A 72,089-nucleotide genomic window follows, 5' to 3' on the forward strand; every position below is an offset into this window, starting at 1 on the left:
TTTTTCTTCACCGGGACGAACCTGCCAGTTGAATCCGACCTCCTGGAGTCCTTGTCCGGATACGCGATATGGGTTTCCTCGGTGGAGACTTTTACCTTCGGACGTAGTCGTTTTTTCGAGATGAAAATCCTTCGACCGGGGTAAACCTGGATCTTGATCCGACGTCCATGGAGCCCTTCTCGGATACGATGGCTGGGAGGTCCCGGTCGACTTTTTACGTTCGGACTTAGTCTCTTTTTTGGATGTTTTTCTTTACCGGGACGAACCACGAAGTCAGGCCGGGTCGCGGTTGAGGCAAGCCGGCTAGAATTTCCGCGGCGGGTCGGTCCCTCTCTGGAGCTTTTTTCCAAAAATTCTCAAATCTTTTCCAAACTTCTGGGGCTTCACCCAGATGTTCTTTTAAGGTTCTTTTGGGGTCCACAGCTCACCCCAAGGGTCCAGAAGTTCTGTGATGGTCCTTGGGGGGGTGCGGACTTCAACTCCCAGAATGCACCTGGCGCAAACTCCTTTTTGGCCACTGGACAGTGGTCAGCTGGTCGCTTTCTTCAGGAGTTGGTGCAGGGGACTCTGGTTAGCAATTTTTCACCTGTAGCAAACAGGGAGTCCCTCCTTGAACCAGTTGAAGCCAGGCAAAGTCCTTATTGTGGTGAAGCCCAAGTGTGCAGCTGGTGCAGTCCTTCTGAGTGCAGGGTCCAGGTGCAGGCCAGGGGTCCAGCAGGGCAGTCCTTCTTCTTCTTTAGTTCCTTTCTTGTTGAATTCTGGAGGGGATCTGAGGTGTGGGTGCAGGTCTGCCAGTTTTATCCTTGCTCCTGGGTGAAAAGCAGGGGGGCCCTGGTTCTCCAATCAGGGACAGGGTCGTCCCCCTGTGATGACCACTTCCTGGGAAGTGTGGCAAAAATCCATCCCAGAAGGCAACAGTCTCTAAAAATCCAACATGGATGAATCTGATTTTTGGAGGTTACATCTGGCTGAGCCCACCCACTGGTGTGGCTAAAAATCATAAACACACCCCTCTCCTGCCCTCTCCTAATCTAATCAAGGGGGCACCTAATTGTCTGGGGTTGCAGGATGTGGGGGTGTTGCTGGGTGCTGCAAATGTCCTTCTCTGCCTTTGAAGACCAGTTTGGCAGCCCTCCCCCTTCCTGCCTCACCATCTGCTGAGGGGAGATTCTCTCCCCCAAGCACATTCCTTTGTGTGAAGCCTGGCCACTTCACACCTCATCAAGGCAGCCTGGCAGAAGCTGCTGCAGGCTGGCCAATCAGAGCACAGCAGCAAAAACAATGCAGAGCTGAAATTGGCAACTTTTTAGGTAAAGTCTAAACTTTTTACCTGGACAAGTTATATTAAATCCAACAACTGGAAGTTGTGGGATTTATTACAACAATCAATTTGATACCAAATTCTTGGTATGTAACATTTAAGGAGACTTTAAAATTTAAAATAAAGTCTGCCCATTCTAGCCTATGAAGGCCATTTACTTCAATGAGGGAAAAACGAATTTGGCTGTTTTTACCTCACCAGGGCTTATAAATCTATTTTTATAAAGTCCCTGCTTATAGTTACATGGCACCCAGCCCTAGGGGCACATAGGGCACACCTTAGGGGTGACTTATATGTAAAAATAAGGTAGTTTAAGACTTTGGAAGTACCTTTAATTCCAAAGTCGAATTTGCATATAACTTTAATTTAAAAGCAGCCAGCAAGGCAGGCTTGCTTTTAAAATGACACTGGGCACCTCAGCAGTGCACCTAGGTGTGCACCACCTATGCTGTGGTCCCTAAACCTACATGCCCTACCATATACTAGGGACTTATAGGTAGGTTAACTTAGCCAATTATAATTAGCCTAATTTGCATATCCATTTTACACAGAGCACAGGCCCTGGGACTGGTTAGCAGTACCCAGGGCACCATCAAAGTCAGGAAAACACCAGCAAAAAGAGGAAAATGGGGGCAAAAAGTTATGGGGCCTCTGCAATCAGCCCTGTTTTCTCACACAAGGTAACAACATTTTCACCTGCCGCAGACCACCTAGAGTCATAGGCTCTGATTTATGCTGCACAGCTCTGAGTCAAGTGCATCTGGCTTGACAACTGTGCCTTTTCTTCTCTAATTCAGACAAACTCTAAATGCAATTGCCATAGTCCACCTTAACCTAAATTGCCTATGAGAAGGCATTATATAAATTAATCTGGTGCTCCTCCAATAGCTCCCTGGTTGGAATGCACATGTAAGCATGTAATCATCCCTTTGCCATATTTATATCTCAGTCTTCTTTGTTTTTTTCATCTCATTCCAATGCTTTCTATCTGTAATATTATTTAAAGAGCTCCACTGGCCTCTAAAGCATTTCCGTATTTAATAATTGTCTTAAATAAATCAATAATAACCTTGGCTATACACAGCACCTCAACCTCAAATTAGGGATCATCCAGATATTCAAAGCTTTATTCATTCATTAATAGACTGGTTCCAAGAAGGGTTGTTAAATTTTCTCAAATCCACGTGGAATTGAAGGCATCCTGTGAAATTATTATATTGGATGCTGGATTCTCCCATCAGCCTCTATGGTTATAGCATTAGCTAACTTGCCGCAAAAAGTGGATCCGGGTATAGTGGCTGTAGCTGAAACAGCAGAGCTTTTGCCACTTCGCTAACACACCTATAATTCTGATCAAACGGACAGAGCAATAGGATACAGATATAATGGCATGAACTCTGATGTTTCAAAGGCTGGAGGCATCTGCAGCAGTAGCGTTGTGTGCAACAGTGACTTTCGAAATGGGTTAAAGTCCATGATAAATGTTAGCCTAGACTATGGTGGTCATTATGAACATGGCGGTAAACACCACACCGCCGGCGGTGGCGGTAACTACCGCCAACAGGCTGGCAGTCCGGACCACCAAACCATGAAGCATATGAGAAACAAGTAGCGGTCCATTCACACACTGCCATTTTTTAGTCCTGATGACGAAGGAGGAGGCCGCCCTCAGGCCGGCGGTAAGGCCCTACATGCCCACCAAATAATGAAACACCACACCGCCATTAGTTCCGGGCGGGAACCACCGCCAGGCAAAGCGTGGCAGAAACTAACAATATAAAAGGAAACACTCACCGGAGGTACACAGAACATTCTGACGTAGACATGGAGCGAGAGTTGGAAATAATGCCTGTGCTTCATCTTGCCATATTTCTCCAGGACCATGACTGCTGACTAAGACGAAGACAGTAAGTACTGCAGCCTAGTACACATGGAAAGAAAGGGCACAGTTATACCCCCCCCCACCCTGCAATGCACTCCCGATCCCTCCTACCATCCCAAGCCATAAATACCATAACAAAATGTACTTACCAGACACAAACCAACAAATACCTGCATCAATGTACACACCTGTGCACACCCCACCCCCACAGTGAAACGCTGAACAACGTCATTATATTGTGCCAACAGCACTCAATTCTTATTACAAGGAACAAAAGTAATGCCCAAATAAGGCCATTGGCCAGTCCATTGTAAAGTTCCTGAAGGGCAAATATAGCACAAACTTGACCTTCATGTGAGCAAACTCCACTGAAAAGGGGCATCAATGAGTCAGCAAGGCACCTCAGGGAACAGGGCAGGGGGTGGTGGGGGTGGGGGCTCAGGTCTGGAAGGGGGGGGATCTTGAGCTTAGATTTCGGAGATGGAGGGGGTTTGGGCTTGCCCTTGGAAGAGGGGGAGTGGGCCTGGACCGGGGTGGCAGAGGGACCTGGGGCAACAAGGGGCTTCTTCCTCCCTGTGGAAGGGGCATGGGAATGGAAAGGGCACACTTGGGTGGACACAGGCGATGAAGGAGTGGACTGGGCAATGGCATGGAAGGTTTAGGGGCAGGATGTGGTGGGCCAGTGGGTTCAAACAGGTCAACACAGGATGGGAAAAGCTTCTGAGGTGAAGTTGGAGGGGATCTGGAACCAGGTCTTGGAGTGGAGGTTGAGGGAGTGCTCGTACCAGGTGTAGGTGTGCCGGACATAGATGCAGGTGCATGTTTAGTACGCTTATGTGTAGTGGATGTGTGTTTTGGAAGGAGGGCGGGTGAACCCAGTGGGAGAAGACAGGCTGCCAGTGTAGATGGATGTTGTGTGGGTGTCTGCAGGTCTGGTGAGTGTGCTGCAAGTGTCTGTGAATGTAGTCATGGTGAGTGCAGGTGTGGTGTCTGGGGTGCATGTCTGGATGTTCCGTGTTGTGGTGACTGCATGAATGGGAGCAGCAGCAGTGATGGAGGGTGCAGTGCATGTGGATGTGCATGGTGAGGTGACAGGGTGGCGGGGGAGGTTGACACACTTTGGTGTGCTTTGGTATGTTGGATGTGTGCCTGCATGTGGTGGGAAGTGTGGTGCTTGTGCTTGTCTGTGTGCTTCTTGTGTGTTGGTATGTGTGCATGGCTGTCTGTATGTGTGCTTGGGATGGGTGAAGAGAGTGGGGTGCTGGAAGGGGTAAAGGTGGTGGGAGAGGGAACGGAAAAACCAGGGACACTGGATGGTATCAAAGAGGAGGCCAGAGCCTGAAAAGATCTCTGTAGGCCAAACATGGCACCGTGAATGCCTTCCAGGTTTGTATTGCATTGCTGCATCTGGGATGCTTGCCCCTGGATGCCATTCACAATGGTTGCCTGCCCTACAAAGATGGTTCTCAGGAGGTCAATAGCCTCCTTCGTGAGGGCAGCAGGGCTAACTGGGGCAGGGGATGAGGTGCCTGCGGCAAAGGAGACGCCCACCCTCCAGGTTGAGCGGGCATGGGCAACTCGGTGGGGATCAACTGGGAGGGCGGTGATGAAATGGGGGTAGTGGAAGATGACAAAGAATGAGTGGGCCCAGTAGCGTCCGCCACCACCAGGGAGCTGCCATCGGAGGAGGTATCAGAGTCACTACCTCCAGTGGTAGTTGCCTCCCCGTGGTACTCCCCTCCAACCCACTGGTCCCCTTGGTGTCAGTAGACTCTGCCTCCTTGGAACCGTGGGCTGCTGCATCCCCGTTTGCTGGTGCCTCAGCTCCTTCACCTGATGATGCTAATGTACACAGGGACAAAAGAGCACAGGGGTGGGGAAACAAAAGAAAAGAAGTATGTAAAATCCCAAAAATATATACATTTTGGGTCACAGACACTCCCACCCAGGTCAGGCACGAACCCTTAGCAGACACAACATACGTTATGAATGTACCCCTGACTAGTAGGCATGACCCCAGCATATACCATATAACCTTCATGAAATACAACTCTGATACACAGTGTGAGTGAACCCATGAGAGACCATGCCAAGCCAATACAGCAACAAGTTCATAAGGCCACAATGAATACCAGATGACAAAAAGGGGACCCCTCATAGGCCTACAGACCCTGCCAAAACCAGCTATGACACTATCCTAAAGACATGGAGGAGGGCAGGACTGCAGGGACACACCTGTCTACGTGCCTGGCACTACAATGCATGTATCGCACATCACCCAAATACACTCATCAAAGTGGTATCACAACAGTGTTGGTATTCATCCCCTTGTGGCTGCTGTGCTGCCTTCAAGCGCCCATCCAAATCCAGATAGGCCACCATCAGAATGCAGGCCATTAGGGAGGTCAGGGTCCGACGGGCACCCCTTCCTCGTCGGGAGGCCTTCCCCAGCTCGGCCTCTCTGGTCTTTCTGGCCCAGCACCTCAGGTCCTCTCATTGCTTCCTGCAGTGGGTGCTCTGCTGGTTGTAGACCCCCAGGGTCTGCACTTCCTTGGCAATGGCTTGCCACAGACCTTTATTTTGATGGACACTGACCTGCATGGGACACAAAGAGCAAAGACACAGACGTCAGTATGGGTGCCGCCCTACACAAATGCCATGCCCTTTCATACTGACATGGCCATGGAGACATGCATATGAACAATTTACAAGCAGAAAGTGCCAGACAAACTGTGGCTGGACAGTCACACATCGAACACACATGCATACAGGCATCCAACACAATCACACTCCTATAAGGATGACAAATGGCAACTCACCTGCTCCTCTGGTCACCCTTACAACTTCGCATACAGGGGTAGGACCCCGTCCACCAGATTCTCCAGCTCCTTCGTGGTGAAGGCCGGGACCCGTTACCCGGTGACACGTGCCATATCAGGGAACAGAGTCAGGACACATCAGCACAAGCAATTAAGTACTACCCTTCATGTGATGCAGGAGTCAAGTGTCATGGGTCTGTCAAAATGGTGGTAGATACCACGGTGGTGTGCACCATCACCACCAGTGGCCATCATGACTGGCCCAGGTTCCCCATTGACAACCATGTAATCCAATGATCAGTGCACGGTGGTGAACACCGCCTACCGCCATGACGACTAATGCCGGCGGAATGAAGTCACTTCCACACTACCATACCTGGATGGCAGGAGGCTGCCATTTTGCTTTCACCACATCTCTATAGCTTTGCTGGGGGCCTCATCCTTTGCCCCATTCTCTCTCCCCTTCATCGATTACTGACATGATTCTTTGATCCACACATGTGGTCACGGTGGGAAGTGTGTATACAATGTGATGCCATTATGACAGAGAAACCTCAGCACACATTAGCCTGGTGGTGTACCTCATTCTTTCGGTTTGTGTGCATTACCTATGTGTCACATTTTGAAAAGTACAGTGCCATCATGTGAATCAAGTATATGTTGACACTCAAAATGTGTTCTTTTGTCCCCAATAGGTACAGACCCATCTGTTTACAGACCCCTGGTAGATCTGCCCACTATAGAGGAACGTCACATCATTATTACCTACCGACTTCATAGAGCTACATCCATGACCTTTGTGCATTAATGGATCCTGTTCTGAAGCCGGCCAATCGGAATCAGCATGACATCCCTACAACTGTGCAAGTCGTATCTGTGCTACATTTTTGGGCCACAAGCTCATTTCAGGTGACAGTGCAGGGGTATCACAGCCAATGTTTTGCCACATCCTGTCCAATTTCCTGGATGCATTTGTTCAACACTTGCAAACTTATGTCCAGTTTCCCCAAAGGGCTGAACTCACCACCATCAAATCTGGATTCTATGCCTTTGCTAATATCCCCCATGTGATAGGTGCCATTGATGGAATCCACATAGCCCTCATACACCAGGAGTGAATGAACAGGTGTATAGGAATCATAAGAACTATCAATCCAATTAATGTACAATTGGTGGGTACTGCTGATCAGTACATTTCACATGTCAATGACAGGTTCTCAGGAGCAGTCCATGATTCATTTGACCTGAGAAACAGCAGTGTGCCACAAATGATGGGACAACTACAGGGGGACAGAGATTGGCTCATAGGTGAGTGTGTATGACACTGGATCAGTTACATAGGTGACAGCCAGGCTGTATGCAAGTAAAACCTGTTTGTACAAGTCCTCTTTCACCCACTTTTGCAGGTGATTCTGGCCACCCCAACTTGCAATGGCTTCTGACACCTGTGAGGAATCCCAGGACAGATGCAGGGAGGAATTATAATGAGGCCCACGGTCATACTAGGAGGGTGATAGAGTGCACTATAGGACTCCTGAAGGCAAGATTTAGTTGCCTCCATATCTCTGGAGGATCACTGTCCTATGCCCCTGACAAGGTGTGTAAGATAGTGGTGGCCTGCTGCATGCTGCACAACTTGGCTGTGAGGAAAGCTATCTCCCTTCTGGAAGAGGAGGGTGCTGTCCAACCAGCCCTGCAACCTCAGAAGAGGAATGAGAGTGATGGTGAGGAAGAAGAGGGGAAAGATCTCAACTCCAGGACTCAGCTAATTCGGCTATACTTCCAGTGACTCTAAGGTACTGTTCAGTGATGCTGATGTCTTCACTGCATAGTTTCAGTCTGACTCCTGTAATTTGTACTGTGTGGTGCTTTGTCAGTGACAATGCTAAATCATGACTGAAGTGGCATTTGCCAGGGAATACAATTTTAGGTACAGTGTGACATAGTGCCGACACTACAGTGTGTTGGATCCCCTCCTGCAATAAAAGTGGGATTATGATAGCAACTGGCTAATGCATACATTCACAATGAATCTCTCATATTGATTAAGGACATATATTTTGAGTGCACAGGTGTATCTATTCAATGTCAATATATACATAAGTGCTGGGACAGTGAAAGGGAGTGGGTACATGGTGAAAAACATACTCAGGTACATATGCTCAGCTGTTGGTTGCACTGGGGTATAGTCCATGTGGCCACTGGAAGATGGTGTGATGGCAGTGGCATGTCAACAAGATAGCTCAGTGGCACACAACAGAGACAGTTCAGGGCAGAGTTACTTCCTGGTGCTGGGCTTGGTCTTGGCTGGTGTTTCAGTAGCATATCTGGGTCTGAGGGGCTGTTTGGGAAGGTGCCGCTGGGCTGCAGGGGTAGGGGTGCTGGTGTCCTGTGAGTCCTCTGGCAGTGCCATCAGTACAGTGGATGCTGCAGATGTAGATGACAGGGCAGTGTCCTGGCTAGTGGTAGGGGCCTGCAGGTGGGTGGAGGACTCAGGCTGGCTGTGATATTGGTGCTGCAGCACCCCTGCAATGGAGACCATGATGGCATTGAGCTGTTTCCATTGCTCCATGGCCTCCTTGTGCTGTGCTATCTGCAGCCTCTGATTCTGCTCCAAGGTGGCTAGGATTTGGCCCATCCTGTCCTAGGAATGGTAGTATGCTCCCAGGACCTCTGAAATCACCTACTGGGCTGCTGCATCCATCCTTTGGCCGCACCCCTGGGCCACTGATGCCCTCCCACTGGCACTAGCCCCCCTGTGCCTGTGTCCCCTGCACAGGTCTGGCAGACCTACTTGCACTGGCCCCTTCTTCATCCTGCCTGTTGGTGGGTGGAGACTCTAGCCTCTGTACATGTGGGCAGCTAGTCTGTGGCCGGGAGACACTGGTGTGGGGTCATTTGGCCAGACCTGATGATGTTGGCTGAGAGGTAGGGGTGTCAGTGATGTCCTGGGTGGGGCTTCTGGAGGGTGACAGTCCAGGAATGTGGATGGACCAGGGATTTCCTCTGTGTCCAGACATACCTCTGCACTCTCCTGAGTTGGGCCTCTGTCTTCAGGTGGAGGACTGGCACTCCTTCATGTCTCCATCCAGGTGGCATGGGTGGTGGTGCCTGTGTGTGAGAGAATATACATGTGGGTGTCCTGTACTTTCTGGCAATTGCTGTTCTGGTCTGCACTATTTGATGCTTATATTCCCCTGTAGTGGCATGCAAGGTCCCTTTGTGTACATTTTGGTGCATTATTTGTGGGGGGGTGGAGATGCATTGTGGGTGCTGTAGTGCCACTGGGATTCCATGCGGGTGTAGGTGGCTGTCCACAGGGGACTGGATGGTGATTTGTTTGTGGGACTGTGGGCATGCAGGGGGCTTGGATGTGGGTGTTATGGACTGGGTAGGGGAAGGGATCCTGGTGGTAGTGAGGGGATGGGGTTAAACATGCATTACAGATGTGGTGACTGTTAAGGTATTGTAGTTGACTTACCTGAGACCAGTCCTCCTCTGAGTCCGGTGAGGCCCTCCAGGTACAGGATAGCCAGGACCTTCTTCTCTCAGTTGGTGTATTTGGGGGGAGGAGGTGGGACACCAATACCAGTCTTCTGTACGGCGATGTTGTGCCTGGGTGCCATGGATCGCACCTTACTGCGGAGGTCATTTCCTCTCTTCCTGTTGTCCTCCCTTGTGCATGGATGGTTTCCCATGGTGTTTATGTTGTTGACTATTCTCTGCCATAGTTCCATCGTCCTGGCCATGGGTGTCTGCTGCACCTGTGTCCTGAATAGTTGTTACTCGACCCTGAGTATTTCATCCACCATTGTCTTTAGCTACCTGTCTGTGAAGCAGGGGTGCTTAGTGGGTGCCATGATGTGTGCTGTGGGTGGTGTGTTTTAGGTGTATTGGTGAGGGTGCTGATGTATGATTGCGTGTGTGGCTTGTGATGATGTTTGGGGAATGTATGGGTTTTGGTGGTGTATTTGTGTGTGTGATGTTGAGTTAATTGTCTGTGTGTTGTGTTGTCAATATCTGCTGTGCTACTGGTGTTGCAAAGGATTGTGGGGTGTGTATGAGTGTGTTTTATAGTGTTGTGGATGTGTGTCAGGTGTGTGAGTTTCAAACTTACCAATGTGTGCATTTGTTGTTGGTGGGTCCCATTACTGGCCGTGGCTGTCCGTACCGCCAATGGTTGTTCGACATTCACTGTCCTCCAAGCTGATTTGTGCATCATTATTTGGTGGGTGGAGAATTTGTTAGCATGGTGGAGCCGGGGTGGGGTGTACTGCCTTTCTGCCGTTGTTGGCCCTGGCGGTGGGTGGAGGTTGCAGGATTTTTGGAGGTTTGTCTTTTTGGCATCATTATTCAGTGGTGTGCAGTTCACCATCACCGGTGGTCTTTTGTTCACCATCAGTACGGCGGTGATTGCCTCCAAGGTCATGATGAGGGCCTGTGTTTTTAGACTACAGTTATGTGAATGCTTTAAATATTTTTTCTACCTAACAGAATGTTTGTATGTACTAATATGTCACAGTTTCTGTTGCTCACAGTCCATTAGCCGGAGAAGGATTTTTCTGTTCTCTGCAATGTTCATAGTGGCTAAAGTTTGTTTGTTTGCAGATTTACCTTGTGCAAGTCTGTGCAGGCAGAAATCAAACAATGCAAGAGCTGTGGGTTTAGTGTGCTCCTAATAAACTAACTGGACAATTGTTTTCAGTCTTTTGTTTAAAAATCAGATCTGAGAGAATTATTACCCTTTTCTATAGACTCCTTAAGAGAAAAAAGGGTAAAACTTACCTTAGCAATTGGGTCAAGTCACACAGTTTAAATGGATGCTATAGAGATGCTGGCTAATTGAGATCTGGTTTGAGGTTGTCTGATATAAAAGTACATGGAACGATTTACTTGACTCGGAAAATATTTTAAACTAATAAATGATGGCACTGGACCTCATGCCAGACAGCAGGTAAAGATTTTGGACTAATAGGCCAGTGATGTCTGTCGAAAGATGTTTGGTCTGTATTTAGTAATACTCTTATCTTACTGAAAGCAAATGCAGTTTGCAACATACACCTGTAAATCCACTAGAGTAGTACTACTTACAAAACAGGTTTAAATGCCCTCCAGGCAGGTCTTGGAGTTAGTCAAGCACCACACATGGCCAACCACTAGTAGTGTTGCACACTCTCATTGAAATGTTTGGAATCAGCCAATAATTGGGGAACACTTAAAATAATTGACATAAGATTTTAGATTAAACTATCTTTTAATGATTTGCACATGTATTATTAAATATGTGTTAACATAAAAATAAATAAATGTTATTTTGATATTTAGCACACTTTAATAAAATATATTGCAAATGATAACTGAAATCACAAATACATCCATGATTAACATCCAAATTGCATATAAAATTGTGACACGCTCAACACAAATGATTCTTAAGTTAAAATGTAATGAGTTAGGATTGAACATTAATTATTCTAAGTCATATTGTATTAATATGTGCCCTAAAGTAATTAAGAGGAGAAACTTTAATGATGATAATCACAGAACAGAATGACTAACGGACTTCTCTTATCTAGATGTCAGTTTCAACACTACTGTCAAGTGGGCTGATTTACCTGATACAAGAAGGTTCCATTTTCTAGAGAACGTAGAGACAGTTAAACAATTTTGCCAGTAAATTGAAAGCAGACCACTGAAAGCAATGATCAATATCTATTACAGGAAATGTACTTTGTCTATTAGGTATGGTGTCGTTTTGGAGGTCATGATTATTTTTCAAATCTTCAGGAGGAGGAAAAAAATTGTACGAGTCTTTATGCATCTTTGAAAATATCTGACGTTTTTTCATATCAAAAGGAACTAGGCTTACAGCATTAAATCAGCCCCACGTTTATTATGGCTGTTGATTTGGACAAATCCAGCAACAGAGCAAAGTCATAAAACTATTTATTATTTTATGAAATTAGATTTTTTTTTTATGTGTTAGTTTAAACATAATTGTGGAGACCTGGAGACCTTACATTTTAAATCGAGAAGGATGCCATTTGGATCTGACAGAGAATACATTTTAGCTGTTCCTGGTGCTACAGAAGTTAGCAGACTGTGACAAGTTTCAGTCACAAATGACTGACAAAACATTTGTGCCTTCCTAATTAATTAATGTGCTAGGAAGTTAAAGTTGATGTCAAATTGTAATTTAGGGCCAGATGTATCAAGCCTTTGTGCATTCCCAAACGGTGAGAATGCCCGTTTGCAAATGCAAAAATGACTTTCAGTATTTATGAAAGGCATTCGCAACGCAAATTTAAGGAATCGCTAAAATAGCAATTCCTTAAATTTGCGAGCCTGTTTAGAGAATCACAAATTGCGATTCTATAAATAAGAAATCGCAAATAAGGAATCCTTATTTGCGATTTCTAAACCACATGTAACAAGCAATTCCTTAATGCGAATTGGGCAATGGGAATTGGGTGGTAACCATGTGCAAATTTTAAAAATGCATTAAAAATGCTTTTTTTAAATTGACATGTAACGCACATATGCCCCTTTGGCATGTGTGCCCCTTACATGTCCTGAAATATTTTTGTGGGGTGCAGCAAAGGAGGCCTTAGGCCCCCAGCACCCTGGGGTTTTGCATTTCCTAATTTGCGAATTCCAGTTATGAATTTGCTATTTGGGAAATGCAAAAAATTCGCAAATATGGGCCTACAGGCCCATAGGTGCGAATGGGGTCTGTATCGCAATTTGCGATTCGGTAATAGCATTTGCAATTTTTAAGAAATCGCTGCTACCGAATCGCAAATATGATACATTGCATTTTGCGAATCATAAATAGCGATTTCTTAAAAATCGCTATTTCTGAATCGCAAATGCATTTTTTGTTACAACTGACCCTTAGACTCTAAACTACTGATGTTCTATGAAAGATTAATGAGTTTAAAGATACGTGCAGAAATGAGAAAATACACTTCTCTGTTATACTGAATGCAATAGTATAACAAAGGTTTTCCTTTTATGTGAAGAGTTTTACTAATATTGTTGAAGAATAGAATTATTAATGAATGTATGAGTATGCATATGATGTGTGTTTTATTAACAAGTATTATTCCAATGCATTTTATATTTTCTTGTGTTAGTGTAATTAAAGCCTACAGAGCTTGCATTTTGCAATCATATAAGTGTTGGAATTATTTTTTCATTAGGTAAAACCTTCTTTCAGATTTCTTTCTGATGAGAAGCAAAAACCCCATTGTTAAACTGTAAAAGAACTGTGTACAGTTGTTCTTGAAAAATATATAATGCAGGAACATGGCATACTTTTGTTTCAATTTGTTTGGAGTCACACAGAAAGAAGAGATGTTCTCATGACAGACCTGGGAAAATGTCAGACTGTTATATCCTGAAGTTTGCAAGTGATCCTAATTGGATGATGCCCCTTTTTTTAATATGAACACCAGGACCGTTTGGAACGTGTCATGTGGGCTGATATGTCATTGCTGATCTAACTTTGCACAGAACATTTTTAGATGCCCAGATGCAGAGCAACTCATGTCTTGTATTGGCTTAACACAGACACTTTTTTGATGCTTTTTGACCAGATGCTTTGCTGAAGGAGATTCCTTGAATGCTCTTTCCCTTGGAGAGGTATTGTCCCTTCTGCCATTTGTACTTGCCCCTTGAAATGCCCTATTAGGTTAGACTCTCCACAATGCTGACGCTCATTTTTTTCCTAAGCTAGTGCCTTATTAATGCAATTTAATTATAATTTCCAATTATTTTTGTGCCTTTTTGTACTTTTGTAAATTGCCCGCTTGTGTAACTCACCACACTTATATGTTTGTAATTTGATTAGCTGAAGGGATGACATATGCCCATCCCAAATACTTTTGACTCTGCTTATTTGAATTGACTAAATGATTGTGAAACCTGGGCACACCATTATTTCTGTCTTTCAAATATTTCAGTTACATTATTGTGTCATTCTTCTTGAATGCTTGGTTTTATTGGTGTTACTACGCCTGAACTTATTTTGTCGCCTTTGGCAACCCTTGGTGATTATGTATCTTTATAACTTGGTTTTGCACATGGTCTACATGACTTTGAGGTTGTGTTTCTAATAAAGCTTTGAACTATATTACTGATTGGAGTTTTCCTTCCATGGACACATTGGTCATGGTGTCCAAATTACTGGGTTTGTGTCCTTTTCTTGGGGGGAACGTAGAGAAGGACATCTATCAAGTGTCACTAATATGCAGCACCTGTTTGTCCTGAAAAGATTTAGATTGGGAATGGTGCATCACCTAGTAGCCTGTCTCAATAAGTCAGATTGCTGCCCCTGTGATAGGGTTAGTAAACAGAGCACTCGGCAATTTATGCTATTTTGTAAATTTTATGCACACATTTGGAATTTTTATCTCAAACCCCTTTTTGTTGACTATAATATAGGAGCACATCTGATTGACTGGATTTTTTATTAAACTTAAACAATTCCCATCTGTGTTATAAGGTGGCATTATATATTTTAAATGCCATTCACATTAAGAAAAGCTTCAGTTTTTAGTTCTTGTATAATCTGGATATGATTAATTGTATGTGCTGTTTTCTCTGTTTTAATTGTTTTTAACTATTTATGACAATCGATATTATGATCTTGGCTGGGACTGTGTAGAATGTTTCACTCATCTACTTCTGTACTTGTATGGCTATTTTATATTTGCTGAATAAAGCTTTTGAACTGAACTACTGGGGTAGTATTGAAGAATGTTTTTATGTTTCATCACACATATAACTGGGTCAAAGGGTTTGTCGACCTTGTTGTGCATTTGATTCCTGTGAAGGATGAAAAATGTGGTCACATATACTTAGGAAGAGATATTTGCAAACAAATTAAAAAGAAAAATCTACTTGTCAAGTAAAAGGAGTGAGATGACCTTTCGGTATGTACCTTAAATATTTTAAGTTGAAAAGAAATTAAAGCAGGGAAACGACCACTAGAATACCTAGACTGGATCTCTCAACAATCAGTGTGAGAGTCTGAGACCTTAACCACTAGGCCACAGGTTACTACTTATGGAGTGAGATGACCTTTCGGTATGTACCTTAAACAGTTTAAGTTGAAAAGAAAATGAAGCAGGGAAATTACCACAGACACCTAAACTGGAACCCTCAAAGTCAAGTGTGAGACCTTAACCACTAGGCCACAGGTAACTACTTACTTTACAGTATCCAGACATGCTTATGACATTCCACACAAAGATCATGATGGGACAAACACGTAAATGTTCCATTACTAGGAATAGTTTACATTCAAAACATGAGTACATAAACAGACTCTCTGCCATGAGATACCAGGATTTCAACCATCAACCTTCTGAGGAAAAATCCAAGAGCTTTCCCAGTAGGCCAGAAGAGACCCTGTTCTGTGATGCATCAAAACATACTCATAACAAGCAAACCAAACACCTTACTAATGTGACGCTTTGAACTCATCATATGAAGAGACAATTGCAATACCAATCTCAGTCTCACGCTTCCAACCCATAATGGGATGAGAAATAGTGTGAGAGAGGGAAATTGAGAGATTGAAAGAGAGTGAGATATTTAGGTAAAGAAATTGACAGAGAAAGAGAGAGACAGAGAGAGAGAAAGAGAGAGGTTTTTCAGGCTTTGATAATTGATATACTTAGGATGAGATATTTCCAGACAAAATAAAAATAAAAATGTATTTGTCAAGTAAAAAGAGTGAGATGACCTTCCAGGATGTACCCTAAAAATTTGAAGTTGAAAAGAAATTCAAGAATGGAAATGATCATGCCACACCTAGACTGGAACCCAATGTGATAGTCTGAGGTCATAACCACATGGCCACTGGTGACTACTTGCTGTGCAGTGTCCAGACATTTCTATGACATTCCATACAAAGATTGTGATGGGACAAACATGTGAATGTTCCATCACATCAGAACATACCTATAACATTTAAACCACACACCTTTCTAGTGTAACGCTTTGAAGTCATTGTATGGCAAGACTATTGCCCTACCAATCTCTCTCTATCTCTTCCATCCGATTATGGGTTGGAAGAGAGAGAGATGGAAAGTGAGAGATTATATAGAAATAAATTAGAAGAGAGAAATTGAGACCGAGAGAGACAGTGAGAGGGAGAGAGGTTTTTAGGCTTTGATGAAAGATATTCTTAGGATGAGATATTTGCAGACAAATCAAGAAGAAAAATGTATTTGCCAAGTAAAAAGAGTGAGATGACCTTTCGGTATGTACCTTAAATATTTAAAGTTGAAAAGAAATTAAAGCAGGGAAATGACCACTAGAATACCTAGACTGGATCTCTCAACAATCAGTGTGAGAGTCTGAGACCTTAACCACTAGGCCACAGGTTACTACTTATGTCAGAGTGTCCAGATATGTCTAACCACATTCCAAACAAAGATCGCGTTGCGACAAAAATGTAAATGTTTCATCACTAGGAATGTTTCACATTCAAAACGCAAGTAAATAAAGAGACTCTCTACCATAAGATAACAGAATTTCAAACATCAACCTTTCGTTGAAAAATCTAAGAGCTTTCCTGGTAGGCTAGAACAGACCCTGTTCTGCTGTGCATCATAATATACCTATAATATGCAAACCAAGCACTTTACTAGTGTGACGCTTTGAAGTCATTGTATGGAGAGACTATTGCAATCCTGATCCCTCTCTCTCTCTCTTCTATCCTCACTGCCACTCCTGGGGTAGAGGTCTCTGACTTTCTTAGTGCATTTTGAGATGGAAGAGAGGGAGAGAGAGAAAAAGAGAGAGTGAGAGAGAGAGAGGGAGATTGTGAGAGAATGAGAGATTTAGAAAAATAAATTAACAGAGACAGAGTGGAAGGGAGAGGGATGGAGAATGGTTTTACAGACTTTGTTGGATGATATACTCAGGATGAAATATTTCCAGACAAATTAGAAAGAAAAATGCATTTGTCAAGCAAAAAGAATGAGATGGCCTCTCTGTATGTACATTAAATATTTGAAGTTGAATAGAAATGAAATAAACAGGCTCTGAAAATCCAAGAGCTTTCAAAGTAGACAAGAAGAGACCTTATTCTGCTGTGCATCAAAACATACCTGTAAGGAAATGCCTCCTTGGCATGGTTGCCCCCTGACTTTTTGCCTTTGCTGATGCTATGTTTACAATTGAAAGTGTGCTGAGGTCTGCTAACCAGGCCCCAGCACCAGTGTTCTTTCCCTAACCTGTACTTTTGTATCCACAATTGGCAGACCCTGGCATCCAGATAAGTCCCTTGTAACTGGTACTTCTAGTACCAAGGGCCCTGATGCCAAGGAAGGTCTCTAAGGGCTGCAGCATGTCTTATGCCACCCTGGAGACCTCTCACTCAGCACAGACACACTGCTTGCCAGCTTGTGTGTGCTAGTGAGGACAAAACGAGTAAGTCGACATGGCACTCCCCTCAGGGTGCCATGCCAGCCTCTCACTGCCTATGCAGTATAGGTAAGACACCCCTCTAGCAGGCCTTACAGCCCTAAGGCAGGGTGCACTATACCATAGGTGAGGGTACCAGTGCATGAGCATGGTACCCCTACAGTGTCTAAACAAAACCTTAGACATTGTAAGTGCAGGGTAGCCATAAGAGTATATGGTCTGGGAGTCTGTCAAACACGAACTCCACAGCACCATAATGGCTACACTGAAAACTGGGAAGTTTGGTATCAAACTTCTCAGCACAATAAATGCACACTGATGCCAGTGTACATTTCATTGTAAAATACACCACAGAGGGCACCTTAGAGGTGCCCCCTGAAACTTAACCGACTATCTGTGTAGGCTGACTAGTTTTAGCAGCCTGCCACAAACCGAGACATGTTGCTGGCCCCATGGGGAGAGTGCCTTTGTCACTCTGAGGCCAGTAACAAAGCCTGCACTGGGTGGAGATGCTAACCCCTCTCCCAGGCAGGAATTGTCACACCTGGCGGTGAGCCTCAAAGGCTCACCTCCTTTGTGCCAACCCAGCAGGACACTCCAGCTAGTGGAGTTGCCCGCCCCCTCCGGCCAGGCCCCACTTTTGGCGGCAAGGCCGGAGAAAATAATGAGAATAACAAGGAGGAGTCACTGGCCAGTCAGGACAGCCCCTAAGGTGTCCTGAGCTGAGGTGACTCTAACTTTTAGAAATCCTCCATCTTGCAGATGGAGGATTCCCCCAATAGGGTTAGGATTGTGACCCCCTCCCCTTGGGAGGAGGCACAAAGAGGGTGTACCCACCCTCAGGGCTAGTAGCCATTGGCTACTAACCCCCCAGACCTAAACACGCCCTTAAATTTAGTATTTAAGGGCTACCCTGAACCCTAGAAAATTAGATTCCTGCAACTACAAGAAGAAGGACTGCCCAGCTGAAAACCCCTGCAGCGGAAGACCAGAAGACGACAACTGCCTTGGCTCCAGAAACTCACCGGCCTGTCTCCTGCCTTCCAAAGATCCTGCTCCAGCGACGCCTTCCAAAGGGACCAGCGACCTCGACATCCTCTGAGGACTGCCCCTGCTTCGAAAAGACAAGAAACTCCCGAGGACAGCGGACCTGCTCCAAGAAAAGCTGCAACTTTGTTTCCAGCAACTTTAAAGAACCCTGCAAGCTCCCCGCAAGAAGCGTGAGACTTGCAACACTGCACCCGGCGACCCCGACTCGGCTGGTGGCGATCCAACACCTCAGGAGGGACCCCAGGACTACTCTGATACTGTGAGTACCAAAACCTGTCCCCCCTGAGCCCCCACAGCGCCGCCGGCAGAGGGAATCCCGAGGCTTCCCCTGACCGCGACTCGTTGAACCTAAAGTCCCGACGCCTGGGAGAGACCCTGCACCCGCAGCCCCCAGGACCTGAAGGACCGGACTTTCACTGGAGAAGTGACCCCCAGGAGTCCCTCTCCCTTGCCCAAGTGGAGGTTTCCCCGAGGAATCCCCCCCTTGCCTGCCTGCAGCGCTGAAGAGATCCCGAGATCTCTCATAGACTAACATTGAAAACCCGACGCTTGTTTCTACACTGCACCCGGCCGCCCCCGCGCTGCTGAGGGTGAAATTTCTGTGTGGGCTTGTGTCCCCCCCGGTGCCCTACAAAACCCCCCTGGTCTGCCCTCCGAAGACGCGGGTACTTACCTGCAAGCAGACCGGAACCGGGGCACCCCCTTCTCTCCATTCTAGCCTATGTGTTTTGGGCACCACTTTGAACTCTGCACCTGACCGGCCCTGAGCTGCTGGTGTGGTGACTTTGGGGTTGCTCTGAACCCCCAACGGTGGGCTACCTTGGACCAAGAACTGAACCCTGTAAGTGTCCTACTTACCTGGTAAAACTAACCAAAACTTACCTCCCCCAGGAACTGTGAAAATTGCACTAAGTGTCCACCTTTAAAACAGCTATTTGGGAATAACTTGAAAAGTATACATGCAATTTTTATGATTTGAAGTTCCTAAAGTACTTACCTGCAATACCTTTCGAATGAGATATTACATGTAGAATTTGAACCTGTGGTTCTTAAAATAAACTAAGAAAATATATTTTTCTATATAAAAACCTATTGGCTGGATTTGTCTCTGAGTGTGTGTACCTCATTTATTGTCTATGTGTATGTACAACAAATGCTTAACACTACTCCTTGGATAAGCCTACTGCTCGACCACACTACCACAAAATAGAGCATTAGTATTATCTCTTTTTACCACTATTTTACCTCTAAGGGGAACCCTTGGACTCTGTGCATGCTATTCCTTACTTTGAAATAGCACATACAGAGCCAACTTCCTACATTGGTGGATCAGCGGTGGGGTACAAGACTTTGCATTTGCTGGACTACTCAGCCAATACCTGATCACACGACAAATTCCAAAATTGTCATTAGAAATCGATTTTTGCAATTTGAAAAGTTTTCTAAATTCTTAAAAGACCTGCTAGGGCCTTGTGTTAGATCCTGTTTAGCATTTCTTTTAGAGTTTAAAAGTTTGTTAAAAGTTTGAATTAGATTCTAGAATCAGTTTTAGTTTCTTAAAAAGTATTCCAACTTTTAGAAGCATAATGTCTAGCACAGATGTGAATGTGGTGGAACTCGACACCACACCTTACCTCCATCTACAGATGAGAGAGCTAAGGTCACTCTGTAAACTAAAGAAAATAACAATGGGCCCCAAACCTACCAAAATACAGCTCCAGGAGCTTTTGGCAGAGTTTGAAAAGGCCAACCCCTCTGAGGGTGGCAACTCAGAGGAAGAGGATAGTGACTTGGAGGACAATTCCCCCCTACCAATCCTATCTAGGGAGAACAGGGTCCCTCAAACCCTGACTCCTAAAATAATAGTCAGAGATGCTGGTTCCCTCACAGGAGAGACCAACACCTCTGAAATCACTGAGGATAGCCCCAGTGAAGAGGACATCCAGTTAGCCAGGATGGCCAAAAGATTGGCTTTGGAAAGACAGATCCTAGCCATAGAGAGGGAAAGACAAGAGATGGGCCTAGGACCCATCAATGGTGGCAGCAACATAAATAGGGTCAGAGATTCTCCTGACATGTTGAAAATCCCTAAAGGGATTGTAACTAAATATGAAGATGGTGATGACATCACCAAATGGTTCACCGCTTTTGAGAGGGCTTGTGTAACCAGAAAAGTGAACAAATCTCACTGGGGTGCTCTCCTTTGGGAAATGTTCACAGGAAAGTGTAGGGATAGACTCCTCACACTCTCTGGACAAGATGCAGAATCTTATGACCTCATGAAGGGTACCCTGATTGAGGGCTTTGGATTCTCCACTGAGGAGTACAGGATTAGGTTCAGGGGGGCTCAAAAATCCTCGAGCCAGACCTGGGTTGACTTTGTTGACTACTCAGTGAAAACACTAGATGGTTGGATTCAAGGCAGTGGTGTAAGTAATTATGATGGGCTGTACAATTTATTTGTGAAGGAACACCTGTTAAGTAATTGTTTCAATGATAAACTGCATCAGCATCTGGTAGACCTAGGACCAATTTCTCCCCAAGAATTGGGAAAGAAGGCGGACCATTGGGTCAAGACAAGGGTGTCCAAGACTTCAACAGGGGGTGACCAAAAGAAAGGGGTCACAAAGACTCCCCAGCAGAAGGGTGATGAGACAACCAAAACTAAAAATAGTAAAGAGTCTTCTACAGGCCCCCAAAAACCTGCACAGGAGGGTGGGCCCAGAGCCTCTTCACAAAACAATGGGTACAAGGGTAAAAACTTTGATCCCAAAAAGGCCTGGTGTCATAGCTGTAAACAGCATGGACACCAAACTGGAGACAAGGCCTGTCCCAAGAAAGGTTCCACTCCAAACTCCCATCCAGGTAACACTGGTATGGCTAGTCTCCAAGTGGGATCAACAGTGTGCCCAGAGCAAATCAGGGTCCACACTGAAGCTACTCTAGTTTCTGAGGGTGGGGTGGATTTAGCCACACTAGCTGTCTGGCCGCCTAACATGCAAAAATACAGACAGCAACTCTTAATTAATGGGACTAGAATAGAGGGCCTGAGGGATACAGGTGCCAGTGTCACCATGGTGACAGAGAAACTGGTTTCCCCTGGCCAATACCTGACTGGAAAAACCTACACAGTCACCAACGCTGACAATCAGAGAAAAGTACATCCCATGGCAATGGTTACTTTAGAATGGGGAGGGGTCAATGGCCTGAAACAGGTGGTGGTCTCCTCAAATATCCCAGTGGACTGTCTGCTTGGAAATGACCTGGAGTCCTCAGCATGGGCTGAGGTAGAGCTAAAAACCCATGCAGCAATGCTGGGTATCCCTGAACTGGTGTGTGTGAAAACAAGAGCACAGTGCAAGGCACAGGGTGAAAAAGTAGAGCTGGAGTCTGGAAAAATGGCCCAGCCTACCAAGAGAACAGGAAAGTCAGTTGGGAAACCAACTGCAACACAGCAAAAGAAAGGGAACCTCTCTTCTCAGGAAGAAGTTCTGCCCTCTGAGGGAACTGAGCCTTTGGAGCTTGAACCTTATCAGGTTGAGCTCTTAGGCCCAGGGGGACCCTCAAGGGAAGAGCTGTGTAAGGGACAAGAAACCTGTCCCTCTCTTGAAGGCCTTAGGCAGCAAGCTGCTGAAGAGTCCAAAGGCAAGAAAAATGGAACACATAGGGTCTATTGGGAAGATGGGCTCCTGTACACTGAGGCCAGAGACCCCAAACCTGGTGCCACTAGGAGAGTGGTAGTGCCTCAGCTGTTCAGAGAGTTCATCCTAACATTGGCCCATGACATTCCCCTTGCTGGACATTTGGGACAAACCAAGACGTGGGAGAGGTTAGTCAACCACTTCTACTGGCCCAATATGTCCAACATGGTTAAGGAGTTTTGCCTCTCCTGCCCCACCTGTCAAGCCAGTGGTAAGACAGGTGGGCATCCAAAGGCCCCCCTCATTCCACTTCCAGTGGTGGGGGTGCCCTTTGAAAGAGTGGGTGTGGACATAGTTGGTCCACTGGAACCTCCCACAGCCTCAGGAAATATGTATATCCTGGTAGTAGTGGATCATGCTACCAGGTATCCTGAAGCTATTCCCCTTAGGTCGACTACTGCCCCTGCAGTAGCCAAGGCCCTCATTGGTATCTTTACCAGAGTGGGTTTCCCTAAGGAGGTGGTGTCTGACAGAGGTACCAACTTCATGTCAGCATACCTAAAGCACATGTGGAATGAGTGTGGAGTGACTTATAAATTCACTACACCATACCATCCACAAACTAATGGCTTGGTTGAGAGATTCAACAAGACATTAAAAGGCATGATCATGGGGCTCCCAGAAAAGCTCAAAAGGAGATGGGATGTCCTCTTGCCATGTCTGCTTTTCGCTTACAGAGAGGTGCCACAGAAGGGAGTAGGATTCTCACCCTTTGAACTTCTGTTTGGTCATCCTGTAAGGGGACCACTTGCCCTTGTTAAAGAAGGCTGGGAGAGACCTCTCCATGAGCCTAAACAGGACATAGTGGACTATGTACTTGGCCTTCGCTCTAGAATGGCAGAGTACATGGAAAAGGCAACCAAAAACCTTGAGGCCAGCCAACAGCTCCAGAAGTTTTGGTATGACCAAAAGGCTGCACTGGTTGAGTTCCAACCAGGGCAGAAAGTCTGGGTTCTGGAGCCTGTGGCTCCCAGGGCACTCCAGGACAAATGGAGTGGCCCTTACCCAGTACTAGAGAGGAAGAGTCAGGTCACCTACTTGGTGGACCTGGGCACAAGCAGGAGCCCCAAGAGGGTGATCCATGTGAACCGCCTTAAGCTCTTCCATGACAGGGCTGATGTGAATCTGTTGATGGTAACAGATGAGGATCAGGAGGCAGAGAGTGAACCTCTCCCTGATCTTCTGTCATCAGACCCAAAAGATGGCACAGTAGATGGAGTGATCTACTCAGACACCCTCTCTGGCCAACAGCAAGCTGATTGTAGGAGAGTCCTACAACAGTTTCCTGAACTCTTCTCCTTAAACCCTGGTCAGACACACCTGTGTACCCATGATGTGGACACAGGAGACAGCATGCCTGTCAAGAACAAAATCTTTAGACAATCTGACCATGTTAAGGAAAGCATCAAGGTGGAAGTCCACAAGATGCTGGAATTGGGAGTAATTGAGCGCTCTGACAGCCCCTGGGCTAGCCCAGTGGTCTTAGTCCCCAAACCTCACACCAAAGATGGAAAGAAAGAGATGAGGTTTTGTGTGGACTACAGAGGGCTCAATTCTGTCACCAAGACAGATGCCCATCCAATTCCAAGAGCTGATGAGCTCATTGATAAATTAGGTGCTGCCAAATTTCTCAGTACCTTTGACTTGACAGCAGGGTACTGGCAAATAAAAATGGCACCTGGAGCAAAAGAAAAGACAGCATTCTCCACACCTGATGGGCATTATCAGTTTACTGTTATGCCCTTTGGTTTAAAGAATGCCCCTGCCACCTTCCAAAGGTTGGTGAATCAAGTCCTTGCTGGCTTGGAGTCCTTTAGCACAGCTTATCTTGATGATATTGCTGTCTTTAGCTCCACCTGGCAGGATCACCTGGTCCACCTGAAGAAGGTTTTGAAGGCTCTGCAATCTGCAGGCCTCTCTATCAAGGCATCCAAATGCCAGATAGGGCAGGGAACTGTGGTTTACTTGGGACACCTTGTAGGTGGAGGCCAAGTTCAGCCACTCCAACCCAAGATCCAGACTATTCTGGACTGGGTAGCTCCAAAAACCCAGACTCAAGTCAGGGCATTCCTTGGCTTGACTGGGTATTACAGGAGGTTTGTGAAGGGATATGGATCCATTGTGACAGCCCTCACTGAACTCACCTCCAAGAAAATGCCCAAGAAAGTGAACTGGACTGTGGAATGCCAACAGGCCTTTGACACCCTGAAACAGGCAATGTGCTCAGCACCAGTTCTCAAAGCTCCAGATTATTCTAAGCAGTTCATTGTGCAGACTGATGCCTCTGAACATGGGATAGGGGCAGTTTTGTCCCAAACAAATGATGATGGCCTTGACCAGCCTGTTGCTTTCATTAGCAGGAGGTTACTCCCCAGGGAGCAGCGTTGGAGTGCCATTGAGAGGGAGGCCTTTGCTGTGGTTTGGTCCCTGAAGAAGCTGAGACCATACCTCTTTGGGACTCACTTCCTAGTTCAAACTGACCACAGACCTCTCAAATGGCTGATGCAAATGAAAGGTGAAAATCCTAAACTGTTGAGGTGGTCCATCTCCCTACAGGGAATGGACTTTATAGTGGAACACAGACCTGGGACTGCCCATGCCAATGCAGATGGCCTTTCCAGGTTCTTCCACTTAGAAAATGAAGACTCTCTTGGGAAAGGTTAGTCTCATCCTCTTTCGTTTGGGGGGGGGTTGTGTAAGGAAATGCCTCCTTGGCATGGTTGCCCCCTGACTTTTTGCCTTTGCTGATGCTATGTTTACAATTGAAAGTGTGCTGAGGTCTGCTAACCAGGCCCCAGCACCAGTGTTCTTTCCCTAACCTGTACTTTTGTATCCACAATTGGCAGACCCTGGCATCCAGATAAGTCCCTTGTAACTGGTACTTCTAGTACCAAGGGCCCTGATGCCAAGGAAGGTCTCTAAGGGCTGCAGCATGTCTTATGCCACCCTGGAGACCTCTCACTCAGCACAGACACACTGCTTGCCAGCTTGTGTGTGCTAGTGAGGACAAAACGAGTAAGTCGACATGGCACTCCCCTCAGGGTGCCATGCCAGCCTCTCACTGCCTATGCAGTATAGGTAAGACACCCCTCTAGCAGGCCTTACAGCCCTAAGGCAGGGTGCACTATACCATAGGTGAGGGTACCAGTGCATGAGCATGGTACCCCTACAGTGTCTAAACAAAACCTTAGACATTGTAAGTGCAGGGTAGCCATAAGAGTATATGGTCTGGGAGTCTGTCAAACACGAACTCCACAGCACCATAATGGCTACACTGAAAACTGGGAAGTTTGGTATCAAACTTCTCAGCACAATAAATGCACACTGATGCCAGTGTACATTTCATTGTAAAATACACCACAGAGGGCACCTTAGAGGTGCCCCCTGAAACTTAACCGACTATCTGTGTAGGCTGACTAGTTTTAGCAGCCTGCCACAAACCGAGACATGTTGCTGGCCCCATGGGGAGAGTGCCTTTGTCACTCTGAGGCCAGTAACAAAGCCTGCACTGGGTGGAGATGCTAACCCCTCTCCCAGGCAGGAATTGTCACACCTGGCGGTGAGCCTCAAAGGCTCACCTCCTTTGTGCCAACCCAGCAGGACACTCCAGCTAGTGGAGTTGCCCGCCCCCTCCGGCCAGGCCCCACTTTTGGCGGCAAGGCCGGAGAAAATAATGAGAATAACAAGGAGGAGTCACTGGCCAGTCAGGACAGCCCCTAAGGTGTCCTGAGCTGAGGTGACTCTAACTTTTAGAAATCCTCCATCTTGCAGATGGAGGATTCCCCCAATAGGGTTAGGATTGTGACCCCCTCCCCTTGGGAGGAGGCACAAAGAGGGTGTACCCACCCTCAGGGCTAGTAGCCATTGGCTACTAACCCCCCAGACCTAAACACGCCCTTAAATTTAGTATTTAAGGGCTACCCTGAACCCTAGAAAATTAGATTCCTGCAACTACAAGAAGAAGGACTGCCCAGCTGAAAACCCCTGCAGCGGAAGACCAGAAGACGACAACTGCCTTGGCTCCAGAAACTCACCGGCCTGTCTCCTGCCTTCCAAAGATCCTGCTCCAGCGACGCCTTCCAAAGGGACCAGCGACCTCGACATCCTCTGAGGACTGCCCCTGCTTCGAAAAGACAAGAAACTCCCGAGGACAGCGGACCTGCTCCAAGAAAAGCTGCAACTTTGTTTCCAGCAACTTTAAAGAACCCTGCAAGCTCCCCGCAAGAAGCGTGAGACTTGCAACACTGCACCCGGCGACCCCGACTCGGCTGGTGGCGATCCAACACCTCAGGAGGGACCCCAGGACTACTCTGATACTGTGAGTACCAAAACCTGTCCCCCCTGAGCCCCCACAGCGCCGCCGGCAGAGGGAATCCCGAGGCTTCCCCTGACCGCGACTCGTTGAACCTAAAGTCCCGACGCCTGGGAGAGACCCTGCACCCGCAGCCCCCAGGACCTGAAGGACCGGACTTTCACTGGAGAAGTGACCCCCAGGAGTCCCTCTCCCTTGCCCAAGTGGAGGTTTCCCCGAGGAATCCCCCCCTTGCCTGCCTGCAGCGCTGAAGAGATCCCGAGATCTCTCATAGACTAACATTGAAAACTCGACGCTTGTTTCTACACTGCACCCGGCCGCCCCCGCGCTGCTGAGGGTGAAATTTCTGTGTGGGCTTGTGTCCCCCCCGGTGCCCTACAAAACCCCCCTGGTCTGCCCTCCGAAGACGCGGGTACTTACCTGCAAGCAGACCGGAACCGGGGCACCCCCTTCTCTCCATTCTAGCCTATGTGTTTTGGGCACCACTTTGAACTCTGCACCTGACCGGCCCTGAGCTGCTGGTGTGGTGACTTTGGGGTTGCTCTGAACCCCCAACGGTGGGCTACCTTGGACCAAGAACTGAACCCTGTAAGTGTCCTACTTACCTGGTAAAACTAACCAAAACTTACCTCCCCCAGGAACTGTGAAAATTGCACTAAGTGTCCACCTTTAAAACAGCTATTTGGGAATAACTTGAAAAGTATACATGCAATTTTTATGATTTGAAGTTCCTAAAGTACTTACCTGCAATACCTTTCGAATGAGATATTACATGTAGAATTTGAACCTGTGGTTCTTAAAATAAACTAAGAAAAGATATTTTTCTATATAAAAACCTATTGGCTGGATTTGTCTCTGAGTGTGTGTACCTCATTTATTGTCTATGTGTATGTACAACAAATGCTTAACACTACTCCTTGGATAAGCCTACTGCTCGACCACACTACCACAAAATAGAGCATTAGTATTATCTCTTTTTACCACTATTTTACCTCTAAGGGGAACCCTTGGACTCTGTGCATGCTATTCCTTACTTTGAAATAGCACATACAGAGCCAACTTCCTACAATACCTATAACATTGAAACCAAACACCTTATTAGTGTGACGCTTTGAAATCATCGTATGGAGAGAATACTGCAATACCTCTCTCTCTCTCTCTCTATCTTCCATTATGTAGTAAGGTGGAAGTATTATGTGGTATGGCTGGGGAGTCTTACCAGGTAATACTAGCATGTTACCCAGAAGTGGACCTCAGGCTCACACTAGTAAACCTTATCTCAGTCCTGGTAGAGTGGCAAAGAGCAGTCATGCTCCTTAAAAGAACATGTGTAAACCATTTAACAACAACATGAATAATAAGTAAATGACACAACTCGAAAGAAATCCAACACCACTTTAGAAAAACCAAGCAGATCTTTATCTTAATTTAGACACCAAAACTAACTTTGTATCTTGCACACAACCAGAGTTATGATGTTAGCATTGAAGTCAATGTGGAAAACCTTAGAGTGCAATCGGTCACTTGTAGGGCGAGCTCGGGGAACCCACTTGGAGTTAAATACTTGCGGTGCCCTAGACCAAGACTCACCAGTTAGTTAGTAGTCACCTTGACCAGGGAGTCCTGGTGCAGAGGTGCTAAGGCTGTCCTTGGCACTGAAGGGATCTGCAGGTGCTGCAAAAAATGAAGCACATAGCAAACACACACATTGAAGTGGACATACACTTTGCCCTTGGGAAGTAGAGGCCTTAGGGATCCCAGGACCTGGATTCGCCAGCTGGAACTTTACAACTATGTCCGGTGGCACTGTGTACAGAGGTGGTCTTTCAGTTGTCAATCACGGGGACTGGTCCCGCCAAGAATGCTTTGCTGCTCCTTTTGAAGATGCCTCTTTGGCTGCATGTTGTCTGGAAGGGTGTAGCAACTTGAGACTTGGTGAAGGCCTCACTACCACTCCCGGGGTAGAGGTCTCTGACTTTATTTGGGCTCACTAACGAGGGACTCAGTGGGTTCTACTTCTGAGAATGCACCACAGCATTAATTCAGCAGGTTGCAGGTGGCTGTTACTAACAGTCAGGGGAGTCTGCTTTAGGTTTCTGGCTTAGTTCTTCTTGCAGGGAGCAATGAGTTTTTAACACGGGCACACCTCAATCAGATAGTTCCAGTATACGGTCTCCTCAGGGCACTTAATTGTCCTTTCTTTGCACTGCGTCGGAGTCCGACGTACTGTTGTCAGTGACGACATCTTCTTTGTACCTCTTCTTGATTTTAGAGTCAGAACTGAGGTTCTGGTGATGAGGGAGTTCGTTAAATTCTCGTTTAGGGGGGTGCTCAGGGTGTAGGGAACAGTGGCTAATGGGCTACTGGTCCCTGCAGCCAGCCCACCCCTGAAATGACAACTTCCTGTGGGAATACATTGCTTTTCTACCCAGAACCCGCTATTCCTAGGGTTTTCCAACTTGGCAGAACCCTTCTTCGGCTGTACAGACCCTCTAGCCCACCCCAAAGGAGTGGCAGCCTTTCAGGGGTATATGCCTCCTGAATAGCTAATTTTCTCACCTGCCAACTTGGTCAGGGCAAGAAAGTCTTTGTCCTCGAATGGGGGACAAGAGATTACACATCATTGATGGTGGAGCCTTTGAGGCTTACCCCCTTGATTACTGTAAACACCAGCCGTCCTAGGAGGGAGGAGGTGTGACTTCCTTCCTGCCCAGGTCCTTTGTCTCTGTCCTTGTGAAAGTGTTAGCACATCCAGCAGGAGGGCAGACTCTTGCCTTGGTTGCAAATGGTTCAGGAGAGCTTGTCAAGGCAGGGGAAAGCTGGTATCTTGGGGAGTATTCTCTAAGGATGCCACCAGGGTACATGCCAGTCAATCCTAGGCACGAGAATGGCTCTCAGGTTTAAAAAGTACAGTGTATAATATCAGGCCATCATGGAGCTGGACATCTGGAGACTGCCGGGGTACTAGCCCATGTTATCCTATTGACTTCCGTTATTAGTAAGTTTAAAATGCTGCCATAGGGGCCATATATCCTTGTGCACATATGCCCACACACATAACACAGTGCACCCTGCCTTCTGGGCTATAGGAGGCCTGCCGTAGGGATGACTGACCTGTGCTATGGTATTGAATGGACTCTCCCTGCATGTGGTGTGGGCAGGGTCGAACTCAAGTAAGAAAACTGCCTATGCATTCTGACATGGAAGCTTTGCAGGTTTACTTTTACTTGGGTCACATAGGTTGGCACAGTCAAGGCTGCTGCCCGGGTGACGTCTTTACCATCCCTGGCCTGGAGACCACTGGTACTATTTACTAGAGACTTACAGGTGTGGTAAAATGCTTTCCTATTGGATTTGTGACAAGGGAGATCTGTAAATGTTTTGTTAGAACCTATGGCTCCCTGTTTGGAAGACTGGCTTTGAGCTTTACATTGGACATGTAAGATAGGCATGGGCTGCGCCTTAGGTAGCGCTGATTTTATTTGGACTGATCATTTGAGATAGAGTGATGCCTCAGACCCAAAAAACTGAGCAGTCCTATGTTTACACTGAAGCGCCAATATCACATTTTATGGGCACGTATGCCACGGTTGGTGTGGCTGGGCCACTACATATGCATTAGTTGTGAGGTCGGTATCCATGTTCGTTACCTGGTTTTGTAGTAGTTTCTGGTGGTATGAGGACAAAGAAAAAGTAGGTTGAAGGTTCACATCTTGATATCTCACGGTAGGGTATCTGTTTATTTACTTGTGTTGTGAATGGTAAATATTCCTAGTGATGGAACATTTACATCTTTTTGCCATCAAAATCTTTGAATAAAATGTCATAGCCATGTCTGGACATATCAAAATAAGCAGCCACCTGGGGCCTAGAGATTAAAGTCTCAGACTTTCAAGCCGAAGGTTGTGAGTTCCAGTCTAGGTATGTCAGTGGTAACTTTCCTTTCAACTTCAAATATTTAAGGTACATAAAGAAAGTCATATCACTCTTTTCACTTGACAAATAGATTTACTTTTTGATTTGTCCAGAAATATCTCATCCTAAAGATATCATTCATCAAAGCCTGAAAAACCTCTCTCCCTCTCGCTCTTTCTCTCTCTCTTCCACCCTCTCTAAATTTCTTTCATCTAATTTCTTTCTCTAAATCTTTTACTCTCTCTTAATCTCTCACTTTCTATGTCACTTTCTATGTATTGCAATAGTCACTCCATACAGTGACTTCAATGCAATACAAAAGCAAGGTGTGTGGTTTGAATGTTATAGGTATACTTTGATGTACAACAGAACAGGGTCTCTTCTCACCTTCTGGGAGAGCTTTTGGACTTTCCCTCAGAAGGCTGAAGGTTCAAATGCTGGCATCTCGTGGTACAGAGTCTGTTTATTTACTAGTGTTTTGAATGATAAACATTCTTAGTGAGAAAACATTTACGTGTTTGTCCTATTACAATCTATGTAGGTAATGTCATAGACAAGTCTTGACACTGAAAAGCAAGTTGTCACCTTTGGCCTGGTTGTTAGTGTCAGACTTTCATACTTGACATTGAAGGTTCCACTTTAGGTGTGGGAGTGGTCATTACCCAGCTTTAATTTATTTTCAAATATTTAAGGTACATACCGAAAGGTTATTTCACTCTTTTTACTTGACAAATGCATTTTTCTTTTCAATTTGTCTGCAACTTTCTCATCCTAAGTATATCATTCATGAATGCCTTAAAAACTCTCTCCCTCTCTCCCTTTCTGTCTCTCTGTCAATTTCCTTCTCTAAATCTCTCACTATCATGGAATCTCTCACTTTCTCTCTCTCTCTTCCATCCCATAATGGGATAGAAGAAAGAGAGAGGGAACGATTGGTATTACAATCATCCCTCCCTTTTTCACTGGCCACTCTCAGGTTTTGCGTCTTGATGCTGTTGCTTTTGACCTGTAAGTGTACTGAGGCCCGCTAACCAGGCCCCAGTACCAATGCTCTTTCCCTTAAATTGTATGTCGAGTTGCATAGGCCAATAGGCAAGGACCTTACCACCTTTGTTGCAAGGGTGGTAAAAGGGGGCACCAGGGTTGCAGCACTGAGTGTGCCACCCTGAGTATCCCACTCAGCCTACTGCTCTAGTGAGACTCTGCTCACACCAGGTGCAGGCAGATTCCCTGTCACTGCCCATGGACAGGCCAGTCACCCCTAACGCAGGCCCTCTCTAGTGCAGGGGGCAGGGTGCACTGTTCCATGAGTGAGGACATTTGTGCAGGAGCACATATGCCCCCATGCTGGCGTCTAAAACACGATGTCAGCCCGAGTAGCCAGTAGTCCATTGGATAACATGGGCTGGCATCTGACCACTACTCAGAAGTCTAGTTCTGCATTGGCCCAGCCAAATCCCCTTGTGTTTGGCATCAAACACTGGGCTTTTTAACCCAGAACATGATGTTCATGTTTAGGATTAAAAAGCAGATGCCCATGTGGCACCCTTAGAGGATGCCCACCAAGTTGCAGAATCCTGTACGGTTTTGGCGGGCTCTCCCAAGCAGCTGCCACCACAGGCAAGAGTCTGACCTCTTGCTGGTGGTGCTACCACCTTGGCAGGATATAAGACAAAGGACCGGATCAGGAAGGAGGTCACACACCCTCCCATTCAGGCTGGCTAGTGAGAAAAGCATCAGGGCAGTGAGCTTCAAAGGCTTCCCCCACCTTTGATGTGTAAGTAGCTGTCCCCCCAGTGGAGGACAAAGTTCTTTCCACCCTGCCCGGTGAGTCGGGTGGGATATTAGTTATGCAGGAGTGCACTCCCATAGGAGTAGCCACAATTTGAGGTTGGACTACGAGGTCTGCACAGCCGAGGGAGGGTTCTGGCATCTTGGAAGACCATACAAATAGTGACTTCTAGGTAGAAATTGACGTTCTCCTACCAGAAGTCTTCACTGCAGGGGCAGATTAGCCACAGGGACTATAAGTCCATTAGCCACAGTCCCTCACACCCTTAAATGCCCCCTAAATCAGGATTTATGGGTCTCTCTTTGCAACAGAACCTAAATATTACCTGAAAAAGAAGAAAGAAGCACAAAGAGATGTCTGCAGCAACAACAGGACATGGACTCCAGCCCCAGATCAAAGAAGAGGACAGAGAGTGACCTAAGGAGACCAGTACTGGAACCGCATGCATGACATGTGCCTACGGTGAAGACTCATTGATCCCAGTAAGAGGGACCCCAGTTGGCACCAAAACTCCAAGGAATACTCCCGTAACTGGTGGTACCAGTCCCCTGTAAACTGCAGGAATAAAGGTGGGCTGACCTGTGACCCAACAGGATCTGCAAATCTGAGCCTAAAGAAACACAGTGTCCAGCATCTTAAGAGTGGGAGTGAGGCACTGCCAAGTTTTAAACCTCTCTTCCCCAGCAAATGGCTTGCAGCTGCCAGAAAGCCCGTGGACCACTTTGCCGCTACCATGGCTTGCCAGTCGCCTGCCTGGAAACCGACAGCCACACAACGTTCACCGACTCCAGCACACACACCCAGCATAGAGATCAACATCACCAGTGACCCTTCTCCTGAGGGACTGCAGCCTGAAGGACATGACTTCAACTGGAGCAGCAAAGCATCATTGGCATGACCAGCCTGGTGATGCAGGAGCCACCTCTGCACTCAGAGCCACCAGACAAAGTGGTGAAGATCCAAGCGTCGATTCCTGGTCCTGGCCCCCAAAGGCCTCTACATCCAAAGGGTAGAGTGTGAGTCCACCCCCAAGTCTATTTTTGCAACAGAGTGAAAAATGCACCAGCCACTGCGGACCAATCAGCACCAAGGACAACCAAGTCACCTCTGCAACCAGACTCCCTGGGCAAGGTAGCAAAAGTCTGACAATTGAATCTTGATCTAGGTGCCCGCCGAACCTTAATTTCCTGTGGGTTTGGCAGAACTCACCCTACAAGTACCCGAGTGCACACGGCTATTTTCCCCATTGGCTTTAATGTAGACCCTTTAAATCTATAAAGTACTGTATTTTCTGAAGACTTAAAAAAATCACAACTCCAGTTGTACAAAATCTACAAAGTTTGTTTTGATGTCTAAATTAAGATAACAATCAAATCTATTTTTCTAAATTGGTGTTGGATTTCTGTTGAGTTATGTTATTTACTTATCTTTCATATTGGTAATGCGAAACACATGTTCCTCTAAGGAGCCTGACTGCTCTTTGCTACACTACCAGGCCTGAGCTAGAGTTTGCTGAGAGTGAATCAGAGTTCCACTACTGGGTATTGTGTTGGTATTCCCTGGTAAGCCTACCTTGTCAGACCATATAATACCTTCATCTTGCTACATTGGTATTATAGCTGTGTGGATCTTGAACTTGTGCTTCACCTAACCACTGAGAGATAACCATATATTTTGGAGTACACGAGAAATCTTCAATTGACTTTTAGACTCAAAAAGTTTTTTTTTATTTTTTTTTCTAAAAAGCAGGGTAATTGGAATTGCTAAAACCCTGTGTTACATCCCCATTTCAATAGGCCACAAAAGTTGAAAAAAAATTGCTAAAGAAGCTAAGGTAGTTAGGTAAAAACGTTTTTCAAACGTTTAAAAAGTTCCCTACTCCTTAGATAAACCAGTGCACAATGGAGAGGGTTCTGAGTCTTGACCAGCCCATCCTCTTCAGCCTCAAGATCAATGATTTGAGGGCAATGTGCAAAGCTAGGGGTATTATCTTTAAAGCTACTGACAAGAGAGGAGACCGTTTAGACGCCCTCACCTTTTTGAAGAGGAAAGAAATAGAGAAGAGTTATCTTCCTCAGGAACAGAGTCTGTGAGAGAGGAGGTGGAAGCCTTAGTGCCAGTAAGTGAAGAGAACGTTGGAGAGGACCCTGGCCTTCTGTCCTTCCCCAGACCTCCCTCTCCAGTGGGAAGTGTCCTAAGTAACTCCAATACCCCCCACCACCAAGCTTCGGCAACTCTCCCAGGAGAAAAAGAGGTTTGACCTTGTGGAAAGGAGACTAGCCTTAGAAGAGAAGAAGGCTAGATTGGGACTAGTTCCCAGAGATGGTGGCAGCAAAGAAAGTAAGGAAAGTGAGGGTTTTTGTGACCCCAAGGTCCCCAAAGAGATTGTCCCTGCATATTGTGAAGGAGATTACATAGACAAAAGGGTTGCAGCATTTGAGAGATGTTGCAGAATGAGGAAGGTTCATCCACAGCACTGGGGCTCCCTACTTTGGGAGTTATTCCTAGCTATTGGCAGAGATAGACTTCTGAATTTACCTAAGGAAGTGGCTTATTCCTATCCCCATCTGAAAGAGACCCCTATTGAAGGGTTTGGATACACCACAGAGGAGAACCTCTGCACCCGGAACCACCGGACGAGGTGGTTAAGATCCAATCATCGATTCCTGGTCCTGGCCCCCCTACATCCAAAGGGTAGAGTGTGAATCCACCCCCTAGTCGAGTTATGCAATGGAGTTCAAAACCCACCAGCCACTGCAGACTGTTCAGCACCAAAAGACACCAAGGACCATCAGGACCAAAAGTGTCTCCCTGGTGCCACCAGTATTTTACATATTAGAGAATAGGATCACATGTCATGAATCCTGCAGGGGTGTGGGCGCTTGTTGTCAGAACATTTGGACCTCGGGCAGGTGAAAAACAGGTTGAGTGGTGGGAGTGACGCTTTGGAGTAAGCATGAATACAAGCACCCCTCCGGAGGATCCATGACATATGATCCTATTCTCTAATATGTAAAATACTGAAGCTTAGTGATAAAATGCCATATGGTTATGTATTAACACATTTGGAGTGTGTATTGGCACATTCCCCACATAAGGAGTGGCAACAGGGAGACACTCATGGTCCTGATGAACAGCTGAGGGGTAGGCTTGAAATATGTAGAACACACATAATAGACAAGCTGGTCCATTGAACACCCCATTTCAATCACCCCATTTTTAACCATACCGCCACTGGGGCACATATTAAAAAATTAGTTTACCTAGGAATCAGGTATTTTTAATCTATTTTATAACCCTTCACTCCTATTACACGCCATCATAGTAGATCACATATAAAGTGCACCCACGTAGTTCGTCATTTGTAGCGTGCCCTGTTCCGTAGTGGAACGGGAAGGACCCAATGACGAAGCATGCCACCAAGGGATAACCATGGTGGGTGAGGGTTTTATAAGGAAACTAATCAGTTTCACAGACATTCTTCCTGGAGGATTAACCTTGTAGATTAACTTCTTTAATCTTCTGTACTTATATGTTATCAATAAGAAATATTCAAGATTAGGGAGATGGCTGTGTTCCTTACTATAGATTGTATATGCCTTTGTCTAACCCATTTGATGACGCCACATATCCACCAATCCCAAGTCTTGGAGCTCATCAGTGCCTGTCTAGTTGTAGGCATATAATTTCAGTCTCTCCTGGGAGGGATCATCTGCTTTAGGGCCGAAAAATCGTACACAAATAAATTTGTAATTAGAGCATCTCACACCTGCCACAACCCATCTACTTCTACTATCTGTTTTAGATGGCAACATCTCCACACCTGCCCCCTTTCTCAAGAAAATAGCTACTCCCTTACAAAACTCTGCCTCACTCTCAATCCACCTCCATTTGGAGAAAAGTGCTCTACTCTCTATTGCTGTAAGATGAGACTCCTACAGAATCATTACCTAGGACCATCTATCTTCTAGATACCGAAGTATAAATCTCTGCCGCCCCCTTCATCCAAGGCCGTTGACATTTCCAGGGTAAGCCAGGCACCAACCCCATTCCTTTTTTTTTTATTAAGGAGCTTCCACTCCTCTTTCTGGTATGTGAGATAGATATATACTACACAAACAAATAATACAGCTATCTGGTGAACTTGAGGAACCCTCCCTCTACTATCTGGCAATTGAAATGCCTATGGGCTTTCCCCAGAGAGGGTATTAAACTCACAAAGACCCAATGTGCCAATCACCAAGTACTCCCCTCCCACTTCCCCTCCCCACCCAAAGAAAGTTGGTGACCTGTCCCTCCATAGTGGTAGTGAGGCTCTCACCAAGGTTCAAGCTGCTACCCCTTCCTGATGACCTACAGCTAACGAAGTAACTGTGGACTACTTGTGAGGTCACCAAAGATTCTCTGTTGCCAGCCCGGTGACCAACAGCTTCTTGGACATCACCAACTTCAGAGCAGTTCAAAGGATAGTGACTGACGCCAGCAACAACCTTACTCCTGAGATCCTGCATCCTGAATGAGATTAATTTGAAAGGAGCAGTAAAACATCTTTGGCACTACCATTCCAGTGATTGACAGCTGCAAGGCCACCTCTGCACCTGAAGCCGCTGGACGTGGTGGCGAAGTTCCAGCTGTGGAATCTAGGCCCTGGCACCACAAAGGCCTATATTCTCAGAGAGTAGAGAGCGAGTTCACCCCAAGTTTGCTTTTGTCAAGTGCTGCAATTTTGATAGCACCTGCGTATCCCGTCAGCAACAAGGACAGCCAGAGAACCTCTGCACCCAGAGTCTCTGGGCAAGGTAACTAGAAACTGACTGTTGAGGCATGGGCTAGGGACTCACAAGACCTTTACTCCAAGTGGGTGCCCCAGAGCTCACCCCACAAGTGACCGATTGCACACTGTGATTTTCCCCATTGACTTCAATGGTAGTCATTTGACCAGTAAAACTATTCTATTTTTCAAGGCTTTAGAAATTGACAACTCCACCACATTTTACATTGCTGAACCTCTTAATGTGGAAAATGCCATTCAATACATCAACACACTTACGGTCACGGTAATCCCTGCTGGAGATGCAGAACAAATGAACTGTGACATTCAAGTCACAGAGATACTGTCAGCCATTGCCCAGCTTCAATGAGGAAAAGCGCCCAGAAAAGATAGTTTCCCTGCCAATTTCTACAAAGCCTTTGCACTTACACTCACCCAAACTCTTGGCCCACCTGTGCAACTCCTTTAGTATTCCTGGGGCCCTCACTGATTCTATGAGAGACGCTACCATCACAGTGATACGGAAGCCAGAGAAGAATTTGGCACATTGTGTGTCCTGTCACCTCATCTTTATAGTATGCGGATGCCAAAATATTCACAAACATTCTGGCAGCCCATTTGGCCCTTTATATGCAAGACTTGGTTGATCCCGACCAAGGTGGATTTATCCCCGAAAGAGGATGCAATGACAACACTAAGTGCATATGTCACCTAATAGACAAATCCCACAGATCACGCACACCTGCACTACTGTTATCTTTAGACGCTGAAAAAGCACATGATAGAGTCAATTAGCCATAAATGCAGGAGGTGCTTGCCAAATTTGGGCTAGGCCTCTGCTCTCGGCAGTGGTTATGGAGTAACTACACCAACCCAAGGGCACAGGTTGGAGTCAATAGGGTATGTTCAAAGTCCTCTATTATTAGGCGAGGCACTAGGGTGCCCTCTATTCTAGCTCCTCTTCCCCCTATATACGGAGCCATTGGCCAAAAAGATATGGGGTAAACCTTACATAACAGGCATCCCAATGTGAGGCAGGGACCACAAGCTGTCCTTATGTGTTGATGATGTCATGATTTGCTCACATACCCACTAACATCTCTCCCACACTTAGGCCCAGATTTACAAGACAATGACGGAGAGCAACACTGCGCCAAATTTGGCAGTGCCACTCTCCATTATTTTTAAAATTCATGGATGAGCTGTATTTAATAGAACCCAGTGCACCCCTGTGTTGCCCCCAGCGCCGGTCCTAAATTTTCTGCAGAGCACCAACATAGCCACCCTTGCACCATGGTGCAAGGATGGCTGTGCTGCGGGGGAGATTGTATCCCATCCCATACAAAAACAATCTTCAATGGCCTTTTGCTCTTTCTATGGGTGCGGCAGAATTCAGCACACATAGAAAGAGCAAAAACCGAGGAGAAATGAAAGCATTTCTCCTTGTTGCACCATGCTAATGCCACCCCTGGGGTGGGGTTAGATTTTGGAACTGTCTCAGGTTTATGAAAATCCATAGGTCTGGGGCAGCATCAAAATGCAATGGGTATTGCTGTGGCACACCACAGCAATACACATTGCACACCCCTTGCATGCAAAATGCTGAGTGTGAAGGGGCCTTATTTACAAGATGGCGTTAAGCCCAAAAAGTGGCTTCACATCACCCTGTAAATATGGCACAGTGCAAAGAGCTACCGGAGCATCACTAAAAGTGATGCTCCAGTGCCTATTGGGCCTTGGACATCTGGACCTTAGTTTCAGAGCTGGAGGCACTCAATAACGTATCAAGTTTTAAAGTCAACTTCCAGAAAATAATGGTACTGGGCCTCATGATATCACAGTCTGATAAAATCGGACTTCCCATTCCAGTGGGTCACACAGGGAATACAATACCTGGGCCTGCAGATCCATGCAACACCAGAGAAAACCGTGGAGCACAACTACAGTGTGCTACGGGTAATAGCCAGGGCAGATTTAAAATCATGTATTGGGGACACAATGGGGTGGATGGAGAGACTTGCAGTGGTAAAGATCACGTTGCTACCACAGATATTATATGTACTGAAGAAGCTGCCCCTCCAGCCACCCGCACATGTCATAAGGAAACTGCAGGAGTTCATTGAGAGATACATTTGGGATGGGAAAAAAGCAAGAATGTCCAAAAAACAAGCCTACTGGCCACAGAGGAGGGGTGGCCTGGGAGTGCCGCACTTGACTCACTACAATCAGGCAGCACAACTCAGATATATGGTCGAATGGTCCCATCCATGATTGCATTTGTGTTTCACCAATCAGGCCATCAGAGGGATACACATTTGGAAGATCCCATGGCTCACTAAATCGCATAGACCACTGGGAGTATACATCTCCCCAATACTTAAGACATGGTAAGCACAAGAGATAAAACCCAAAGGTCTCGTCCCAAATGCCAATTCTTGACCATCCAGATTTCCCCCCACCACTCGGGTAACTGACTATCTCCAGTGGCAAATTGCAGGAAGCAAGAGAGTGGTAGACCTCTTTGACCTAGAAAGGATAATGGATTTTGCACAAATCCAGACGGCATATAAAGTCCCATCCAGCGCACATTGTCAGTATTTGGCATTTTCCACATTAAGAGGGTCACACATTGTCACATTAAAACACGTGCAAACCGGCTTCTTACACTTTTTGAGCGATGGCTCCTAACATGCACCTCAGACAAGAAACTCCTATCAAATATCTATGCCTTTCTTATGAACCTGTCACATAGGCAGAGGTTCACGGCACAACATAAGTGGGAGGCAGAATGTGAACACACAATTACTTCCAAAGAATGTTCCCATATTATACATTGGATTTGTACATCAGCCAGTAGCCCGGCTGGTAAAGACACACTCATGAAAATAATGCACTACTGGTATTACACACCGGAGTGGCTTAACAAATGGAAGCCGGGTTGGGATAGCGGATGATGGAGGCACTGTGGCCAAGCCTGGACACTGACACATGTGCTTTGGTAACACCCCAAACTGCAGCAGTGTTGTTTGGAGGTTCCAGCAGATATGGACAAGATGTTTGACATCTCCATTTTGTGCTTCCCAGCTATGTTCTATTACTGCTCCCCAATGCTCTATACTATCCACTAAAATCTTAGAAAGGGAAAGCCATCACACTGACTATTTGCACAGCTAAACAGATGATATTGGTCAGGTGAGGCACAGACACTTTCCCATCCAAAAATGAATGGCTTCATAAAATCTGGCATCTAGTTGGCATGGAAAAGCTCACTGCGGTGCTCAATCACAAATTGCCACAGTTCGACAAAACCTTGTGTTAATTTCTTCTCACAGGATTTCAGAGCATTGTCATGCCCGCGATATCTACACATACTCTGCCTCATGCAGGTAGACCAGAGCAGTTCGGAGGGCTCACTTCCTAATTCTGACCCACCATGAACAGTCAGTGCTGCCCAAATAATGCAATCCTGACAGCAAAGAGCAGCCATCCTTAACTTCCCTCTGCCCCTCACATTACCACATCTCTATCTCAGTTCCTCTCGATGCTCTCAACTCTTAACCCGCTTTTTTCTTCCTATTGATACTAGTCACCACTGGCCAGTGGATGTAGGTTGGAAGTTTTGTCTTGTTGCCAACCCTTTGAAAAATTAAAACAAATAAATTTGAACCATAAATATACACCACCTCGGTTACATGTAAGGTACAAAGTTTGTTTTGGTGTCTAAATAAAACAAATAATCGGCTTTATTTTTCTAAATTGATGTTGGATTTTTTTTTTGTTGTGTCATTTACTTATTGTCCATGTGGGTGTTGTGAAATACTTTACACCTGTTCTTCTAAGTAGGTTGACTGTTCTTTGCCACTTTACCAGGACTGAGCTAAGGTTTACTAGTGTGAACTTAAGATTTACTCTGGATAACATGTTTGTATTTCATGGTAAGACTCCCCAGTCATACCACATAATACTGCCAGTTTGCTACATTGGTGTTTCAGCTGTGCAGATTCTGAACTTGTGTTTCACTTCACCACTTAGACATAAATATATTTTTGGGCACACAAGAAATCCTCAATTGTTCTTAGACCCAAAAAAATGTTTTTAGATATTTTTAAATCAAGTTTAATTGGAATTGCTAGGGTCCTGTGTTACTTCACCATTTCAATAAATTGAAAAAAGTTTTAAAAAATCCAAAAGTATAGGTTTTTGGGGCAACCATATTTTTTTTTTTTACTGGAAAAGGAAGTATTATGTTCTTACATAAGAATATAAAATCAATAAGGAGCAAATTGAAAGAAAAGTTTACTTATTCCGAAAGAATTGATCTGCTCTGCTGCTGAATTCTGATGTGGGCTTCTCCCACTCCAAGGTAGAGGGGCAGGGCTTGGTCACCTGCTTGTTCGTTTAGTTGCTCACGTGTCCTCACATCTCTTTATTCAGCTGCTTAAATTGTCAGCTCTGTCCATTATTTTTGCTCATATGCAATGAACTTACTTCTACCTCAATTATACTGCTAATGCGTGATTCCTACCTCTTTTCTTGAGTGCAGTTTAATTTACTGATGCTTTCAAAAGTTTACAAAGAGCTCTTGAAGTCACATTATCCAATGCTAATCGTGAACCCGAAGTGCATCTTCCAGAATCCAGACCAGGGCACGGTCGCTCTTCAAAGCCATACCATTCAAAGCTATGCTGCCGCTTTCTAAAAGGGCTCCTTCAAGCTGCACAGCCCACATGCTGCATATGAGGCCTGATCACAGTCCTCTCTGATCACACCCAGCTTACAGGTGGTCATATAATGCTGCCAGAACTCTGCATGCTTCTAGGATCTACCACAAAGGCTCAAAGAATGCACTGCATCGAATCCACATTAAACACGTGAGAGTATTGCTGCCATTTTGAAGTGGGTGGTATTGTAATTGCAATAGTATTTCTATAGCGCTTACTACCCCTATGAGGCCTCAAAGAGCTTTTGGTGAGTAGCACACTACTCTGGAAAACAAAAGGAATTAGTGGTGGATTAGTATAGGGAAATATGAGTACAGTATTAGTATTATTATGAGTTAATTTGAGCAGAGGATATGTGAGTTTGTTAGTTGGATTGACTAGAGTACTGGAGGGATAGAAGGAGGGAAGTGTCCAGAAGTTTTATTTGGGAGTTTATTGTAATAGGATGAGGCTTGGATGAGTAAAGGAGAGATGGAGGAGGGACGAGTCTGTGGAAAGGGTTAGGGAGATCATAGTAGCAGGAGGGGGTTTTGGATGAGTCAAAGGTGAGATAAATGAGGAAGAATTTAGTACGGTTGTTTCGGAGATCATCGTAGTAAACTGGAGTTTGGGGTGAGCTAGATGTGGTAGAGGAGGGAACATCTTAGGCAGGGTTATTTTGGAGATGAAAGTAGTAGAATGGGTTTGGGTTGAGTCAGAGTGGGGATGGAAGATAGATTCATAGAGACATAGGGTGATGGTGAGACAGAGTAAAGCTTACAAGAGAGTAAATGTATGTTTTTTTATGTATTTATTATTTTATAAATATATATGTGTATATATATATATATATACATATAGGGGGTTATTCTAACTTTGGAGGAGTGTTAATCCGTCCCAAAAGTGACGGAAAAGTGACGGATATACCACCAGCCGTATTACGAGTTCCATAGGATATAATGGACTCGTAATACGGCTGGTGGTAAATCCGTCACTTTTCCGTCACTTTTGGGATGGATTAACACCTCCTCCAAAGTTAGAATAACCCCCATAATGTTTTAATTAATGTTTGTATGTGAATTTTTCTTTTATTTATTTATTATTAATATATATTGTTCAACTTTAATTTAATTATTTATAATTTGAATTGAATTTATTGATTTTTTTTTTTTTTTTTTTTTTTATTTGTCTCTAGTACAGAAGGACTAGAGTAATAAAAAGATATGTAAATACATAGTAAGGGAATATATGTGCAAGGAATATAATAATGGGTATAATAATATGAGAAGAAAAGTAGTATTGTATAAACACAGACTTCCAAGATTTGTAATATTTGAAGGTAATTAGTGAGTGTACGTTTCTAACATTTATTTATCTTTCCTTAATTTTTGAATAGCGAAATGCTTATGATAATAAAACATTTGATCTGTGTGGTATAAAACGAAAGCAGGGATTCATAGGTATCTAATATAACAACTTATCTAGGAGCTCTTCACTGACTTGTTTAAGCATAGAATGATATACACACATGCAAACACACACACACACACACACACACACATATATCTATTTAATCATCAGTAAATATATATTTGTTAAGCAGGCTTAAAGAGTATGGCCCTCATTACAACCCTGGCGGTCGGTGTTAAAGTGGTGGTAATAAAAAATGGGATCACGACCATGGCGGAAACTGCCAACACAGTCAGCCACTTTAACACTCCGACCGCCAGGGCGGTAGCAACAAACACCGCAGCTGTCACCGCCAACAGACAGGCGGAAGACAATGTACCACCCACACTATTACAAGGTACCAATCCGCCAGCTTTTCCGGGGCAGTACCAATGTCATTAAAAGCTCGGTGGAAACTGAACAACGAAGGAGAACCACTCACCTCTCGACACTCCACGAAGAACCAGGACACCATGGAGCCCGAATTGCAGATCCTACCCATGTTGGTGTCTCTACTAATTCACCACGAAGTAAAAAGAAGGCGGCGATGATGGTGAGTACTGCACCTAGCTCACAGGGGAGGGGAGTAGGGAAAAGAGAGTGACACACTCACGCCGCACGCAACACCCCCACCCCCCACCCACAACAACATACACACACACATATCCACCAACATCACAGATACACCCCGTCACCTCCTGGAAGAACGCAAAGACAAAACGAAATGAGTTTAATTAGTGTTATATTGGAACAATCAGATAGATCAAGAGAAAAGCAAATAATCAATATACATAAATAGGGGTAAGGGGAAGGGATGCACCTCAGCCAGATGATGGTACAATGCCACTGATCCTCGAGGGGGCTCCATGCCCACTGCTTGGTCCTGGGGAGTGCAAAGCCACAGTCTCTCAAGTTTCTCAAGTTTCTCAAGTCTCTCAAGTGGGTGGTTTGCTCACTGCCTGGTCCTGGGGAGTGTAAAGCCACAGTCTCTCAAGTCTCTCAAGTGGGTAGTTTGCCCACTGCCTGGTCCTCGGTAGTGCAAAGCCACAGTCTCTCAAGTGGGTGTTTTGCCCACTGCTTGGTCCTGGGGAGTGCAAGGCCACAGTCTCTCAAGTGAGTAGTTTGCCCACTGCCTGGTCCAGTGTTTTTGGAAAAATGAGCTGATAGGCTTTGATTGGAAGTCTCAGGGGGGATAAGAAAGTGAGTTTATTCTGGAATTAATTTATGTTTCTGTCTATATCTGGTCTGGTTGAATTGTCTTTCTTGTAGGTTTGGATATTAGCGAATTGTATTTTTTCCTTCTTTTTTCATTTTGTGGTTAGAAACTTTTGGCCATTTTAAGATGGCCGACAGTAAGTTTCTCCCCCTAGAAATCGAGACCGTGCGGAAGAATGAGACACCAATTTTGGTGATTATAGTTGGGACTAGATGATTTATTCTAAAAATTAATCTATGTTTGTGTAGACGTTTGTTTGGTTGAACTGTTTACTTTATATTTTATGGGAGTAGTGAAGTATATTGCTTTTCTTTTTTTCCAATTGTGTGATTGAGAAGCCTTGACCACTCTAATATGGCTGACAGTGTTTTCTGCCTCCCTTTGAGTCGTGATCTTGCGTTAACGCGAGATGCCTGACTTTAAAATGGAGAGTATTCCATCGAACAATCTTTAGTTTGGCTGTCGTAATTCTCGTACAGAGGACATTTGTTAATCATAAGGTAAGGTTTTTTAAAATAGATGAATGGGGGTCATTTTATGCCTATAAGAATATTTTTTCTTTAATGTGTGTGAGATGACTTGAAGCGGATCCACAGTAGGTAGAGGACATACTTCGACGGAAGGTAATTTGTAGTTGTAGCAAGACATGTATTCCCAAGTGCGTTCAGTGAGCAGACTGAATTCGTTTTTGTGTTATGATATCAGGAAACACTAATATTGCTGCACTTTGGAGAAGTGGGGGACAGTCCCTTTTTTAATTAAGTTGGTTACCCTATAGCATTATGGCTTATTATTCTAATTGTGAAATAACGGGGTTCCTAAGTTTCTGAAGGAAGTCATTTGTTTAAATTGTGCAGACTTACTGATTGAAAAGAAGGTGGTCTAGTAGACAGTCTGTTAAAATATTATTGGTAATCAGTTTCTTTGGATTATGTGTGTTCCTTGCTGTCTCTCCTCTTCTCTTTATAGATGGAGGGGCTATGATGTTTGAAAGTTATATGAAGGATGCCCTGACATATTCCTTGTCATAAAGATTACCACGGTAGGTGACGTAGAAAGTTACTGTGCTCATTGTAGAAGATTGTGTTTTATATTCTCTTTTTCAATTATGGTTTGACTGTGATTACTTAATGCTTTACCTTTTTTTGTAAAAATGTGGAGTGGTAATTCTTGATATTTGGTTGTGTCTTTGCATAAGGAGTTTTTGTGAGTCGACATTGGAACTAGAAAGTTGAGTTCTTCTTTCATCGTGTCTTGGGAACTCATTTACATCTAGGCCTGGTATGCAGGTACTTACTTCTAGTGAAGTGAATGTTGGTACCTGATGTTCACGGGGTGTCTGTGTGTATGCAAGCATTTTTTGAACACATCTTTAGAGGTTTTTTTGTTTAGTTTATTCACAATTCTTTTATCTTTTTATTTTTTATTTTTTTTTTCATACATATTTTTTTATTTTCACTTTCACTTTTGGTTTTGGCCATGACTTGGGTGCAGGCACTGGTGGTTTACTGTATCTCAAGAGTTTAGATTGAATTAATTATCTTTGTCTTACTTTGTTTGTATTAGGATGTATACCAATGGGAAGGACAATAGAATTGGTAAATTCTATATTGTTAAGCACTGAAAAGGAACTGCCCTGATGAAGGCGGCCTCATAAATCAGAGGGTTACCGCCAAAACGCGCGTAGGCTTGGTTCCTACTTCTGTTTGTATGGATGATTTATGAACTCATGGTGTCAAAATTTATTTTCTTCTGAGTTATTATTAAATAAGATCGAGACATAATTATGATTGGAAGAATAAGATGATATCGCTGTGAATTGTATTACGGCTCCAAAAGAGAATCTGTATATATTCAATTGTATTTAAATGTATTTATGAAATTTAGAGCTGTCTATTTGTCAAGTGTTATGGTTTTATTATTTTCACTGTCTTGTCTTGTGTGGCACTGTGTTTTTGTCAATAAATGTTTTTATATATGCATGTACTTATAGATCGTTTTGACTGGTATTTGTTTACTTCCTTGTGCAATATTTGTATATTTGTACAATTTATATATCTTTGCTTGTTTTCATGTACATACATATGTAATAAATATAATTTTTGAATTTATCTTATTGTTTTTTTTGTTCTGTATATTACTTGGATAGTGTTTAATATTGGTTGTAGCTCATTTTCTTTTTTCTTGTACTCAAGTATATTTCCCTGGATGGGCTACTTATCATACCAGGGACCCTCAATAGTTCATTTCCTTCGTGATACAACACTTTGTCGAGAGGGTTACGTGTATACGGTTTTAGATGTATGTCAGAATTTATTCATTGAGAAGCGTTTCTCTTGAGATCCACTGAACACCGGGTGTATTTAGTTATTTGATTTTTTCTTATTTTGTTTACATTATTCTGTTTTGTTTTTAGGTTTTTTGTTTGTGGTGAGTATTTTGATAAGACCCAGTTTTCTTTGTTAATCATGGATGGGATAAAAACATTTGGTTTTAGTGAAGAGGATTTAACTAAATTGTTAGGGCAACCTAGAATAGGTGCGGGGTCTAGTCCAGGTTTTAATCAACCTAAAGAGGGTGATTTTCTAAAGAGGGGTGCTAATCTTGAGCGGAGGTTTTTTTGTTGAATGTATTTGGTTATTTTGTTTCTGATAAAAGCGGTCCTGTTCCGTGTATAGCTTTGTGGGTGATACAAAGCAGCTTGAAGGTGGATCTTCTGGCAACAGGTAACCAGTGTAGTGCTCTCAAGGCACGGTAGATGTGGACTTGTGGCTTTACATGTAATAGTAGCCTAGCAGCGGAGTTCTGAATACGTTGTCATTTTTTCATAATAGATAGAGATGATCCATGGTAGAGGCCATTGGCATAATCCAGTTTGGATGTTACAAGAGAGATAGTAGCCCATACCTTGTGTGGAAATCTGAGGTGGGGAAGATGCGTTGCAGAGTCTTCAAAATGATAAAGCTTGATCGTGCTAATTTGTCTACTTGGGCACTCATTGTTAACATGGAGTCCATGGTAATTTCAAGGTTTTTACCTTCCTTGGATACATGAGGAGGTGGTCTGAGATCGTCAGGCCAGGAGCACAGTGGGTCATCATTTTTCCAGTCATCAAATGTGAGCATTTCCGTTTTGGAAGCATTTAGTTGGAGATGACTTTAAGTCATTGTTGGAAAATGGGTTATTGGTAAGGGCAGGTAGGTACCTACACCTAGCAACAAGCCACTAACCTCCACCTAGGTACAGTCAGGTCTCAGTAAATTAATCCCATCTCAACCCTTGGTAGCTTGGCAAAGAGCGTCAAGGCTTAACTTAGGAGACAGTGTGTAAAGCATTCAAATATCACAAAACAGTAATCAAATAAAACACAGGAAACAGTTTAAAAATCCAAAACCAATTTATAAAAATAGTTTATATTTTTATCTTTAAAATGACACAAAAACGAATAAAATCGGATAAAGGGAACCGGAGATATGAATTTTTAAAGAATTATTACTTTTCTAGCGCTTAGAAACAAAAAGCGCCAATCGGGTCATCTGGTTGCACCTCGACCGGGGCAAAGTCAAAGTTTCAGGCCGACCGCGATGGAGCCCTGCTCGGCTACAAGTCGCGGGAGGCCTCGGTTAAAAAGTTACCTTCTGACTTAGTCTTTATTTTGAAGTTTTTCTTCACCGGGACGAACCTGCCAGTTGAATCCGACCTCCAGGAGCCCATGTCCGGATACGCGATGTGGGTTTCCTCGGTGGTGATTTTTACCTTCGGACTTAGTCGTTTTTTCGAGATGAAAATCCTTCGACCGGGGTAAACCTGGATCTTGATCCGACGTCCGTGGAGCCCTTCTCGGATACGATGGCTGGGAGGTCCCGGTCAACTTTTTACCTTCGGACTTAGGCCCTCATTACAACTTTGACGGGCGGCGGAGGCCGCCCGCCAAAGTTGCGCCGCAGGAATACCGCACCGCGGTCTGAAGACCGCGGCCGGCATTCCAAGATTTCCCCTGGGTTGGCGGGCGGCCGCCGAAAGGCCGCCCGCCAGCCCAGGGGAAAACGACCTTCCCACCATGAAGCCGGCTCGTAATCGAGCCGGCGGAGTGGGAAGGTGCGACGGGTGCTACTGCACCCGTCGCGTATTTCACTGTCTGCTATGCAGACAGTGAAATACAAGCGGGGCCCTCTTACGGGGCCCCTGCAGTGCCCATGCCATTGGCATGGGCACTGCAGGGGCCCCCAGGGGCCCCGCGACTCCCCCTCCCGCCATCCGGTTCCTGGCGGGAGAACCACCAGGAACTGGATGGCGGGAGGGGGAGTCGGAATCCCCAAGCCGGCGCAGCAAGCTGCGCCGGCTTGGAGGATTCCTTGGGGGCAGCGGGAAACCGGTGAGAGACCGCCGGTTTCCCTTCTCTGACCGCGGCTAAGCCGCCGCGGTCAGAATGCCCCGCGGGGCACCGCCGGCCTGACGGCGGTGCCACCGCGTCCCGCGGCCCTGGCGGTTACAAACCGCCAGGGTCGTAATGAGGGCCTTAGTCTCTTTTTCGGATGTTTTTCTTTACTGGGACGAACCACGAAGTCAGGCCGGGTCGCGGTTGAGGCAAGCCGGCTAGAATTTCCGCGGCGGGTCGTCCCTCTCTGGAGCTTTTTTACAAAATTTTTCAAATCTTCTCCAAACTTCTGGGGCTTCACCCAGATGTTCTTTTAAGGTTCTTTTGGGGTCCACAGCTCACCCCAAGGGTCCAGAAGTTCCGTGATGGTCCTTGGGGGGTGCGGACTTCAACTCCCAGAATGCACCTGGCGCAAACTCCTTTTTGGCCACTGGACAGTGGTCAGCTGGTCACTTTTTCAGGAGTTGGTGCAGGGGACTCTGGATAGCAATTTTTCACCTGTAGCAAACAGGGAGTCCCTCCTTGAACCAGTTGAAGCCAGGCAAAGTCCTTCTTGTGGTGAAGCCCAAGTGTGCAGCTGGTGCAGTCCTTCTGAGTGCAGGTTCCAGGTGCAGGCCAGGGGTCCAGCAGGGCAGTCCTTCTTCTCCTTTAGTTCCTTCTTCTTGAAATTTGGTGGGGATCTGAGGTGTGGGTGCAGGTCTGCCAGTTTTATCCTTGCTCCTGGGTGAAAAGCAGGGGGGCCCTGGTTCTCCAATCAGGGACAGGGTCGTCCCCCTGTGATGACCACTTCCTGGGAAGTGTGGCAAAAATCCATCCCAGAAGGCAACAGTCTCTAAAAATCCAACATGGATGAATCTGATTTTTGGAGGTTACATCTGGCTGAGCCCACCCACTGGTGTGGCTAAAAATCATAAACACACCCCTCTCCTGCCCTCTCCTAATCTAATCAAGGGGGCACCTAGTTGTCTGGGGTTGCAGGATGTGGGGGTGTTGCTGGGTGCTCCAGATGTCCTTCTCTGCCTTTGAAAACCAGTTTGGCAGCCCTCCCCCTTCCTGCCTCACCATCTGCTGAGGGGAGATTCTCTCCCCCAAGCACATTCCTTTGTGTGAAGCCAGGCCACTTCACACCTCATCAAGGCAGCTTGGCAAAAGCTGCTGCAGGCTGGCCAATCAGAGCACAGCAGCAAAAACAATGCAGAGCTGAAATTGGCAACTTTTTAGGTAAAGTCTAAACTTTTTACCTGTACAAGTTATATTAAATCCCACAACTGGAAGTTGTGGGATTTATTACAACAATTAATTTGATACCAAATTCTTGGTATGCAACATTTAAGGAGACTTTAAAATTTTAAATAAAGTCTCCCCATTCTAGCCTATGAAGGCCATTTACTTCAATGAGGGAAAAACAAATTTGGCTGTTTTTACCTCACCAGGGCTTATAAATCTATTTTTATAAAGTCCCTGCTTATAGTTACATGGCACCCAGCCCTAGGGGCACATAGGGCACACCTTAGGGGTGACTTATATGTAAAAATAAGGTAGTTTAAGACTTTGGAAGTACTTTTAATTCCAAAGTCGAATTTGCATATAACTTTAATTTAAAAGCAGCCAGCAAGGCAGGCCTGCCTTTAAAATGACACTGGGCACCTCAGCAGTGCACCTAGGTGTGCACCACCTATGCTCTGGTCCCTAAACCTACATGCCCTACCATATACTAGGGACTTATAGGTAGGTTAACTTAGCCAATTATAATTAGCCTAATTTGCATATCCATTTTACACAGAGCACAGGCCCTGGGACTGGTTAGCAGTACCCAGGGCACCATCAAAGTCAGGAAAACACCAGCAAAAAGAGGAAAATGGGGGCAAAAAGTTATGGGGCCTCTGCAATCAGCCCTGTTTTCTCACACAACCCCCCCCCCCCAGCCCACACGCCCAGGAGACTCAGCCCAACCCTGGGAGAGTCTTCCTGGCTTGTTAGGCGAGGAAGACAGTGAAGAAAACTGGCTGTCCCTTTGCAGGGCCTACTCTGCCTTATATCCTCCTGTTATGGTCACTCCCTATGGGTAGTGGAGCCATCCCAACAGTAAAAGGACCCAACTCAAACTGAAACTTTCCTCTAGGGGGGTCTTCCTCCTTTCTCTCTGCCAACTTGGGTAGTGAGGTGCCCACCTCCCCTACTCCAAACTTTGCTAGGGCAACACCTAGCTTACCCAAAGAGGTCACCCAACACTTGAGCAACCCCAGCATGACCAATAGGGTCAAGGGGCCTACTTTGCCATTGGCCCTGGGGTCTGCCTCCCAGGCCAAGTACATTGCTGCCAGGAAGGCTAGCACCCAGCAGAGGCTACTGACAGCTGTCAGTACCCAGAACCACACCCTAAGCTCTCCACTGACAGGTGGCTGAGCTGCTTTAGGGGCATCTTTGGGGTCCTGGCACCCCTCTTGCTGTCTAGAGTGGGGGGCTACCACCTCCTGCGGCAGACACCCTCCTTCCACTCTCCCTTCTGTCAGTGCAGGGGCAACACCTTGCATCTGGACAGCTGCCTGACTACTCAGGACTTCCTTGGGGTCAGGTGAGGCCTCACCAGTGCCAACTCTTGGCTCCCCCCTTACTGGGGCAGAAGGCCCTTGGCTCCCTGGAACTCTCTTTTAGAGTGGCCTACCCTTCCTTTTCTTCTTTCCTTATCTTGGGGACCCCTGTCTCCTAACTGTAGGGACTGACTCCCCAGGACTTTGGGTTGGGGGGGCGCCCTGGGCGACCACCCCATCTGTGACCAGACTCACCTCTGGGAGGTCATTGCCCAGGATACAATCTAGGGGAAGGTCAGCACTGACTACCACCCTAATCCAGTCAAGGATACCCTCCCTCTCTAGGGGCACTATGGCTACAGGTTTGGAGGTGACCTCCCCTGTGGCTATCCTGACTTTCTTTGTCTTTCCTGGGACATACATGTCTGGGGTCACTAACCGGTTACTCACTATAGTGTGACTGGCACAGGTGTCTCTCAGGCCAGTGGTAGGGATCCCATTCACTTGAATGTGGTGGAAGTGCCTACTCCCACCCTCAGGGATCACCAGCTTACCATCTGGTCCTGTCTCCCAGCTCAATGCTAGGAGGACTTCATCATCTGAGGAATCCTCCTCTATGGCTACACTGGACAGCCCAGTGCTAACCACCTTCTTTGGACAGGCTGCATCTCCTCTGAAGTGACCTGTCTGCTGACAGTCAAAGCAAGCCCTACTGTCCAAGAGCTTTTTTAACCCTGGGTCTAACTGTCTCTGCTGGTCAGAGTGGGAGTGGGATTTACTCTCCTCCTTCTTAGGGTTCTGGGGTACAGAGGGAGTCTCTGTGGTAGGCTTACCACCTCCCTCCTTAGGTTTTTGGGGACCTGTCCCCCCCTTCTTGGAGTCTCCCCCCTGGGACTTGACAACCACCCTGGTTCTCAACCACTCATCAGCTGCCTCCCCTAGCTCTCTAGGGTTGGTCTGCTTAGAGTCCACTAGATGCTGGCGTAACCTTTCTTGGGTACAATTGGTCAAGATGTGCTCTCTCATGATCAGATTGTATAACCCCTCATAAGTATCTACTTTGTTACCAATAATCCAGCCCTCTAGTGCCTTTAGTGAAATGTCCACAAAGTCAACCCAAGACTGGGTACTGACCTTCTGGGTGTCCCTGAACTTCATTCTATATTGCTCTGGGGTCAGACCAAACTTCTTGGCTAAGCACCTCTTCATACTAGGGTATGAATCTGCCTCCTCCCCCCTTAAGGTCAAAAGCCTATCCCTCCCTGAGTTGGGGACCAACTCCCACAAAAGGGAACCCCAGTATTGAGGCCTAACCCTTCTCATTTGGAGTGCCCTCTCAAAAGCCCCCAGCCACTTATCTATGTCACCCCCCTCTACATAAGCAGGAACCACCCCCTTGGGTAATCTGGGGCAAACTCCCCCACCCATGGACACCTCAACTTCTCCGTCGCTGCCACCATCTCTTTTCTCTTTGTTTGCCCACTTTTTCTTTTCTAGGGCCAGCTTCTCTGTTTCCAAAGCTATGTATGCTAGCTGGGCCTCCAGCTCTCTTTCTCTGATGGATGGGTTCTCTCCTCCTGAAAGGGCCCCCTTCCCACCACTAGCTTTGGATCTGCCCCTAGTGACTGTATTTACTGAGGACCGTTCTTCCTCATCCTCACTTGGGCTCAGATGCCTTCCCTCCCCTGAGAGGTTAGAGTTAGCATCCTCCCCTTTTTCTTCCTCCTCTGGAGCTTCCTCTGTGCCTAGCTCTTGGGCCTCAGCCCATGCTGTCAGGGATTTAATCAGGATTTGCTTCCTGAGATCAGTGGTAGCAGGCAACCCTCTTTCAATACACAACCCCCTAAGCTGGACTACTGTCAGTGTGGGTAGGCTAGCCAGATCAAGCTCCATGGTTCCCTAGTTTTGTGTCAACAAAAACTTTTTGCAAAAATTGGAAACAAGAATTTAGAAGAATTACAAAAATTCAATAATTGAAATTAATCCAAATTAATAAAAAAAAAAAAAAAAAAAAAAATTTAAAAAGTAATTTTTGCACTAAGACAATTTAAAGGATTTTTAATTTGTTTTACTTAAAACTATAACGTGATACTGAACACAAGTACAGGATCCCACCGCTGCCACCAAAAATGTTGGAAAATGAGTTATTGGTAAGGGCAGGTAGGTACCTACACCTAGCAACAAGCCACTAACCTCCACCTAGGTACAGTCAGGTCTCAGTAAATTAATCCCAGCTCAACCCTTGGTAGCTTGGAAACGAGCGTCAAGGCTTAACTTGGGAGACAGTGTGTAAAGCATTCAAATATCACAAAACAGTAATCAAATAAAACACAGGAAACAGTTTAAAAATCCAAAACCAATTGATAAAAATAGTTTATATTTTTATCTTTAAAATGACAGAAAAACGAATAAAATCGGATAAAGGGAACCGGAGATATGAATTTTTAAAGAATTATTACTTTTCTAGCGCTTAGAAACAAAAAGCGCCAATCGGGTCATCTGGTTGCACCTCGACCGGGGCAAAGTCAAAGTTTCAGGCCGACCGCGATGGAGCCCTGCTCGGCTACAAGTCGCGGGAGGCCTCGGTTAAAAAGTTACCTTCTGACTTAGTCTTTATTTTGAAGTTTTTCTTCACCGGGACGAACCTGCCAGTTGAATCCGACCTCCTGGAGCCCTTGTCCGGATACGCGATGTGGGTTTCCTCGGTGGTGATTTTTACCTTCGGACTTAGTTGTTTTTTCGAGATGAAAATCCTTCGACCGGGGTAAGCCTGGATCTTGATCCGACGTCCGTGGAGCCCTTCTCGGATACGATGGCTGGGAGGTCCCGGTCAACTTTTTACCTTCGGACTTAGTCTCTTTTTCGGATGTTTTTCTTTACCGGGACGAACCACGAAGTCAGGCCGGGTCGCGGTTGAGGCAAGCCGGCTAGAATTTCCGCGGCAGGTCGGTCCCTCTCTGGAGCTTTTTTACAAAATGTTTCAAATCTTCTCCAAACTTCTGGGGCTTCACCCAGATGTTCTTTTAAGGTTCTTTTGGGGTCCACAGCTCACCCCAAGGGTCCAGAAGTTCTGTGATGGTCCTTGGGGGGTGCGGACTTCAACTCCCAGAATGCACCTGGCGCAAACTCCTTTTTGGCCACTGGACAGTGGTCAGCTGGTCACTTTTTCAGGAGTTGGTGCAGGGGACTCTGGATAGCAATTTTTCACCTGTAGCAAACAGGGAGTCCCTCCTTGAACCAGTTGAAGCCAGGCAAAGTCCTTCTTGTGGTGAAGCCCAAGTGTGCAGCTGGTGCAGTCCTTCTGAGTGCAGGTTCCAGGTGCAGGCCAGGGGTCCAGCAGGGCAGTCCTTCTTCTCCTTTAGTTCCTTCTTCTTGAAATTTGGTGGGGATCTGAGGTGTGGGTGCAGGTCTGCCAGTTTTATCCTTGCTCCTGGGTGAAAAGCAGGGGGGCCCTGGTTCTCCAATCAGGGACAGGGTCGTCCCCCTGTGATGACCACTTCCTGGGAAGTGTGGCAAAAATCCATCCCAGAAGGCAACAGTCTCTAAAAATCCAACATGGATGAATCTGATTTTTGGAGGTTACATCTGGCTGAGCCCACCCACTGGTGTGGCTAAAAATCATAAACACACCCCTCTCCTGCCCTCTCCTAATCTAATCAAGGGGGCACCTAGTTGTCTGGGGTTGCAGGATGTGGGGGTGTTGCTGGGTGCTCCAGATGTCCTTCTCTGCCTTTGAAAACCAGTTTGGCAGCCCTCCCCCTTCCTGCCTCACCATCTGCTGAGGGGAGACTCTCTCCCCCAAGCACATTCCTTTGTGTGAAGCCAGGCCACTTCACACCTCATCAAGGCAGCTTGGCAAAAGCTGCTGCAGGCTGGCCAATCAGAGCACAGCGGCAAAAACAATGCAGAGCTGAAATTGGCAACTTTTTAGATAAAGTCTAAACTTTTTACCTGTACAAGTTATATTAAATCCAACAACTGGAAGTTGTGGGATTTATTACAACAATTAATTTGATACCAAATTCTTGGTATGCAACATTTAAGGAGACTTTAAAATTTAAAATAAAGTCTCCCCTTTCTAGCCTATGAAGGCCATTTACTTCAATGAGGGAAAAACGAATTTGGCTGTTTTTACCTCACCAGGGCTTATAAATCTATTTTTATAAAGTCCCTGCTTATAGTTACATGGCACCCAGCCCTAGGGGCACATAGGGCACACCTTAGGGGTGACTTATATGTAAAAATAAGGTAGTTTAAGACTTTGGAAGTACTTTTAATTCCAAAGTCGAATTTGCATATAACTTTAATTTAAAAGCAGCCAGCAAGGCAGGCCTGCCTTTAAAATGACACTGGGCACCTCAGCAGTGCACCTAGGTGTGCACCACCTATGCTGTGGTCCCTAAACCTACATGCCCTACCATATACTAGGGACTTATAGGTAGGTTAACTTAGCCAATTATAATTAGCCTAATTTGCATATCCATTTTACACAGAGCACAGGCCCTGGGACTGGTTAGCAGTACCCAGGGCACCATCAAAGTCAGGAAAACACCAGCAAAAAGAGGAAAATGGGGGCAAAAAGTTATGGGGCCTCTGCAATCAGCCCTGTTTTCTCACAGTCATCCACTGCTCTGAGGCAACAGAAGATTTGTGAGTTTTCAATGTCTTTGGGGCATTCCAATTTATGTCATATTTGTGTGTCATCTGCATCGTTGTAGCATGTGAGTTGAAAATATTTGATCAATTCTGGTAATAACTGTAGATGCTGAAAAGCAAAGGTGAGATGATTGATCCTTGGGGGACTCCTGCTTTTGGGAGGCAGGGTTTGGATGAGAAGGGGGGAGATTAGATAACATTAGTTCTGTTTTGAGGTAGGATGTAATCCAGTCGAGAGCAGTCCCTTCTATGCCAGCTTCATGGAGTCTTTGAATTAGGGTGTCATGGTCAACAGTATCAAAGGGAGCCGAGAGGTCCAAGAGAAGTAGTGCAGCAACTCCATTGCGGTCGACTGTGTTTGTAAGATCATCTCAGATTGCTATGAGTGCCGATTCAGTGCCCCTTCCTTGGTGGAATCCAGTTTGGTAGTCTGAAAGTATGGAATTGTTTTCAGTGAATTGTGACATCTGGGCGAATGCTGCTCTTTTTATCAGTTTGCCCAGAAAGGTCCATTTGTGAATGGTCTGTATTTGTTGGGGTCCTGCGGGTCTAGGTTTGTGTACTTTAATAACGGATGTATGTATCCCTTTTTCAGGTCTTCAGGAAAACTTCCTACAGTTAAAGAGTCATTGATGATTCTTCTTACAGGTGTGGCAGCAGACGTAGATGAAAGAATGTTCTTGAAGATGTGTGTTGGATAAAGTTCAGAAGGGCAACCGGAAGGCCTGCATGCTTTGACCAAATCCATAAACCCACCTTGGGTTATTTTTCTCAAGGAGTGCAGAGGCTGGGTTGGTTTACTCTTTGAGGGGATTTTAGGAAAGTGGTTGATGCTGATGGTTTTCTTCTGTTTTAAATGGGAGTCCAATGTGTCTGCCTTGGTTTGTGTAATGAGCTGCCAGTTTGTTTGTGAAATCTTAAGTAGTGAGATGACTTCCTTCCATTCATTTAAGTTTTTGAAATTCATTGAGAATTTTATAAAATTCTTTGGTTGCACATTTAGCATTTAGTATTCTGTCTGAGTACTATCTTTTTAAACTTTTTTGATAGTTGATTTGTATTTTCTGTTAAGTTTATGTAACTGAAGAATTGTCTTGAATGTTTGTTTTGAGCCGGGTCCATTGCAACCTTCTGATTTGTTGCTTTATTTTCTGTGTTTCTCCAAGGTGTTGGTTTTCTTTTGTCCTGTTTAGTTTTTCTGAGTGGTATTAGGATATCAAAAGCTTCCTGTAGCCACTCTTGGGGGGTCATTATGACCCTGGTGGTATTTGACCCCCAGGGCCAAAACGACGGGAGCACCGCTGCCAGGCTGGTGGTGCCTCCCGGCGTATTTGGACCGCGGCGGTAGCGCCGCGATCGCACTGCCGGTGCCGGCGGTATACCGCCACTTTAGCCCCGGCGGTGATAATCTGGCAGGACAGTGCTGCAAGCAGCGCTGACCTGGGGATTATGACTCCCCTACCACCAGCCTGTTTCTGGCGGTTTGCACCGCCAGGAAGAGGCTGGCGGTAAGGGGATGCAGGGGGCCCCTGGGGGCCCCTGCACTGCCCATGCACTTGGCATGGGCAGTGCAGGGGCTCCCAGGCAGAGCCCCATCGCGCATTTCACTGCCCGAATTTCGGGCAGTGAAATGCGCGACCGGTGCTACTGCACCCGCTGCACATCAGCATTGCCGCCGGCTCAATTACGAGCCGGCGGCAATGTTGATGTGATTTTTCTGCTGGGCCAGCGGGCGGTAACTTTGTTACCGTCCGCTGACCCAGCGGAAATGTCAAAATAGGGAGCCAGCCATACCGCCAGCAATGGCGGTATTCTGGCGCCCGCAACCTCAGCGGTCTGCATGACCCCCATAATGTTTTGGAACATATTAGAATTAATTCTATTTAGATCTGTTTTGGCTTTTAATTGTATTTCTAAGTCTTGAAAACTGAGTTTGCCCCATGGTCGAAAGATGCATGAATGTAAGTTGCTTTGGGGTCTTTTGATTTGTGGTGTTTTATGTTGGAAAGTTATCAAATGGTTGTCTGACCATGTGATTGGTGTGATGCTATGAACGGTAACTAGTTCAGGCTTTACAAAAATTACATCTAGGATGTATCCAGCGATGTGTGTGGGATTGTGAACAATCTGATGTAGGTTCAATGCGACTAGGCCTGTGTTAATAGCTTTTGGATGGGGCACATTGGGTTTGTCAAACCAAGGGACATATTTATACTCCGTTTGCTCCGGATTTGCGTCTTTTTTTGTACGCAAATCCGACGCAAAACTAACTCCATATTTATACTTTGCCGTTAGACCCGTCTAGCACCAAAGATCTTGGAGTTTGCGTCATTTTTTAGTGTGGACACCTTCCTTGTGTTAATGATATGCAAGGTAGGCGTTCCCTTCTAAAAAATGACTCATGTGCGCCGTATTTACACTCCCGGGCAAAAATGACGCCCGGGAGTGGGCGGGTCCAAAAAAATGACGTCCAGCCGCTTTAGCGTCATTTTTTAACACCTGGTCAGGGCAGGCGTTAAGGGACCTGTGGGCTCGGAAGGAGCCCAGAGGTGCCCTCCCATGCCCCCAGGGACACCCCCTGCCACCCTTGCCCACCCCAGGAGGACGCCCAAGGATGGAGGGACCCATCCCAGGGAACTTAAGGTGAGTTCAGGTAAGTATTATTTTTTTTTTTTTTTGGTGGCATAGGGGGAACTAATTTGTGCCCCCCTACATGCCACTATGCCCAATGACCATGCCCAGGGGACATAAGTCCCCTGGGCACGGCCATTGGGCAAGGGGGCATGACTCCTTTCTTTGCTAAGACAGGAGTCATTTCAATGGGGGTTGGGAGTCAAAAACAATGGCGCAAATCGGGTTGAGGCAAAAATTTTGCCTCAGCCTGACTTGCCCCATTTTTTTACGCCCATGCTCCATTTTCCCCTACGCCGGCGCTGCCTGGTGTAAGTCATTTTTTTTGACGCACACCAGGCAGCTCCGCCGGCTAACGTCATTCCATAAATAAAGCGCCCGCATGGCGCTTTGGAATGGCGTTAGCCGGCGTTAAATTTTTGACGCACAACTACGTTGGCGCAGTTGTGCGCCAAAAAGTATAAATACGGCCCCAAGTGTTTAGGTCCCCAAAAATGCATAGGTGTGAGTATAATGTTATAAGGTTTGAGACTGTGTCTAGAAAAGTGTCTGGAAATGTTGAGTTGTTAGGTGGAAGTCTGTAAAGGAGGAGAAAGCTACAGGAGGAAGTTGGTGTAGGGTTGAATCTGGTGAGGTGGGTCTCACAACCTTGTATGGAAATGTTGTCAGTTTTATTGAGATTTATTGCTCGTTTGAATATAATCGTTAGTCCACCTCCTCTCTTGCCTATATGGTTTTGTGTGATGGTTTGATAGCCCAGAGGAACTGCTTCATGCAAAACTGGGGCCAAGTCATCTCCCAACCATGATTCTGTTATGAATAGTAGGTTAGGTTGTGTGTTCGTGAGCAGGTTGTAGATGTGGTGCTTGTTTTTTTAGAGTGATCAAGCATTTATAAGCAGGCAGTTTAGAAAATGTATATGCCTTTACAGTGATAAGAAATGCATGGAAGGCCTTGAGGTTTGGCGAGATGTTATCAAGACTTAATGAGTCATTTTAAGATCTGCTGGAAACCATACTCGATGCCGGGCTTGTGAACTGTAATGAGGTGGACTAATTTGTCAGTCACTACTGCAAAATGTAAACCTGCACAATACTCATATGGACTACTCAAAATGTGAAAACACTTTATTCAAGCAATATCTGAAAAGTGTAAAAGACAAATACAAGATTAGACGAAGAGGCACGAATCAAAGCGCCTTTCTGTGTATTTTACATTCAAATAGATCTTGGCTGTACCAAACTTAAGCTTAAAAATTACGTTTTGAACTAATGTCCAATGTACATTTTACCTGAGTGCCTTTATCTCATACAGGTTGATATGCATGCACACTCATAAATACAGCCTATCTAAAAAACATAAACCCAACTGCCTGTTAAAACCTTCTACACACACAACGAAATAAATACCTATAAAGTACATGTATGTGAAGTTAAGTATAGTAATGCTATACCTACCTAAACTTACATAACTTCATAATAATTTGATATTTAGACATCGATTTTCTTGGACTACTTCATTTTGCAGTCGATATTTCGGTGAAATGCTATTTAAAGAACCTGTGAATAGATACACTTTTGTGTTTCGGTTTGAGACCATGTGGTATTGATCTGTACCATGCTGACCAGCATCCACTTAAAACGCGCCTCACTGTTCTAGCATGGTAGACTTTGCAGATGTGGATCTGTGCACATGTGTTTTAATTATCCTGTGCCAAAACGTCGTTGTTTCCCAAAGACAGTGAAAGCTGCTTTTGTTTTCATTTGGAGAATCTGGGGCATTTAATCTCCTGAACCAGCTAGTAATCTGTTGGCTGGCTTTTTAATGAGACACAGGGAAATTAAACACAATTGTAGATTAGACAGATTTAACTTTACATCTATTTTTAGTTGTTTCACGCACTTTGCACTGTACATTTCCTAGTATGTGAAGTCATCAGTTAAAATATTATAATTCATCATATATGACAGTCGATTCATTGAATCAAATTTCTTTTCTACATTAATGTAACCCTGTGAGACTTTACATTAGCCATCCAAAGTTAGAGAAGAGTTTTATTGGTGTTCCAATTGACATCGAATACGATTATTGTAAAACAAGCCCGTTAAGTGGCACTTTGAAAAATTCTGCATGCAAATTATTTTAATCCATTAAAAAAAGTAGTTATATCAAGGTATTTTTCATTGAAATACAGCTTGAGACTCAATTATTTTGAGTATTTTCTAAACAGTTGGGTGTTTTCCGTCGTTTTATGTTGTTGTCAGGCAAGTTTATACAATGCACGCCTAACCGTCACGTGCGACATACGTTTGTGAAAGGCATTTTTGCATAGATGAAAATTATCGGTTCATCTCTGCATTTTGGAATCTTTCAAGAGATCTGCTGGTACACACTCTAGAAAGGACCAGTTGTACATCCCCATTAATGCTTTCTGCAGTGGATGAAATGTATAAAAAGAAGTATTTGAATCTAACTACATATTATATTTTATATCACTGAATCCATCGGCAGTTTATTGTTCAACTGGCAGCTATTGAAATACAAAACAAGACAGTAAAATGTACAATTAAGCAACCATTAAAAATTCAGTGCTGAGTTATTTTAAAGGCATTGAATTATAAAATCATAAAATATAAAAAAAATGGTTCTGGTTTTTGGACATCTAAAAATAAAAAACACTTTAGCAAACAGAAAATAGAAAATTGACAGACACTTAAGTTACATTAAATTGCGCTCATACAAGTTAACACGAGAAATACACCAAACGTGGTATACAGATCAAGAACTCAAACTGATCCTCCTTGGGATTCGCAAAAACTTTGCAGTCGCAAAATGGACATCCTCTTGAGAGTCCTACAAATATGCAAGTGTTGCATTAGAAGCAGCCTCCGTCATGAAGTGGGTGACTCTTTGTATAAATCTAGTTTTCTTGCATCCTCACTTTTTCATGAGATATTATTGCCCCAGGCTGGAGGAAGATGCTTCCGCATGCAGATCAAGTGTAGATGGTATGGTCTCTTGTAGTCAGATATATGGAAACTGTGTGAAATTGGGTTGTTGATTTACTGGGATGTGAGCCCTAGTCACCCAACAGCCACAATCCCCTGAAGAGTCAACAATAAAAAGTCACTAAAATAACCTATGCTTAAGCCTGGGCAGCTTGGTACAAAAAGCAGTCTGGTTTAACTTAGAGGCAATGTGTAAAGTAGTTATTCACCACACAAACAGCAATAAAGTGAAAACACAATACAAGGAAAATTCCAAAGCAATAAATTATTTGATACAAAAACAACAAATATCCAATTAGCAGAATTGGATTTATGCATTTTTTAAGTGTTTAGTTAAAAAAAAAACTAAAAGATCAGCGTGAACTACGGAATCTAGTCGCACAAGACCATATCAAAGTTGAAAAATATGGCCATCCCGGGATAGAGCATGAGTCAGATAGAAGAAGTGGATTGAGCAGGGTCAGTCCTTACCTACGACCAAAGAAGAAATTCTGAAAAAAAGTGTCAGAGAAGGCATAGCATATTCATGATTTCCCTGTATGTTGAAGATTCTCCTTTGTATTTGAAGGAACCTCAAAAGGGGCACTTTCATGGAGTTGATTAATCCAGGATGTGAACTGCCGGAATAGCATCCTGCTAGGGGCTCCCTGCAATGACAGGATAGATCTGATCTTGTTCACATCCAGTACCATGCTATAAACCATAATGAAACCACAGCACTCAACATTACTCTGGTGTAGTATGAATGGAATGCAGAAGGTCATAAAGATCTCAGTCCACTGCAGTATTTATTAATTGATGAATGCCATAATCTTCTTTCAAAGTTGCTAGATATCAACAATTTCAATCAGATTAATCAATCCTTGCTTTGTCAAATAATTCATGAACAGCCAAAACGTGTATTCAAACTACCTGTGACTTTTTCAAGGCTGCAAAGTACAGGGTATACATGTATATCAAGTTAGGTAGTATTATATAAAACATGACAACCTGCCACCACCAAATCAGTGAAAATTCGATAGAAAAATCCAATAATACAGAGGTTCAACAAAAAACATGCACCAAAAAGTTACTTATAAAACAAGACCACAAACCACTGCGAAGAGTGTAAGCCCAAAAGTGAAAAGAAAGAGTACCATGTTTGGGAAAGTTGTGGAACGTGTCATAAAAAGATTACCAAAATGAGGAGAAGACAAGCAAAATACCACTAATTAACTAGACAAAACCATAACCTACCAACAAGTAAAAAAGTAGAGAAATCGGCAGACTGTGAGTGTGTAATTACTCAGCCAAATAACTGTAATAGAACATAAGTAACTTAAGCTCTGTGTCAGACCCAACAGTACAATAAATAATGGGTGAAACATATACATACCTATTCTCAATAAACAAAGTCCTTGAGGATGTGTCTTAGTAGTAGAGTAACCAAACATCCACTTAATAATGTTCCAAGGATGCAAATCAAGTCGATAATTCAGAGCAGTAGTAAGAGACGATCACAATAGGACCATAATACATCCTAATCCTATAATAGCATAGAACATCTGTATTAGGAAATAGCCAAAAGCTAAGGACCAACAAACTATATAGCATCCACTACATCTGTATTAATGTATGCCTAACGCAATGATCTAAGAACATAAATTATCCCTCAATACACATAAATGTATGTTCCTATATAATCACACAAGATGTGCACTAGAAGTAACAGCACTCATTGTGTTAGTTTAGAATCAAGGCATGCGTAGTCAATCTTAATGAGGGGTTTGGAGATATGGACCAACAAACTATATAGCAGTCACTACGAAAGGTTAAATATATGCCTAGTGCAATGGTCTCAGAACATAACAACTATCGCAACATACACTTAAACATATGTTCCTACATAATCACACAAGATGTGCATTAGATGTAGCAGCACTTGTGTTGGTTTAGAAACAAGGCGTCAGTAGCCAAACTTAATGAGGGGTGGAGAGATAAGGACCAATGAACTATATAGCTCCCACCACGTCTGAATAAATATGTACCTAGCTCAACATTCCACAAACATAATAATTGACGCTACATACACATACATAGAGGACATTTCCTTCTACATTGAATGTAGATCGGCGTGGCCGAGTTCCTAAAATGTCACCTCGATTTTGTAACCACCGGCAGGAAATAATCGTGTTCGCTGTCAAACTTGAGAAAGGACTAGACAGTCCAATAACTATGGCACCCATATTGGAACATCTAATAGCCTATGTATTAACCAATCAAAGCCCTCACAGTGACAAATATAACAAGTATGCACCCACACTCTCCACCTGGAAGAACTGAATTTGAGAGATACACAACGCAGTATGACCTGCATGGACCCTTAGCTAATAGACACGAGAAAGGGCTAACAGTTAGTGGCCATACTGTCATTGGAAGTATTGACGTATAACTGATGTTTTGTTGTCCACATCCTCATCCTCTGCCTCCTCATCCTCACTGTCCTCAGGGTCCACTGCTGCCACAGGGGCATCTGTACTCTCCTCCTCTTGCAGAAAAGGCGCATGTCGGCTGAGGGCCAGGTTTTGCAACATGCAGCATGCCGCTACTATCTGGCAGACCTTCTCGGTGAGTAGCATAGGGATCCACCTGTCAGATGCAGGCATCTAAACCTGGCCTTCAAGAGGCCGAAGGTCCTCTTGATTATTCTCCTAGTTCGCCCATGTGCATCCTTATAACGGTTCTCAGCCCCAGTCCCGGCATTCCTCACAGGGGTCAGGAGCCACGATAGGTTTGGGTAGCCAAAGTCACCTGCAAATAGTGAGGGACAGATTTTAGCCTTACACAATCCTATGGGGATAACATTTGAAGGCATACACTGACATACAGTGGATGGGGACTCTGGCTCACCTATTAGCCACACCCTGTGCCTCTGTAGTTGGGCCATCATATTTGGAATTCTGTTATTCCTCAGAACAAAGGCATCATGCACCAACCCAGGATACTTGGCTGTGACGTGGGAGATGTACTGGTCTGCCAGGCACACCGTTTGCACATTCAGTGAGTGGAAACTCTTCCGATTCCTGAACACCTGTTCATTCTGGCAGGGGGGTACAAATGCAATATTTGTTCAGTCAATCGCACCATTTCTATTGGGGATATGTACCATTGCATTGAATCCGGCCTTCACAGTAGCCAAATCCTCAACCTGGTAGAAAGCAATGTAGCTGCACATGTGTTTTATCAGGGCAGACAACACTCTTGTTAGCACATTTGAGAACATTGGCTGCTGCCAAGTCCACTGTCACTTGGAAAGAAGCAATTGCCAGGAAATGAAGCACTGATCACTTAATGTGATGGGACAGATGGGAATGGCAATGTATGTGCAATTTTTGGCAATGATGCAGTTATGGAAGATCTGTATGTAGTCCACCACAATGAAATGGTGACCACCTGTTCTGTATCTAGGTACAGGTGGGAGTGAGGTAACTCCGCCGACGTTGGCCGTCATGGCGGAATGCAGTCTTGCACCGCTGTGCAATTCCTCATTGGCTAATATGGGGCTCTATGGGGTACAGTGCCCAATGGGGATCCGCTGTGGCAGCGGCGGTGTACACCGCTGTGGACGTGACCGCCATTTTCTGTCTACAACCTCACTTGATTCCTGACTTTCCATAGGACAACACCTACACTGCATGTGCTGCTGTGACCGGTGTCTGGAACTTACCATGGCCCTTGTGACCAGGGAAAGTGCCCCTGTCTTCACTTCGGAGGTGTTGGAGCACTTGGTGGATGTGGTCCTACCCAAGTATGGACAGCCGTAGGGGCCTCCAGACCAACAGGTGAGTCCACCTTGGGCACGATCCATGTGGGAAGGTTGCATGGAGATGTGTGTGCAGGCATCGTGTCATTTGGGGAGGATATCTTGTGGTAGTGTACATAGTGGGTGCCGGGTGATGTGTGTACCAATGGAGTTGGAAACAGGATATGTGGGCCATTTGTGTGACAGGCTGGATTGTAGGTGTAATGGCGATCTCCTGTCTGTATTACCTCTTCAGGTCAGCGCCCATCAAAAGAAGGGATTATGGGGTGCCATCGCCAAGGACATGCAGACCCTGGGGGTCTACAACAGACAGAACACCCACTGCAGGAAATGGTGGGAGGACCTGAGACGCTGGGCATGGAAAACCATAGATGCCCAGATGGAGATGGCCTCCCAATGAGGGAGGGGTGCCCTGACCCCCCGATGGCTCGCATACTGGCAGTGGCCTACCCAGAGCTGGATGGGCACTTGAGGGCATCACAGCAGCCACAAAAGGGTGAGTACAGTTGGTGTTACTACAGTAATTGGTAGCTGGCATGGGATCCGGGTGGGGGGGTGTTAGTTAGTGGGTGCCCCTTAATGCCAGGTCAGAGTTTGCATCATGATCCAGCTCAAGGGTAATGGGTGTATAGCAAATGCAGGTAACCTAGCTTGGTTGCATTCCATGTCAGTCAGGCTTTGTGGGTCCCAGGAGGGGTGCAGTTAGCGGTGGTTGGCCCTCATCTTGCTGTGGCATCTAGACAATTGAATGCCAGTGCAATGCATAGTGCTCATTCCTGATCTCTGTGTGTGACGGTACTGTGTATGCCAACTATGGTGTTGTTGCTGTAATTAACCCAGTCCTCCCTTTTTCTCCCTCCCCCCTTTCTCCTTCTGTCATCCTGTTCATGTGTGCATTAGCATCATCTGGCAGAGGAGTAGGGGCACCAGCGACAGAGGGAGCTCCATCCCACACGACCCAGTAGGCAGAGTCCACCGATGCCGAAGGAACCAGTGGGATGGTGGGCGAGGGGGGGCACGACGGTGGGGACAGGAGGAGACAACACCTCCTCCGATGGAAGCTCCCTGGTTGTGGCGGACATCTCTGTGACCACCACAGCTGCAGATACAGCCGCCACCCCTGTACCAGCACCACCCTCCCAGTAGCCCCTCACGGAGTTGCCCATGCCCGCTCACCCAGGAGGATGGGCATCTCCTTCGCCCCAGACACCTCAGGCCCTGCCCCAGTGAGCCCTGCTGCTCTGAGTGAGGAGGCTATTGACCTCCTGAGATCCATCTCTGTAGGGCAGTCAACCATTGCGAATACCATCCAGGGTCTGGCATCCTAGATGCAGCAATGCATTGCATCCACGGTGGATTGGGGCCCAATAGAGATCGATGCAGGCTCTGGCCTCCTCTCTGATGGCAGCCATTGTCCTTGTTTCTACCATCCCCCCTCCAACTACCACTTCCCAGTCCCAGTCTCCTCAACCTCAACCCGAGCATTCACACAAGACATCACACAAGGGTGGCACAGTCAAACACAGGCACCACACATCAGTCTACAAGCACTCACACAAACACCAAACAGTTGCACACATATCAACATCCACTGCCTACATTGTCTCCCCCTCCTCCTCTTCTTCCACTTCCCTCACAGCCACGTCCACACTCACACCTGCATGCATTACTTCAATAGCCACCAGCAGCATCACCACACCAAGCAGCACACACACCTCACTAGCAGAGACCTCCCCAACATCCATCCACATGTCCCTTGTGTCTTCTTCCACCCTGTTTGTCCCCCCTCCTAGAGGACACAAACACAGGCACTCAGACACCCAATAGCCATCCACCTCACATCAGCACACTGCCCATGTACCTGCACCCAAGTTCAGCAGACGTACTCCAACAACCACTCCCTCAACCTCCACTCCCATCCCTTCTCCCAAATCCCATCCCAAAGCCCCTAAGAAGCTTTTCCTTGCAGGTCTTGACCTCTTCCCTTCCCACCCCCCATCCTGCCCATAAGAGCAGGATCTCAATGACCCAGCCCAACACCTTAGCCAAACAGTCCATGGGGACAGTGGAGGCACCTCCTAGTCATGGAGGCAAGACAGTGGAGGATCCCACTCCACCAGCCAGGAAAGGGAAGGATCCCACTCCACCAGACAGGAAAGAAAAGGGAAGGATCCCACTCTAACAGCCAGGAAAAGGAAGGATCCCACTCCACCAGCCAGGAGGGGTAAGGATCACACTCAGCCACCAATGCAAGAAAAGGTTCCCACTAAACCACCAATGCAAGAAAAGGTTCTCACTCAACCACCATTGCAAGGAAAGGATCCCACTCAACCACCAATGACAGGCAAGAGGCCCTCACCTCCAGCTCCAGTGGAGCATGGTGTAGAAGAGCATCGAGAAGACTTGAAGTTCCGGTTCCATAGCAGCTTTGAGCTTCTCTGTGTCTCTGTTGGTGAGTCTTTGGGCTTCTATGATGTGTTTTCACCAGCAACCCTCACCTCAAGCAAAGGCTGCCCAGATGACACCTCCCCCAGCAGAGACAATGTTCCCCTCACCTCCAGCTGAGACACAACAGCCCTCACCTCGAGCAGAGGGCATGTAGTCTACCCTCCAGGGACTATTGTACAAGGAGCCCCCTCCAGTATCACCTTACACTTCCCAGCATTGGGAAATGGGCATAGAGGCCCCTCCTGCACCAGTGGGCAAGATCCCAACCTCAGAGACTGTGACCTTACACTCCCCAGCATTGGGAAATGGTCAGGGAGCCCCCTCCAAGATTAGTGGGCACGTTCCCCACCTCAGAGACTGCAACCTTGCACTCCCCAGCATTGGGAAATGGGCATAGAGCCCCCTCCAGAAACAGTGGGCAAGTTTCAGACTTCAGCTGAGGTGCCCCCCAACCCTCCCTTCCCCTGTCCACTTCCGTGATGTTGTCCTTGGACATTTTTGTGTGTAGTTATTCAGGATCAAGTTGGGGCTTGGAATGTGCCCTGTGGCCATGTAGGCCTTATGGATTTTGGAATGGGCATTGACCCTTTCTGGAAAATTGTTTATGTATCTCTGTTTTAAAAATTGCGTACTCACAACGTTTTTTGAAGCAGGAAACGTGGGCTCAACAGGGTGTTACTCGTTATGCCCATACAGTATTTCAGCATATAATTTGAAAGGAGAGGACCATTGGTTCCTGCAGGCAATACCGTTTACGGATATAATTATTGGGATTTGTCCCACAATGTGAGTGACTTCCAGCCCTGATGAAGTTGATGGACGAAACACGTGTTGGCTGTGAGGTCAATATGGGATTGATGAGCGCATAATTGTTGACTGGGAGGTCAATACGGAACTGTTGAGCGGATATGTGATGGCTGATTCAGAATGATGAAGCATTTATTTGAACACAAAATTATGGATTAATTTGTTGAATCTAACTTTGACTGCATCTTTGTGAAGAGAGTATGGAGCAAAAGACAAAGACATTAAAAATTCCATGAAATGTTGTATCGATCACAAGACCATTCACGCCTCTTCTATGATTGGATTATCTTTTAATTTATTTGTATACTGTGACACTGTTCGAGAGAAATGTTGTTGATTGACTTATCAATGATTGCAACTAGCATTGGGCATTCTTTATAAGTACTTGATAGTAACGGGTGCCTCTGTGTTGTATTCTGTTCTAAAATTGGTTCATATGGTGGCTTTTGTCTTGCAATTACATTTTCAGTACTCCTGACCTCTAGTCCTTTATTCCATTATTAGGCCGTGTGTTATGTGCCATTGGTTTACGTCTGCAACTGGTTGTGTGTATGGTGTGTGTCTGGTGTGTGTTGTGCATATGTGTGTCACTCTCCTTTTCCTCTCTCCCTCCGTTGTGTGCTAGGTGGCTGTACTCACCATCGTCTTCTTCGTTGGCATTGGTGTTCCAAGTGAAGCATCGCGTAGAAGAGCATCGAGAAGACTTGAAGTTCCGGTTCCATAGCGGCTTTGAGCTTCTCTGTGTCTCTGTTGGTGAGTCTTTGGGCTTCTGTGATGTGTTTTTGCCAGGCTTTTGATAGCATTGGTACCGCCCCGGAAATCGTGATGGTGTGCTGTGTCATAATATGGTGGGCGGTACCTTGTCTTCTGTCTGGCTGTTGATGCCTACCGCCGTGGTGCATGGTGTTGACACCCTGGTGGATGGTGTGGTACATTGGCTGTCTATGGGAGTTCTCACCGCCATGGTCATAATTTGGCGGTAATTACCACCAGCCTGTTGGCAGTATTACTGCCACTTTAACAGTTACCGCCAATGTCATAATGACCACCACTATCTTTGTCATTTGCCAATGATTTTAAAGCTGACCGTTCCTCAATACTGAGATCATCCTTATGGCCTTTCCAATTAACATGTTTGTTCTCCAGACAGTGTAGATCTGTTGTGACAGTTCTGTAAAACACATCAATGTGATTATCAGGGTAAAGGATAGGGGTGAACGAAGATTTGGGTTTATGTCCGCTATCCAATCTTACACAGATGGGGGAGGTGAATAATTATGTCCAAGAGACAAAATTAGTTGTATGTTTTATATGTCCCTAATAGGTCTGCTACTTTAAAATTTTGAATAGTCACTAATAATATTTGGACAGGGTTTGTCCATGAAATACTTTTTCAGTTTCAAACGTTGTGCAAATTTAACCCCTTCTGTGCCCAGGAAGTAATGGTTACGTCCTGAGGCACAGTGCTGCTGTGCCCAGGACGTAACCATTACGTCCTGTGCACAGAGCCCAGAGGGAGCGCTTTCGCTCCCTCTGTGGGGTTCCCCCCCACCCCCCCAAGTCAAGGATGGAAGGGGAAGCCCTTCCCCTCCCACCCCCGACCCCCCCTGTGACGTCAGCGCGCGAGCGCGCGCTGATTAGTCACAGAGTCTCCCCCATCGCGCTGGAAGCAGAGCTTCCAGCGCGATTGAAAAAGAAATGCTTTTGCATTTCTTTTTCAATCCCATGGGGGAGGCCCCGAGAGGCTTCAAAGGGAAGGAAATGTATTTCCTTCCCTTTGAAGTCTCTCACAGGTTTCAAAAGCCGGATTGCTTGCAATCCGGCTTTTGAAACCCCACTAGACACCAGGAATTTTTTTTTTCTTCTTGAAATTGGCAAAAGGGAGCGACCCCTTGAGCAAGGGTCGCTCCCAGGGGGGCATTTTTTTAGGAAGGGGGGCAGAAACCATTAGACACCAGGGAGCTTGTTTTTGCGCGTGAATGTCACGCAACAAAGCGACCCCTTTGGCAAGGGTCGCTCCCAGGGGGGGCAATTTTTTGGGAAGGCCTTTTCTGCCCCCCCTGGGGGCAGATCGGCCTATTATTAGGCCGATCTGCCCCCAGGGGGGGAAGAAACCTCTAGGCGCCAGGGCAATTTTTTTTTTTGTGTTTTTTTTTTTTGTTCTTTTTTTCTTTTTAGAGATGGGGAGCGACCCATCAGGCAAGGGTCGCTCCCCTGTGGGGCAAATTGTATTTAGACCATTTCTGCCCCCCTGGGGGCAGATTGGCCGATTTTAGGTCAATCTGTCCCCAAGGGGGCAGAAACCACTAGGCACCGGGGATTTGTTTTTTGGCGCCAATGTCACGCAGGGGGAGCGACCCCGTAGGCAAGGGTCGCTCCCGGGGGGGGGGTGGGGGTTGGGGGGGCAAATTTATTTTAGGCCATTTCTGCCCCCCGGGGGACAGATCGGCCTATTATTAGGCCGAACTGCCCCCGGGGGGGGGCAGAACACTCTAGGCGCCAGGGCAATTTTTTTTGTGTGTTTTTTTTTTTTGTTGTTTCTTTTTTTAGAGATGGGGAGCGACCCATCAGGCAAGGGTCGCTCCCCTGGGGGGGCAAATTGTATTTAGACCATTTCTGCCCCCCTGGGGGCAGATTGGCCAATTTTAGGTCAATCTGCCCCCAAGGGGGCAGAAATCACTAGGCACCGGGGATTTGTTTTTTGGCGCCAATGTCACGCAGGGGGAGCGACCCCGTAGGCAAGGGTCGCTCCCGGGGGGGGGTGGGGGTTGGGGGGGCAAATTTATTTTAGGCCATTTCTGCCCCCCCGGGGGACAGATCGGCCTATTATTAGGCCGAAGTGCCCCCGGGGGGGGGGCAGAACACTCTAGGCGCCAGGGCAATTTTTTTTTTGTGTTTTTTTTTTTTGTTGTTTCTTTTTTTAGAGATGGGGAGCGACCCATGAGGCAAGGGTCGCTCCCCTGGGGGGGCAAATTGTATTTAGACCATTTCTGCCCCCCTGGGGGCAGATTGGCCAATTTTAGGTCAATCTGCCCCCAAGGGGGCAGAAACCACTAGGCACCGGGGATTTGTTTTTTGGCACCAATGTCACGCAGGGGGAGCGACCCCGTAGGCAAGGGTAGCTCCCGGGGGGGGGGGGGGTTTGGGGGGCAAATTTATTTTAGGCCATTTCTGCCCCCCCGGGGGACAGATCGGCCTATTATTAGGCCGAACTGCCCCCGGGGGGGGGGGCAGAACACTCTAGGCGCCAGGGCAATTTTTTTTTTGTGTTTTTTTTTTTTGTTGTTTCTTTTTTTAGAGATGGGGAGCGACCCATCAGGCAAGGGTCGCTCCCCTGGGGGGGCAAATTGTATTTAGACCATTTCTGCCCCCCTGGGGGCAGATTGGCCAATTTTAGGTCAATCTGCCCCCAAGGGGGCAGAAACCACTATGCACCGGGGATTTGTTTTTTGGCGCCAATG

The sequence above is a fragment of the Pleurodeles waltl genome, chromosome 3_1 (assembly GCF_031143425.1).
Source record: "Pleurodeles waltl isolate 20211129_DDA chromosome 3_1, aPleWal1.hap1.20221129, whole genome shotgun sequence".
In the NCBI taxonomy this organism is placed as follows: domain Eukaryota; kingdom Metazoa; phylum Chordata; class Amphibia; order Caudata; family Salamandridae; genus Pleurodeles; species Pleurodeles waltl.